The 72,089-nt window shown below is 33.6% G+C and overlaps 2 protein-coding genes across 6 annotated transcripts; one reads left to right on the top strand and one right to left on the bottom strand.

Annotated features, from left to right (window-relative positions):
- The first annotated feature begins 19,099 nt into the window (after positions 1-19,099).
- Positions 19,100-29,203, top strand: LOC127725579 (mucin-like protein). Its single transcript, XM_052232644.1, has 7 exons — positions 19,100-23,196; positions 23,539-23,592; positions 24,532-24,566; positions 24,884-25,075; positions 27,139-27,330; positions 28,193-28,352; positions 29,056-29,203. The coding sequence occupies exons 1-6, from the start codon at positions 23,135-23,137 to the stop codon at positions 28,348-28,350; spliced, it is 693 nt and encodes a 230-aa protein (XP_052088604.1). The 5' UTR covers positions 19,100-23,134; the 3' UTR covers positions 28,351-28,352; positions 29,056-29,203.
- Positions 29,204-48,506: 19,303 nt separating this feature from the next.
- Positions 48,507-63,471, bottom strand: LOC127725580 (coadhesin-like). 5 transcript variants are annotated; one of them, XM_052232645.1, is made up of 7 exons: positions 63,284-63,471; positions 60,984-61,175; positions 55,660-55,851; positions 51,488-51,679; positions 50,440-50,631; positions 49,388-49,547; positions 48,507-48,700 (listed from the first exon to the last, which is right to left on the bottom strand). In XM_052232645.1, exons 1-6 carry the CDS (start codon positions 63,402-63,404, stop codon positions 49,390-49,392), a joined length of 1,047 nt encoding a protein of 348 aa, XP_052088605.1. In that variant the 5' UTR covers positions 63,405-63,471; the 3' UTR covers positions 48,507-48,700; positions 49,388-49,389. The 5 variants fall into 5 exon arrangements, with proteins under 5 accessions (XP_052088605.1, XP_052088606.1, XP_052088609.1 ...); XM_052232646.1 differs by lacking the exon at positions 55,660-55,851; XM_052232649.1 differs by lacking the exon at positions 51,488-51,679.
- Positions 63,472-72,089: the final 8,618 nt, after the last annotated feature.

A 72,089-nucleotide genomic window follows, 5' to 3' on the forward strand; every position in this document is an offset into this window, starting at 1 on the left:
ACCATGCAGTTGCCCAAAATAACGCCATCTACAAAAAGATAGCTTTTTAGCTGTTCTTTGTTAAAACAATTTATATGTAGTCGATATTAGGTTGAAAAACACAAATCTTTAAAGTGCAAAAATGTTACAGGACAGAATACACAGGTCATTCATGCTTTAAGGAGAACGTTTTGGAGCGAAACTTTGATATTTTAATATTTCAATATTTATATGTTTCCTTGGTTGCTTATACTGCATCTTGCATTGACTTAGGAAGTGAACATTATTATAAGCTACTAGCCACTGATATGTTCTTTATGCCTAGTCAAGGTATTTAATCTTATCAAACTACGTAATTCTTGTAAATTAATTGAGACTTTCGCAATTATATTTACTTACATTAATTTTTAGATGGAAATTCTAGCAATTCGCAATAACAATACATACACTCCCTGAATAGTTTACATATACCATTTATACATACATTGTAATATAAAGATGATTGATGAATTGTTGGTGTTTGACGCAATTGTTGGTTCAGCACTTTTGGCTACTAAAGTATTTAGCGGCGATCAGTTTTTATTGGTTTAAGACCCACGAAGTTCCCAAGGAACCACCGACCATCGGCATGGCAATCCCCTTCAACAATACATTAGTTATAGTTATTAGTATCAAGGACGAAAAAATTACTGTCTATGTGTCACAACAAAAATCTACCAATCAGCATCAATTACCTTTTGTAAAAATAGGCGACCTCTTACAAAACAAAGCAGTTTATTTCAGATAAATGTTACAAGTAATGTTGCTTAATAGAAACAGAAATGTAAATGCATTTGAACTACTTTTATTTCAAATTTAATTGGCCATGATTTTGTATTAAAATTTTAATGTAGATGTGCCACATAATATTTTAAGGCATTTAGAAAAAAGAGCACTATTTTAGTAGATCATCTGTTAGTTAGACATTGGCATATTAACCTAAAGATAGTACATGTATCCTCGTGTGATGTGTTTTCGTACTAATAACAATTTTCACTGCTTACGGTTTTCACTGTTGAGTTTTTATTCACGTGTGTACTCAAATTTTAAAAGCATGTTCTGTCGAATGTTTTTAGGTATCTAGTTTTTTTGTCAAGGCTTACTACGATTTTTTACTGTTTCTGATTACTTCGCGATTTTCGTATGTCAAAAAAACGGCGTCATATGTTTCGTATGAATTAAAAATTGGATCAGTACACGGACAGGAAATGACTATAAAATCCGGAAATGAGTATTTTCTAAAGTCGTGATTCTGATGATCGCTTGAATCATAAAAAAAGTTATTGAATACTTTTCAGTACTAAAAATAATTAGTAAATAGTTTTAGGTTGGTGTTTCATGTGCTGAAATTGTAACATTGTGATTTATTTCAGATTGGCACTGGATTTCTACAAAGAACATTATTTTTTTGAAAATAAAATGCAGTTTTCAAAATTTGGGATTTAATGTAAAAAGTTAAGACTGTTTTCATCTTTATGTATCAAAGATGTATAAAAAGAATTTCAATAGAATATTGAATAAATGGATTTTGAACAACCATTTTATATAAGAACCATGATAATTTTAAGTCGTTGGTTTGTAATAATCATGACCAAAAAAACACATGACAGTCACATGTCTTGAAGATCTGGTGTCTGACAGGCAGACGATATAGCTATACTTCATGTAACCCCTCAGAATTTTTCTCAACAACTATTCTAGTAATGCGTATTTTTGACATTAAATAAAAATGCATGAACAGGTTAGTTTAATTTAATTAGTTCTTACGTCTTTAAAAGCGACTTTCAATATGTCATACATTTGTCACGTTGTAGTGTTGTTGTTGTTCCAAATATAGAAACCGAAAAACACGCCACAATGTACGCGTGTGCAGTCGAAACCGACGAAATGTGGTTGATACGAAAACATATGACGTACGAAAACATATGACACGACGATACATTAAGAATAAATATGGTTAAAATGAAGTTATTTTATTCTAAAATATCAATACAATTGTGAGAAATGATAATTGTGGTTGAATTTATCCAGTGGCAGTTGTTATCTAATAATTTGTTTCTATGTATGTTGCATTGTCGTTTTTATTTGTCGCACTTCAGTGTTTCTGTTATTTCATTGTTTTCCTCTTATTGTTGATGTGTTTTCCTCGGTTTTAGTTTGTAACCCGGATTTGTTTTCTCTCAATCGATTTTTGACTTTTGAACAGCGGTATACTACTGTTGCCTTTATTTATCCAGTTTTTTAATTGGTTTTATGTCATCTAATCTTAAATTATGTTTGTGGATATGTATTGTGCACTGAGCCCTCTGCTGTTGATCTGACAGCGCCTTTTGGTGATTTTCTCACTTTATTTTCATATTTTTTCCGTTCGGGTTTCTAATGGTGAGAAGATCTCACAACAGTAATAAGTGATATATAAGTTCATGAAAAAAACCGTACAAAATATTATGTATAAGTGTTAAAACATGGATTAAAACAATCTGACTAAAATTCAGATTTTTCACGACTCGCCTGCTCCTTTATCGTATGAGAATAACGAAATCAGAGATCTACATTTTAATTTGGGTTGACTTTATGAGATAGCTTGAAAGCAGGTATGTTCTGGTAAATTTTAAGAGATTACTATTTTTAACTCTATTTGAATATGTCTATAATGAAACAAATACTTTCACGTATAACCTCCATATGTGCATTTTGAACTTCCTTAGTTCTACCAAGCAATGTTGGAGGAATATTGCTCATTACAATTTTTGTTTTCCAATCGTTAGATGTGTTTCATCTTTTGGTTTTGTCATTTGATAAGAGACTTTCCGTTTTTAATTTTCACTTGGAGTTCGGTAATTTTTGCTGTTTTACTTTTTAATATTTTGCATCAATATCTGAGTTTTAAGTTCTGTTGTTTTTGTTTCGCTAAGCTTTGAACCTTATGGTTTTCTTTTCTTTGGTTGAAAGAAGGCATACAATGACAAGGAGGCAGTCTCAAACCATAGTCGAAGACAAACAGATGACAGCATGACCAAGGTGAAAAAGTAGGACAGACACACAAAACTTCTTAAAACACTATTGCGAAATGTGCGAACACTACATAAACCAGTATGGTGATTACAGTTGCTCAGGAAGGGTATTCAATCTTAATTAATTTGAATTATCAATTTTCAGTCATATTTAATAAAACAACTAATAAAGTATATAATAATGGTCTAACATTAAAAGGAATTCGCCGGATTTGATATTGAAAAGGGCAAACAGTTTTCATTTGAAAACTGAACGAGAATAAACTTCGTTACATGTCTTTCCACATCGAAAAACTAATTTTTTACCAACTATACCTTTTTTGTTCCTTAAAGTTCTTCCATTATCCTATCTTTTAAATATGGTTGATACAATTTGCCGATATTGGCAATATTACCAAGCCAAGAAAAGCAAAATGATCCCCATTTATAGATGGTGTTTCCAAGGGCAACTGCAAAAGCTTCAATGAAAGGCTGCATTTTGACCTATATCATATTAGTTGCAGTTTAAAAAGATGAAAAAATTCCCAAGGCCTATAAACGATAAATATATTCTATTTTTGACATACAAATATTCAAACTTCAGAAAATATTTAGATTTTATTGCAATTTTATAATTTTTGGAATTTTTGTCCAGAAATGCAATGTTCTGTAAATAAAGCGCAATCAACATTTAAGTTTGCATTTGATTTGGAATTATGGTAATTTGTTTTATAAGGTTTAGATAATTTTTAGGAAAAAAAATCCATACAAGCACCAGAAAATGGCACTTTGTTTAATTCTGGCAAAATTTAGGAATGTTCAATTTTAACCTTTGACCTTGATTTGACGAAAATTGCACCGTACGAATTATTGACGACCGGGCAAAACAGAAAGTACAGGTAATAAGCTTTCGAATGATATATAATATAGCCGTATGTTAGGTGGGTGCATTAAAGTCGTTAACTAGGCGTCTTTTTGAAAAATGTCACTCGCCTATATATCCAAAAGAGATGTTTACAGTGTAGTGTACTGCTATTGGGACAAATTATATCAAAATTATATAAAAGTCTATAGGCTGTCACTCAAAATAATGAAACTTTTATGTTAGGGCTATATAATACAGTTTGACAGCTTCAGATCTAGACATACTAATTTTTGACCTTTTCAAACTGGACCAGATCATTACTTTACCTACATGTAAAAATTACTCCAAATTGTGTATACATGTAATCTTACCCCCATACTTACTATTTTATGAATAAAACATAAAAAAAGAAATTTAGAAAGGTGTAAGAACAAAATGTGCGCAAGTTATACACTATCCTCACTAGGGACTCTATTTGTAGACAACGAAAATCAAAGGACGATAAGGCAAATACAGAATGATATAAGATTCTTAGTAAAACCATAGAAGGGGACAGGGATAAAAAGTAAAAGAAATAGAAAATTAATATAAATGGAATATGTAGACAGCTCTCTCACAAGCAACAAACCCTAACTGTAAAATATAAGGGCATACACTACAGGCACGGGGACACATTCTACTTCATCCACACAGCACGAGTAACGCCAATGGCTTTGGATGACTGATAATTTCATGGTTAACTACTTTGACAAGAGTTACAGATGCAAAATTACAATAAAACACAGAAAAAAGGTGCTGCTGCCATCACGAATACATTAAAAAGATAGGGATTTGTGACGGTTTTTGTCAACGAATTGTACAGTTGTTATGATATTGTAACTACCATTTTTATTTAGTTGGTCTAATTTGTTTTGGGTGGCCTATTATATATTTTTACATTGTGTACAAAATAATACACATTGTGTTACAACTATGAAATCACTGGAACAATCATTGATACTCATGGAATGATTAGAACTTTCTATTTCACTTACATAACGTTTCCAGAATGATCATAACAAAAGATGCGTCATTTAAACATATACCGTTATCTAGAAGTTTCCGTTATAAGTATATATATAAGTATGCAGACCCTAAAGTTAGATAGACATAGACATCGATAGACATCAACATTCTCAACAGTTGGATTGACACTTTTTATTTACAAACTACATAATACTAGATTGTGACCTATTGGTTGTAATATTCTCTGTGGATTCCGAGAAGATTTCCGGATAAAGAAAAGATAAAAGATTGGACTCATATTTTGACAGTTAAGTTGACATTACTATTTGTGTAATACTTCTTGTAAACTTGTGTATAATAAATCTTGTTAAATTTTATTATTGATTTGTGTCTTTTGTTGGCTACAATTAAAAGTCGATTTTTCTGGTCGTAACAGAAATTGGGGGCTCGTGTCCGGGATAACGTAACTATCTCATTGAAAATGTTTAGTATTTTTATTAAAACTAGCCAACAAAATTCTACAAAATTGCATTTGATGCCGGTAAATTTTTGAAAACGCCAGACCTGGAGGGGTTTGATAATTAAAAAAAAAAGAGGAATTAGTGTTGCTTGCTAAACATCTGAAATAAGACTTTATAGTATCTATGAGAAAACAAATTATAAAAAAATTGGTAATAGACAAATTAGTTGACACAGAAATTTTAGATGAAGAGGCTCTTGAACTTAAGGTCGAAAATGTTTATGCTACCAAATTAAAACAGATTGAACTAGAACATGAATTCAAATTAAAACAATTGGAAAACGAAATTAAAATAAAACAATTGGAAAAAGAAAAAGAAGAAAAACAGGCAGAACTTGAAATGAAGGAAAGGTTAGAGATGGAGAAGATAAAAGAAAAAGAAGATGAATTTAAATTAAAACAAGATGAATCTAAATTAAAACAAGCAAAACTTGAAATGAGGGAAAGGTAAGAGATTGAGAAAATGAAAATTGAAATGGTCAAAGAAGAAAGCAACACTTTGTCCAGTCGAAATCAGAACATTTTGATGCAGCAAAAATATACGTTTGGTTCCCAGATTTTGTAAAAAACAGTTGATAAATATTTTCCACAGTTTGAGAAAATTGCTCATAATTTGAAATGGCCAAAGCCTTATTGGACTACGATGCTGCAAGGTGTTTTTGAGGGCAAGGCCGCTGAAATTTACTCAGCACTTTCATCAGAAAAAAGTTCTGATTATGACACGGTAAAACAGGAAGTTTTGAAAGCTTATGAGCTAGTACCAGAAGCATATAGACAGAAATTTAGATCTTATAAAAAGTTTGATTCACAAACCTATGTTGAATTTGCTAGGGAAAAAGAAGATCTATTTGATAAATGGCTTACGTCAAAGAAAACAGATAACAATTTTGATAACCTAAGACAATTGATGTTATTAGAATAGTTCAAACAGTGTTTTCATCTAGACTTAAAAACACATTTAGACGACAAAACTGTTGAGACATTACATGATGCAGCTGTTATTTCAGAAAATTATACCCTTTCAGAATAAAAGAAGTTTCAAGGGTCAAAAATTTAATACTTCGAGAGGAAATTACAAAAATCAAAGCACTGAGCGTACTGATAGTAAGCCTGTTGCACAGAATAAGAATCAGTCTAGTTATAATATGTCTAGTCCAAAATTTGATACTTTTGAGAAGAAGTCACAGACTTGTGCTTATTGTAAGAAGAATGGTCACCTGATGGCTGATTGTTTTAGACCCCAGAAGAAGAATGAAAGAGATAATAAGCCCAAAACCAGTGCTTGTACGACATCCCTTGTTACCAATACGTTGGAATATCCTGCGAGTCAGGTTTTCTAAGTCCAGTTTTTGTGATAACATGGAGGATTATAAACCCTTTATGTCTGATGGGTTTGTTTCTATTGATGATAATACTAGTCCTCAGCCTATTAAGATTTTACGGGACACTGGAGCTTCTCAGTCTTTATTGTTAGAAGGTGTGCTGCCTTTGTCCGAGGAGACTTCTGTTGGTGCCTCCGTTTTGTTACAAGGTGTGGAGTTAGGTTGTATAGATGTTCCCCTCCATCGTATTCATCTGAAGTCAGACTTGATAACTGGACCAGTTTTTGTAGGTTTTTGTCCTAATCTCCCTGTTGAGGGTGTTTCATTATTGCTAGGAAATGATCTAGCTAGGAACAAAGTGGTTGCTGAACCAATTGTTACCAGTGAACCGGTGGTGGATGTTAAATCACCTGAAGATGATGATGAACTGTATCCAGCTTGTGTTGTTACTAGCTATATAGGGCGATGGCTAGAAAACAACAAAATGAGGATTTGCAAGAAGACCAGTTTGATTACATGGAACTTTCTGACACTTTCCTAGCCGACATTGAAGGTCCAAGTAGCTCAGAAAAGGCCCTAATAAGGTCACCTAGTGTTAACAAGAATGTAATTATGCCATGGCCAAACGTAAACAGCCATTCATTAGACCGAAGGAAATTTGTCGAAGAACAAAATAAAGACCCCGAGGTTCTTCAGCTCCCCAAGAGGGGTCAACCACAGGAGGAAGCAGACAAAGTGGCCGAATGCTATTACCATCAAGACGGCATTTTAATGAGGAAGTGGAGGCCCCCTGATGCTACCCCTGAGGAGGAATAGAGAGTGGTATACCAAGTGGTGGTGCCTAAAGTTTATAGGCAAGAAATTATTGGTCTTGCCCATGACACCCCCTTGGTTGGATACTTAGGTATAAAGAAGACTTGCCTTAAGACTTTGCAGCATTTCTACTGGCCAAGACTTAGAAATGATGTCGCAGAATACTGCAAATCATGCCATATATGCCAGGTTGTTGGTAAGCCTAAACAGAAAATACCACCAGCACCACTTCTGCCTATTCCAGCCATTGAAGAACCTTTCAGCCGAGTACTCATTGATTGCGTTGGACCTTTACAAAAGACCAAGACCTGAAATGCGTATTTATTGACGATCATGTGTACATCCACTCGCTTTCCTGAGGCTATTCCGCTAAGGAGTATCAAGACACCAACTATTGTCAAAGCTCTTATCAAATTTTTCACGTTAGTAGGACTTCCGAAGTCTATACAGTCCGACCAGGGTTCAAATTTCATGTCAGGTTTATTTCAGCAAGTCGTGTACCAGTTAGGGATTGCTCAGTATAGGTCAAATGCTTATCAGCCAGAATCTCAAGGTGCCTTAGAACGTTTTCATCAAACATTGAAGAACATGATTAGAACTTTTTGTCTTCAATTTGACAGGGACTGGGATGATGGTGTTCACTTTTTACTTTTTGCGGTCCGAGAGGCTGTTCAAGAATCCCTTGGTTTTAGTCCCTTGGAGTTGGTATTTGGTCATACTGTAAGGGGATCTTTAAAATTGATTAAGGAAAAGTGTCTTGCTGAACACACTGACTTGAATCTTTTAGACTATGTATCTAGATTTAAAAAAAATTTGTATACTGCTTGTCAAATTGCTCAGAAAAACTTAAAAAATGTACAGAACAAGATGAAAATATGGTATGATAAAGATGCCAGGGACAGAGTTTTTGAGCCTGGTGATTAGGTACTTGTATTTTTGCCAGTCCCTGGACATCCTTTACAGGCTAAATATTGTGGTCCTTATACAATAGAGAGTAAAATCAATGATTTGAATTATATTGTAAAAACTCATGGTCGGCGTAAACAAATAGTGTGTCACATTAATATGTTAAAACCATATTTTGAGCGTATTAATGAAGGTGAGAGTAAACCAGTTGCCACTTTAGACATGGTTAAATTGGAGAACAATCATGACAAACCAGATGTAATTGAACCACCTTTTAGTTCTAAAACTATGGACCAAACAGTTAGATTGAAAAATTCAGAAAGTTTGTCAAATTTAGACTCCGAACTTGCACATCTGACTTTTGATCGTAGAGAAAAATTGAAAACTTTGATATTCTCTTTTAAAAATCTTTTTCCAGATGTGCCAAACAAAACCACTGCTGTTTGTCATGATGTTGATGTATGCGATGCTTCTCCAATTAAGCAACATCCTTACCGGCTCAATCCACTCAAACTTGAATTTATGAGACAAGAAATTAAATATATGCTTGACAATGATATTATTGAGCCGAGTAACAGTGAATGGAGCTCTCATTGTCTCCTTGTGCCCAAACCAGATAAAACCGTTCGTTTCGTAACTGATTTCAGAAAAGTAAATTCAGTTTCAAAATCTGATTCCTATCCGATTCCAAGGATAGACGATTGTATTGACAACATTGGTCAAGCAAAATTTGTGAGCAAATTTAATTTATTGAAAGGTTACTGGCAAGTCCCATTGACACAGAGAGCTCGAGAAATATCAGCTTTTCTGACTGTCACACCAGATGGTTTATTTCAATATACTGTAATGCCGTTTGGCATGAAAAGTGCTCCAGCTACATTTCAAAGAATGGTCAATAATGTTATAAAAGATTTAGACTGTTGTTATGCTTATATTGATGATCTTATTGTATGTAGTGATAGCTGGGAAGATCATTTGACACATTTATATGATACATTTGATAGATTGTCACAATCAAATTTGACTGTTAATCTTGGTTAAAGTAAATTTTGCCAGGCCAATGTTGATTATTTACGGCATACAGTTGGCCAAGGTCAAGTGAAACCTATTACGGCTAAAGTGGATGCAATTACCAAATTTCCTCCTCCTACAAATAAAAAAACAACTTATGAGATATTTAGGCATAATTGGATTTTACAGGAAATTCTGTTCAAATTTTGCTACTGTTGTTCAACCATTGACTCATCTTTTACGGAAAGATTCTGAATCTATCTGGAATGAAAATTGTCAAAATGCTTTTGAAAATAGCAAATCACTTTTAATTAATAGTCCAGTTCTTGTCACTCTAGACTTTGAAAAACAATTTAAACTTGCCGTTGATGCAAGCGATGCAGGAATTGGAGCTGTTTTATATCAAGAGACAGATGATAATGTTGGGAATCCTATATCATATTTTTCTAAGAAATTAGATAAACATCAGAAAAATTATTCGACTATTGAAAAAGAATGTTTTGAAATGTTGTCTGCACTTCAACATTTTGATGTTTATTTAAATCCCACTGTGCATCCTATTCTTGTTTATATTGATCAAAATCCTCTCACCTTCATACATAAAATGAGAAACAAGAACCAGAGGTTGACTAGGTGGAGTTTATTGTTACAGGAATATGATGTTATTGTAAAACATATTACAGGTAAAGATAATGTAATAGCAGATGCTTTATCTAGAACTTATTAAAACACTTTGTATATACTATGTATTTTGAACATATTATTCATGAAAAGTTTTTGTTACACTCAAACTTTTTTAAGGGGGGAGGTGTTATGATATTGTAACTACCATTTTTATTTGTTGGCCTAATTTGTTTTGTGTGGCCTATTATATATTTTTACATTGTGTACAATATAATACACATTGTGTCACAACTATGCAGTTTAGAAATCACTGGAACAATCATTGATACTCATGGAATGATTGGAACTTTCTATTTCACTTACATAACGTTTCCAGAATGATCATAACAAAAGATGCGTAATTTAAACATATACCGTTATCTAGAAGTTTCCGTTATTAGTATATATATATATAAGTATGCAGACCCTAAAGTTAGATAGACATAGACATCGATAAAAAACATCAACATTCTCAACAGTTGGATTGACACTTTTTATTTACAAACTACATCATACTAGATTGTGACCTATTGGACGTAATATTCTCTGTGGATTCCGAGAAGATTTCCGGATAAAGAAAAGATAAAAGATTGGACTCATATTTTGACAGTTAAGTTGACATAACTATTTGTGTAATACTTCTTGTAAACTTGTGTATAATAAATCTTGTTAAATTTTATTATTGATTTGTGTCTTTTGTTGGCTACAATTAAAAAGTCAATGTTTCTGGTCGTAACACAGTGATTATTTGTAAGAGAGCAACGAACTTAACATTAACGAACAATACAGTATAGTATGAACTTACATAGAACGATATCGTGTTTATTTGGATTTCTAGGGAACATTTGAAGTCACGATGTAATTTTACGTGTAGTTATATCTATCATTGCTTAACGTATTGATACACAAAAGTTAATGCAAGAAAAGATATTGAACAATGTTTGTCTCATAAAACGTAGAAAATTGCACCATCACTGTGCGTTTTGCATCTAGCATTTTTATCTAACGTTTTAACAAAATCTGAAACATACAACTTTATAATTGATTAGATAAACTACCCTGTTCATGTACACATTGATATATACTCATGTAAGTTCTAGAAAGGCATTCGAAAGTGTTGTCATCCCAATTGTTGTCCTGATTATCGCTTCGAACGCGTCAACCGTTCGTCTGGATTCATTTGCATCGAGGTTATACGGGGTGAAACTGATAATTAACCAAAAACTCAAGCAGACTAATTAACAGCTATCTGTTGATGATAATACTTCTATCAATGATTCCATAGTTGGAAAACGAGACTTGGAAGCAGTACCTATAGTGCTTTCAGTGTGATCGCCCAGCTATATAGTACAGCTGGCACAATTCCCCTTAGTAATTGACTTCTGATAAAACTTAATGCTTCGACACATTTAGTAAGTGAGAGATACTGTAATGGCCTGACCATTAAGTATAACCGACGATTGGGCTCAAGCAGAAAAGATTATCAGGTGCTGATACTTTAATCAAGAACCAATCTAACAAAAGGTAAAAAGCTGAAAATATAAAATGAAATACAATTTTACAATGTGTTGAATGAATGTTATATAGTATGAAATGTCAAATGTAGATAATAGCAAAGTCCATAGAACGCGAAATAAAGCTGCAATTATAAAGGTGATGTTTCCAGTATATCAAGGATAAAGTGTTCAAATATGTGATGAACGGTTTGAAGGCATCAAATACAAAGTTATTAATGTAACTCACTCTGTGGTTAGCCACAATATGTGTCCAAGATGACGTTTGTCCTTAAATGTTCTCCAGTTCTGTGATGACCTTGCAGTTCAGTTCGAAATACGTGTAAGAAAAGGAATAGTAACGATGATAACGATATTTTGAAGTTCTTATACGGTTTAAAGATGAATAATCCTCCTACGTCGGGAACACATAAACAAATTAAGAATATAATCCCATGAACTATATGAATTGAGGAACGAGGTAACAGAATAGATACTAAATATCATTTAAGTTATAGCCAAAATTGCCAGGAATTGTATTAATGATCATCCTGTCTCGTGGTATCATACGAGTCTCAAATTCAGGATTATGTTAAGTAACTTCCCTCTTAGAACAAAACTTTACAAAGAGAGTACCGCTGTGTCTCCATTATAACGTTAAAACGTTATTTGGGAGTAAATGTTATAAAACTACATTCATGTAAAGTAGCAAGAGGACATCTTGTGATAATTTCGGCAAAATATGAATTTGGAATATTCCCTATAAAAACAAAGGTGTTATAATTTTATCATTTATTTCGACCACTAACTGAAACTAATTCTTTTTTATCCTAATTTATACTCGTTATCACGTCACATAGATAAAGTACTAAGAATATTACCCACTACGTACCATGTAGTTCACATTGAAATATTAAAGGCACGGCACGTGATGTTGTGCTCTATGATGTACATGATATTCACCAACATCTATCTATGGTAGTTATAATATTACCCGTATATCATATTTCACACATGTATAATAGCTTGAATACAGTTTAAAACTTCTTGATAACTAAATTGAATTGCAGCAATAGCGTTTATGTGGTAAATTTTGTCATCCACCAATATATATGTATTAGACACCGGTTACTTTAGAATCTACATAGATCTCATTTAGCTACATTTAGGACAGTTCATGCACATGATCAATTTATTTAATTATGTAAATTAAATTAAATATATACATTTGTATTTACAAATATCGCATAAGTCATCTAGAAACTATTGAATAAGATATTAGAAAAAGTAAGGGTACAATGTAACTCCGGAATGTTTTGATATACTAGAGCTTTTTTAAAACAGTTTACCACGATTTAAAAATTGATGAAAATCTAACAAAATTATACATGCTTAAAAATGGTTCAAAACTATAATCTCAAAAAAGTATCATTGCTCTTGGTTGAGTATTTTAAAAATATTAAGGAACAAAATAAATAAAAGTGACATTCATTATGAAAAAAATAATTTTATTGGAAGTAAAGTGGTAAATTGTTTTTTTTCAAATATAATTGAATTTGGGTTGCTGTTTTATTACCCTTTTGGGTCCCTACATTGTATAGCAGGTGAAAAATTCCGTAAATTTAAACAAAATTTAAATTGTCGAACAATCTCTGTGATTACGGACATTATGTACATGTACATGTACAGTGATTTTAAACGTGCAGAAAGACATACTTATTTGATTTTCATAACATCTGTCATTACTTAAATCGAATAATCATCATGCGTTCATGTATCATTTACTTCATCATAACAATATTGTATTTCAACGCTCTAACATTCTGAGTGTCTCTGAGAACAGGTAATGCAATTACATATTCTTTTGGACATTTTTTTTGTGTTGAGAGTTAGAAAATGTAAAGTGGACATATCCTTCGAACGTACCGATCATTCTTATTCTGTCTGTGCAACGGTGGGATGTCTTTTTAAAAGAATTATTTGCTTGTCAAACAGGTTTATTTTTTATTCAAGTTTAAAGTTGTGTGACCCGAAAATACCCTTCCCCAAAATAAGACCTAAACAAAATCCATACTAGTACCTAATTATGTTCAGCTACACTTCTTTTTTTTACTGTTTGATGCCAAAATGTCAGTTAAATTCATGTAATTTCAAGATAAATTACCATGCATATTATTATGTTACTCACAGTCGCGTTATTAAGTCTCCCAAACGAAGTTTGGGAAGACTTATTGTTTTTGCTCCGTTCTTATTATTATTATTATTCTTCTTCTTTTTCTTCTTCCTCTTCCGCCGCTTTTAAATTTGAACTTGTCCGCACCCGTTCTCCAAAACCGCTTGTCAGATTAACTTAGGGTTTCACAATATGTTAGACTAACATGTCTAGTGGTGCAATCAGGGTTTTGTTTGTGCAATGGGGTTTATAAAGGGGTACTTTGAGGGGCAAAAAGAAAAGAGGGTTTTACTATAGAACCCTATGGGATTTTATTTTTTAAAATTTTCAAATGATTATAAATTGAAAACCATTTGTGATAGACACAATCTTTTTAATTGAAAATGTTCTAAATGATAAAACCCATTAAATGAAATACAGGGTTAGTCCCCAGGAGTCACTCCCACCCCCTGCCATTTAAGAAAGTTCTAATATCTTGTAAGTGGTCAAGATCCCCACCCCTAAACCATATATATTCTGGTTTGTCATGCTAAGATGGTTTGAATGATATACAGGGTTAGTCCCCAGGGGTCATCCCGACCCCCTGCCATTTGAGAAAGTTCTAATATCTTGTTAATGGTTGAGATCCCCACCCCTAAACCATATATATTCTGGTTTGTCATGATAAATCACATCAAAGGAAATACAGGGTTAGTCCTCAGGGGTCACCCCCACCCCTTGCCATTTAAGAAAGTTCTAATATCTTGTAAGTGGTCAAGATCCCCACCCCTAAACCATATATATTCTGGTTTGTCATGCTAAGATGGTTTGAATGATATACAGGGTTAGTTCCCAGGGGTCATCCCGACCCCCTGCCATTTGAGAAAGTTCTAATATCTTGTAAATGGTTGAGATCCCAACCCCTAAACCATATATATTCTGGTTTGTCATGATAAAGCACATCAAATGAAATACAGGGTTAGTCCCCAGGGGTCACCCCCACCCCCTGCCATTTAAGAAAGTTCTAATATCTTGTCAGTGGTCAAGATCCCCACCCCTAAACCATATATGTTCTGGTTTGTCATGCTAAGATGGTTTGAATGATATACAGGGTTAGTCCCCAGGGGTCATTCCGACCCCCTGCCATTTGAGAAAGTTCTAATATCTTTGTTAATGGTTGAGATCTCCACCCCTAAACCATATATATTCCTATTTGTCATGTCTCGAACATTTGAATGATGTATGCGGTCAGTCTCTAGGGGTTCCCCCCACCCCCAATGTTCTAATATCTTGTAAATGGTTGAGATCCCCACCCCTAAACCATATATATTCCTGTTCGTCATGTAACACACATTTGAATGACGTATAGGGTCAGTCCCCAGGGGTTCCCCCAATCCCAATGTTCTAGTATCTTGTAAATGGTCGAGATCCCCACCCCTAAACCAAATATATTCTGGTTTGTCATGATAAAGCACATCAAATGAAATACAGGGTTAGTCCCCAGGGGTTACCCCCACCCCCTGCCATTTAAGAAAGTTCTAATATCTTGTAAGTGGTCAAGATCCCCACCCCTAAACCATATATATTCTGGTTTGTCATGCTAAGATGGTTTAAATGATATACATGGTTAGTCCCCAGGGGTCATCCCGACCCCCTGTCATTTGAGAAAGTTCTAATATCTTGTAAATGGTTGAGATCCCCACCCCTAAACCATATATATTCCTGTTCGTCATGTTACAAACATTTGAATGACGTATAGGGTCAGTCCCCAGGGGTTCCCCCACCCCCAATGTTCTAGTATCTTGTAAATTTAGAAGAAATTTCGTCCGACTTACTAACTGCCACAAATATTACATTTTAGGTCAGGCTTGATAAAGAAATTTCTTCCAACCAACTAACAGCTACATTTGTTTCATTTTAGAGCTCAATGTAGGTTTGATAGAAGAACAACGGCTCAGATTTAATATTTCATTTTAGGTTTAAATCTGATAGAAGAAATTTCTTCCAACGAACGATCAGCTCGAAGTAATTCATATTACGCTTCATAAAAGAACATTTCTATTAACGAACTAACTGCTATAAGTATTATATTTTAGGCATACGTCTGAAAAAAGAAATTTCTTCCAATGAACTTACTGCTCCTATGATTTTATTTTGTACCGAATAAAAGAAATTTCTTCCAATAAACTAACCTCTCTATGTACTTCTTCTAAGGTCTGAAAGAAAATATTTCTGTCTAGGAATATTCCCATAATTTTACACAAGTTTCTGATTTTCTTCTGAACGTGTAGAAAGAGATGTTCATTTCCTTTTTATAACAGCTGTCATTAATTAAATCGAATAATCATCATGCGTTCATGTATCATTTACTTCATCATAAAAATATTTTTTTTCAACGCTTTTACATTCTGAGTGTCTCTGAGAACAGGTTATGCCATTATATATTCTTTGGACTATTTTTTGGTTTTTAGGAATATAAAATGTTAAATGGAAATATCCTTTGAACGCACCATTCATTCGTATTCTGTCTGTGCAACGGTGGAATGCCTTTTTAAAAGAATTACTTGCTTGTCAAACAGGTTTATGTCTTATTCAAGTTTAAAGTTATGAGACCTGAAAATACCCTTCAAAAAAGGACCATAAAAAAATCCATACTAGTACCTAATTATGTTCAGCTACACTTTTTGTATACTGTGTGATGCCAAAATGTCAGGTCAATGCATGTGATTTCAAAATAAATTGCCATGTATATTGTTATGTTACTCACAGTCATGTTATTTTCTTCATAATTAATATAATTTCTACAAATGATCTGATTTTATTGAAGGCTAGATAGAAATGTTTCCACCGAATTAACTGCTCCAAATATTCTAATTAAGATTTCATATTTTAAGTCTAAGTCTGATAGTTTGTTGAAAGAAATTTTTTTCAACTTTCTAACAGCTACATGTTTTCATTTTAGATCTACATGTATATCTGATAGAAGAAATTTCTTCCAACTTACTAACTGCCACAAGTATTTCAGTTTAGGTCTATGTCTGATAGAAGAAGTTTCTTCCAACGGACTAACTGATTCAAATATTTTTTTTAAGGTTTGTTAGAAGAAATGTCGTCCGATTTACTAACTGCCACTAATATTACATTTTAGATCAGGCTTGATAAAGAAATTTCTTACAACCAACTAACAGCTACATGTGTTTCATTTTAGATCTAAATGTAGGTTTGATAGAAGAACTAACGGCTCGGATTAAATATTTCATTTTAGGTTTAAATCTGATAGAAGAAATTTCTTCCAACGAACGATCAGCTCGAAGTAATTCATATTACGTTTGATAAAAAAACATTTCTATCAACGAACTAACTGCTATAAGAATGATTCTTTAGGCATACGTCTGACAAAAGAAATTTCTTCGAATGAACTAACTGCTCCTATGATTTTATTTTGTACCGAATAAAATAAATTTCTTCCAATAAACTGACCTCTCTATACACTTCTTCTAAGGTCTGAAAGAAGAAATTTCTGTCGTGGAATATTCTCATACTTTTAAACAAGTTTCTGATTTTTTTCTGAACGTGTAGAAAGACATGCTCATTTCATTTTTATAACAGCTGTCATTACTTAAATCGAATAATCATCATGCGTTCATGTATCATTTAATTCATCATAACAATATTGTATTTCAACGCTCTAACATTCTGAGTGTCTCTGAGAACAGGTAATGCAATTATATATTCTTTTGAACATTTTTTTATTTTTAAGATTAGAAAATGTAAAGTGTACATATCCTTCGAACACACCGATCATTCTGATTCTGTTTGTGCAACAGTGGAATGCCTTTTTAAAAGAATTATTTGCTTGTCAAACAGGTTGATGACTTATTAAAGTTTAAAGTTGTGTGACCTGAAAATACCCTTCCGCAAAATACCACCACACAAAATCCATTCTAGTACCTAATTATGTACAGCTACACTTTTTTTGTATACTGTTTGATGCCGAAATGTCAGGTAAATTCATGTGATTTCAAGATAAATTTTCATGTATATTATTATGTTACTCACATTCACGTTAAGTTCTTCATAATTAATATAATTTCTACAAATGATTTGATTTTATTGAAGGCTAGATAGAAATGTTTTCACCGAACTAACTGCTCCAAACATTCTAATTAAGATTTTATATTTTAAGTCTAAGTCTGATAGTTTGTTGAAAGAAATTTCTTTTAATAGCTACATGTTTTCATTTTAGATCTACATGTATATCCTATAGAAGAAATTTCTTCCAACCTACTAACTGCCACAAATATTTCAGTTTAGGTCTATGTCTGATAGAAGAAGTTTCTTCCAACGGACTAACTGCTTCAAATATTTCATTTAAGGTTTGTTAGCAGAAATTTCGTCCGATTTACTAACTGCCACTAATATTACATTTGAGATCAGGCTTGATAAAGAAATTCCTTCCAACCAACTAACAGCTACATGTGTTTCATTTTAGATCTAAATGTATGTTTGATAGAAGAACTAACGGCTCGGATTAAATATTTCATTTTAGGTTTAAATCTGATAGAAGAAATTTCTTCCAACGAACGATCAGCTCGAAGTAATTCATATTACGTTTGATAAAAGAACATTTCTATCAACGAACAAACTGCTATAAGTATTATACTTTATGCATACGTCTGATAAAAGAAATTTCTCCTAATGAACTTACTGTTCCTATGATTTTATTTTGTACCGAATAAAAGAAATTTCTTCCAAAAAACTGATCTCTCTATGTACTTCTTCTAAGGTCTGAAAGAAGATATTTCTGTCTAGGAATGTTCTCATAGTTTTACACAAGTTTCTGATTTTGTTTCTGAACGTGCAGAAAGACATGTTCATTTCATTTTTATAACAGCTGTCATTACTTAAATCGAATAATCAGCATGCGTTCATGTATCATTTAATTCATCATAACAATATTGTATTTCAACGCTCTAACATTCTGAGTGTCTCTGAGAACAGGTAATGCAATTATATATTCTTTTAAACATTTTTTTTGTTTTTAAAATTAGAAAATGTAAAGTGTACATATCCTTCGAACACACCGATCATTCTTATTCTGTCTGTGCAACGGTGGAATGCCTTTGTAAAAGAATTTTTTGCATGTCACACATGTTTATGTCTTATTGAAGTTTAAAGTTGTGTGACCCGAAAATACCCTTCCCCAAAATAGGACCACAAAAAATCCATACTTGTATCTAATTATGTTCAGCTACATTTCTTTTTTTTATACTGTTTGATGCCAAAATGTCAGGTAAATTCATGTGATTTCAAGATAAATTTTCATGCATATTATTATGTTACTCACACAGTCACGTTATTTTCTTCATAGTTAATATAATTTCTACAAATGATCTGATTTTATTGAAGGCTAGATATAAATGTTTCCAACGAACTAACTGCTCCAAACATTCTAATTAAGATTTTATATTTTAAGTCTAAGTCTGATAGTTTGTTGAAAGAAATTTCTTTCAACTTTTTAACAGCTACATGTTTTCATTTTAGATCTACATGTATATCTGATAGAAGAAATTTCTTCCAACTTACTAACTGCCACAAGTATTTCAGTTTAGGTCTATGTCTGATAGAAGAAGTTTCTTCCAACGGACTAACTGCTTCAAATATTTCATTGAAGGTTTGTTAGAAGAAATTTCGTCCGATTTACTAACTGACACTAATATCACCTCTTAGATCAGGCTTGATAAAGAAATTCCTTCCAACCAACTAACAGCTACATGTGTTTCATTTTAGATCTAAATGTAAGTTTGATAGAAGAACTAACAGCTCGGATTAAATATTTCATTTTTGGTTTAAATCTGATAGAAGAAATTTCTTACAACGAACGATCAGCTCGAAGTAATTCATACTACGTTTGATAAAAGAACATTTCTATCAACGAACTAACTGCTATAAGTATTATACTTTAAGCATACGTCTGATAAAAGAAATTTCATCCAATGAACTTACTGCTCCTATGATTTTATTTTGTACCGAATAAAAGAAATTTCTTCCAATAAACTGACCTCTCTATGTACTTCTTCTAAGGTCTGAAAGAAGAAATTTCTGTCTAGGTATTTTCTCATACTTTTACAGAAGTTTCTGATTTTGTTCTGAACGTGTAGAAAGACATGCTCATTTGATTTTTGTAACAGCTGTCATTACTTAAATCGAATTATATCATCATGCGTTCATGTATCATTTAATTCATCATAACAATATTGTATTTCAACGCTCTAACATTCTGAGTGTCTCTGAGAACAGGTAATGCAATTATATATTCTTTTGAACATTTTTTTGTTTTTAAAATTAGAAAATGTAAAGTGTACATATCCTTCGAACACACCGATCATTCGTATTCTGTCTGTGCAACGGTGGAATGCCTTTTTAAAAGAATTATTTGCTTGTCAAACAGGTTTATGTCTTATTCAAGTTTAAAGTTGTGTGACCCGAAAATACCCTTCCCCAAAATAGGACCACAAAAAATCCATACTTGTATCTAATTATGTTCAGCTACATTTCTTTTTTTTATACTGTTTGATGCCAAAATGTCAGGTAAATTCATGTGATTTCAAGATAAATTGCCATGCATATTATTATGTTACTCACAAAGTCACGTTATTTTCTTCATAGTTAATATAATTTCTACAAATGATCTGATTTAATTGAAGGCTAGATAGAAATGTTTCCAACGAACTAACTGCTCCAAACATTCTAATTAAGATTTTATATTTTAAGTCTAAGTCTGATAGTTTGTTGGAAGGAGTTTCTTTTAACTTTGTAACAGCTACATGTTTTTCATTTTAGATCTACATGTAGATCTGATAGAAAAAATGTTTTCCAACTTACTAACTGCCACAAGTATTTCAGTTTAGGTCTATGTCTGATAGAAGAATTTTCTTCCAATTGACTGACTGCTTCAAAGATTTCATTGAAGGTTCGTTAGAAAAGATTTCGTCCGACTTACTTACTGCCACAACTATTACATTTTATGTCAGTCTTGATGAAGAAATTACTTGCAACCAACTAACAGCTACATGTGTTTCATTTTAGATCTAAATGTATGTTTGATAGAAGAACTAGCGGCTCGGATTAAATATTTCATTTTAGGTTTAAATCTGATAGAAGAAATTTCTTTGAACGAACGATCAGCTCGAAGTAATTTATATTACGTTTGATAAAAGAAAATTTCTATCAACGGTCTAACTGTTATAAGTATTATATTTTAGGCATACGTCTGATAAAAGAAATTTCTTTCAATGAACTTACTGCTCCTTTGATTTTATTTTGTATCGAATAAAGAAATTTTTTCCAATAAACTGACCTCTCTATGTACTTCTTCTAAGGTCTGAAAGAAGAAATTTCTGTCATGGAATATTCTTATAGTTTTACACAAGTTTCTGATTGTTTTTTTGAACGTGTAGAAAGACATGCTCTTTTCATTTTTATAACAGCTGTCATTACTTAAATCGAATAATCATCATGCGTTCATGTATCATATACTTCATCATGAAAATATTGTATTTCAACGCTCTAACATTCTGAGTGTCTCTGAGAACAGGTAATGCAATTATATATTCTTTTGAACATTTTTTGTTGTTTTTAGAATTAGAAAATTTAAAGTAGACATATCCTTCGAACGCACCGATCATTCGTATTCTGTCTGTGCAACAGTGGGATGCTTTTTTAACAAAAATTATTTGCTTGTCAAGTAGGTTTATTTTTTATTAAAGTTTAAAGTTGTGTGACCCGAAAAACATGAAAAAACCCTTCCTCAAAATAGGACAACAAAATATCCATACTAGTACCTAATTATGTTCAGCTTCACTTCTTTTTTTATACTGTTTGATGCCAAAATGTCAGGTAAATTCATGTGATTTCAAGATAAATTGCCATGCATATTATTATGTTACTCACAGTGACGTTATGTTCTTCATAATTAATATAATTTCTACAAATGATCTGATTTTATTGAAGGCTAGATAGAAATGTTTCCAACGAACTAACTGCTCCAAACATTCTAATGAAGATTTTGTATTTTAAGTCTAAGTCTGATAGTTTATTGGAAGGAGTTTCTTTCAACTTTGTAACAGCTACATGTTTTTCATTTTAGATCTACGTGTAGATCTGATAGAAGAAATTTCTTCCAACTTACTTACTGCCACAAGTATTTCAGTTTAAGTCTATGTCTGATAGAAGAGTTTTCTTCCAACGTACTAACTGCTTCAAATATTTTATTGAAGGTTTGTTAGAAGAAATTTCGTCCGACTTACTAACTGCCACAAATATTATACATTTATTTCCCATGCCTGAGGGAGATATGAAGATTTGTTCACCCAAGAATATTCATATTTGACGAGGGCTCTGCCTGAGGGAAATATGATTTTTCGAGGGTGAACAAATCTTCATATCAAAGGGAAATGAATGTTTTATTCCACTGCCTATGCTTTGTTTACTATCAATACATTGATTATTATTTTGCATAATTTTTTTTCTTATCCGCTTGTTTTTATAGGTTAAACTTAACATGACATACACATTGATAAACAGTACGGATCAAAAGTTCATTATTAGTCTTTTTGTTTTATCGTCTGAAATACATTTGAACATGATAATGATTTTTGCTATCACTATTTTATGAAGAATAAGAAGTTCAAAACTTTATGTACATTAACCGCGCGTAACGTCGCACGATGTAATCCCGACATTTCAGAGCGGAATATGAAGATTTGTTCAATGACACGTGGGATAGTCTCAACCAATCAAATATTGATTAAACTATCAATATGTATAAACAGTGGAATAATACATTTTAGGTCAGGCTTTATAAAGAAATTTCTTCCAACCAACTAACAGCTACATGTGTTTCATTTAAGATCTAAATGTAGGTTTGACAGAAGAACTAACGTCTCGGATTAAATATTTCATTTTAGGTTTAAATCTGATAGAAGAAATTTCTTTCAACAAACGATCAGCTCGAAGTAATTCATATTACGTTTGATAAAAGAAAATTTCTATCAACGAACTAACTGCCATAAGTATCATATTGTAGGCATACGTCTGATAAAAGAAATTTCTTCCAAGTTTCTGATTTTGTTGTTTCTTACAGAGAAGAAATTTCTTCTAACCAAAAATTAGAAAACAGTTGATGCATTTGGTAATTTTAAAATGAACTTTGCATATTTCAGTCCGCAAAGAGGACATTTCTAGATTTTCCTCTTTTATTTTGGACTACCTTGTTAATTAGAGACACCCTCGAAGAATCCGAAACAGATATAAAAGGCGCCAAAGTTGTCTTTGGAGTTCAACCGAATCGCCTTTTCAACAGAAGACAACCATGAAGAATCTTAGTGGTTTGTGTCTACTGATTTTGGCTTTCACAGTATCCGAAGTATATGGGTAAGTTTTTATGATGGACACTTTTTCAGGTGCATAGTGGCAACTTTGGGTTTATCATCTGGAATAGGTCATTCGCTAGATGTTAGACTAATGCAAACTTCCGTCTTGCTTTTATACTATTTATGGTATGTAATGTTTACGTTTTATACTATTTATGTAATATAAGAACAAGGAGATGTGGTATGATTGCCTATGAGACAACTATCCACCAAAGTTCAAATGAAGTGGATGTAAGCAATGTAAGCATGGTATTTAATTTTTACTTGTTAAAATGTTTGATTAAAAAAAAATGTAGAACACATATGAATTTTTTTTTTAAAAGCAGATTTTAAAATTTTTCAGACACTGTCAGACATGTTCGAGGAAAGTGCGTCATAAAGTAGGACGGTTTTATACGTAAGTAAACAAGTTTTTTTTTAAATAATGACACAAAATAACTATTTTTTCAAAGTAAAAAAATGTTAAATCTAAGATACAGTATATATATAACTATACATTTTTTCATTACAGAATGTATAAGTTACTACTAGTTGACCTTTTCCAGTATTCTGCGTTTCAAACAGAACACATATTGTGTTTGATTAATGTCGTTTTGTTAAACTGATATTGTTTATATAAGTCTTTTTTCTGTGTTGCATTTTTACTGTAGTATTTTCACTACCTATTATGATAAATGGTGGATATGTTAATAATTTTGCATTGAATTCATGTACATGTAAACATATTTCACTGTATCCTTTTACCCTATTGATTGGGTTGCATACTCATATATCACTCGGTTGTACCTTTGTCCATTTACAGAACGTAATATTCTTTACAGATCTTCGGTGTTCGTTACTGAATTTATTCAAAAACTTTCTATACCTTCGGAATCACTATGGTTTGTTGTATGATCTTACAGTATGAATTTGGTCTCATTTCGATTCAGCCAACTCTTAACATACCCATTTCCTGTTGATACAAAATCTCTAGATAGAATTTCAATGTCCAAAGTCATACCCTCTGCTACAATAACATGCATCGATGCCTGGCATTTTCAATATATTTGGCGGCTTGTGTACGACACTGTCTCATACACTTATAAATAGATGTTCGTGAAACCTATATTTTTAAAGCCCCCCTCCGCTAGTGGAAGGAAGCATTAAGTGTTTCCATTGACCGTTTGTTCTTCCGTTCGTCACAAAAGTATTTTCACATATTATAAGCAAGCTTGAGCGGGGGCATTCGTGTCTTTAGACACATTCTTCTTATATATCTGTATAATATTTTAGATGCTTCCCATCATTAGTTTTTTTATTTAACATTTATTAATAATAATTCTGTCATGTTTTACAGCTATACCACCAAAAAATACCTTTGTCGTTGTTCAGGTAAGCTTAGTACTTTTATTTGTAGTCTGAATTTTACATTGCAAAAGCGTACCAGAATGCATTGCAATTCTTTAGTGGACGATAAATAAATGAAAAAATAAATATGTTGAACATTGGTTATTGTTTCTTGATGACAAAACTATGTGGTAGAAAATAGTTAATAATGTATTTTTAAAACACCAATGTCATTTAATTTTTTTAAAAGTTGAAATATAAAGTTATTTGAATAAAGTGACAATTCAACACAAATCACATACCAATATTTATGATTAATTAGAAAAAATCGACCATCTCATTATAACGTATACTTTTTATAGTGGATGGTGGATGGAGTGATTTTGGAGATGTAAGGTGGTTCGGTGGATGCAGTGTAACTTGTGGAGCTGGAATGGAAAACGGGTTAAATACAAGAAAATGCAACAATCCTACCCCACAGCATGGCGGCAAACAGTGCGTTGGGTCTTCGAACAGAAAAGAAAGTAGACCATGTAGACTTAAGGAATGTCCAAGTACGACCACAATTTTAAGCTCACCTGACCCGTAGAAACAAGTGAGCTATTTTCATCACTTGAGCTCCGTCGTCTGTTAAATTTGACAAATATCTTAACAAAAACTACCGGACTAATTGGAATCAAACTTGGCTCCAAAATCATTGGCAAAAAAAGAAATGTCCAAAGATCTTGCATGCAAACCAACATGCCCGACATTGCTAAAAATAGAACATATGGATAAAATGCAAGTTGTGTCTAGTAATGATAGAGAAAATCTGACAGTGGTAGTAATGTTCAAAACGTCGAGATCGACGTACTGACTTTTTACACTAAGAATTATCAGACGACTTTGACAACTTTATAAATTTTATTCATTGTTGCCTATTATATTGAAAAATAATAAAATAATAATTAAAATATAATAGGTACAGAGAAACTTTATGTACTGAATTATTAGCAAAAAAAAAAGATCTTCAAATTTGTCAAAATGACTGAAATTGTCGGTCGACTCTTTATGGGCGTTATTACCACTAAATGGCTATAGTATAATAGAAACAGAGAACATTATGATAAGGTTCAACAGGACAAGATCTACAAGTTTGTATAATTGCTAAAATCTTGGGTTGAGTCCCCTTGATGACGATTTTAACGTTTTATATAAATTTTTGGTGAAACCTATAGTAGAAAAAGAAAACTGTGAACTGTAAAATGACCAGCAAGACACGATCTACAAATAGGTTAGTATAGCAAAAATTGTCAGTGGACTCCTTATAGGAGTTATTATCCTGATAGGACGATTTTTACTACGTTATTTTTTTTTTCAGTTTTTTGGACGAAAACTATCATAAATAAAGAAAACTTTAATCAACAATAAAGATGAGCAAGACAAGATCTGCAAATAAGTCAACACTGTCGAAATTGTTAGTTGACTCCTTATAGGAGTAATTAACCTATTTTTCTTTTTTAAGTATCATGCCAAAACTATAGAAGATAAAGAGAAACTGTAAACAGCCAAAATGATCACCAAGACAAGATAGGCATTTTCTAATAGAAGACAACCCTTGAATGACAATTTTTACCAATTTCTTTTCTATTTTGAGCAGATATCTTAATAGGTAGAAAGCGGAAAATATCAACAGAAAGAGATCGTAGTCATCAATTTTATTTTAGTCTTCAATGTTGAAAATTCAAATATATCAAAGTGATCAGCGGAGGCTCATAATTAAATTCTCATTACACTTGATCTTGTCTAAGACATCAATGTCAGTGAACAAAAAATGCAATTTTCACGTTGATTTACAAGGTTCAGTTTTCATATACTTTCAGTTAGTTGTCAACCGTACACCTTTGAGTTGAAAATAAATATGTAACACTCTAAAACGGGTCCATCCTCCAAAAACGTATCCAGTTCGCTCAAAAAGACAGACGAAAGATACCAGAGAGACATTAAAACTCATAAGTCGAAAATAAACTGACAACGACATAGCTAAAAAGGAAAAAGACCAACAGACAAAAAATAGTACACAAAACACATCATATAAAACTCAAGACTGAGCAACACGAACCCCACCAAAAACTGGAGGTGATCTCAGGTGATTTGGAAGGGTAAGCATATCCTGCTCCACATTTGGCACCCGTCGTGTTGCTCATGTTAGTACAAACCCGGTAATAAGTCTAATTCGGTAGGTCACATTCGGGAAAAGAGAGACTGGATTGTAGTTACGACATTAGAAATATATCCAATATCATCTGTAAAACGGATATTCAGTAACGGTCAACCAACTCGTGATGGCGTCCGTAAAACTTACGAAGGGATGATTTCAACTTCACACATTGGAACTCTTGGTTTAATCAAACATATCCAATTTCTATTCCCCAAACGTGTCAATTATTTTCTTCGCTCAAACGTGTCCGATTTTAATTTCTCCCAAAAGTGTCTAACAAAAATATTTATCCGCCAAAACGTGTCCACATAAGACACCAGAACGTCTCAAAACTTTAAGCGCTAATATGTTCTCTATGGCTGTTACACATATCTTGTTAAGTTAAACCGAGTTAACCATTACTGCAATCTCTTTTAGCTGATGGTGGTTGGTCAGACTATGGAGATTTTAATGAATGGTCAGCTTGCAGTGTTAACTGTGGGAAGGGTACAAAATCACACGAAAGAACAAGATCCTGCACGAAGCCAGAACCCCAGTTTGGAGGGAAAGATTGCGAAGGAAGTGAAGTAGATATTCAAACGGAGTCATGTCAAATGTTGGATTGTCCAGGTAGTTTAATTTGCGTCATTTAATCAATTTTGAAAATTTGTATGATAACGGATCCAGAGAATAATGAAGGGGTTGTTCGTCGTATGTTCGATTTTGTTATTTTTTTTTTTAGATCACGTGAAAATGGTAAACAACTTATAAAAACTATTTTATTAATTATATTCCGCACAGTACATTTTTAAAGTTAAATATTTTCACACAATTTTTGAATATAAATATGGACAAAAACATGGGTTTAGTAAAAATACATTTACACCTTCGTTTTAAACAAAGCCGGCCTCTCTGTCAATGAAATTCACTTGAATGTGTTCAGCGACACCTACAAAACACTCAGGTGCTCCGGAAGGGTAAGCAGATCCTGCTCCACATGTGAAACCCGTCGTGTTGCTCATGTAAGTACAAAACCGGTGATATATCTAATTCGGTAAGTCACTTTAGGGGATAGGGGACGAGATTGTAGTTACGACAATTGGTAAAAAATGAAACCAACACGTAATACATTTTATGCGTCCTAACATATCCGTCGTCATCTGTGAAACAGATATTCCATAACGGTCAACCAATTCAATGGCGTCCGTAAAATTTACCCAGGGATGATTTCAACTTATAACTCTTGATTTAAAAAAACAAAACATTTCTGGATGGAAGGGACAAAAAAAGTTAGTTTGGATTGAAAATTAGTAAAAAAAAAACTAATTGAGCTTCGACATGAATAATTTTTTCCTGTATGTTATTGAAAAAAAAAATTATTTAGTTTAAAAAATGTTAGTGCCGAAAAAAGCGTAAGCCTCCCCACAAAATTTAAATGGTCAGTGCCTAACAACGTTTATTAGATTTACACTGCGCATTGATTTTTATCTAGAATTTGAGTGCACAAGTGATGGTCTTTTTGCCTACCCAAATGACTGTACCAAGTATATTCAGTGTGGTAACAAAGTCAAGTATGTAATGCCATGTGCACCAGGAACTCATTGGGAACAAACAAAAGGCTACTGTGACCATGGTGACGACTGTAACTAGTGGTATGATATTATTAATTTTGTCAATATTTATTTCAAAATACATCTTTTGTAAGTTCATTTGGTAAATTTTCATATGTAACTATGACAGTCCGTTTGAAGCTAAGACATTTATACACGTGTTTTGATTTCAGAGAATCATGTGAAGTTTAATCTACCGCAATTAACAAAGAAATATATATATATATATATATATATATAACATATAGCACCCCAAATGAAAAAGCTCCATTTAACAGTATGAATTTAAGTGGAATTTAATTTTTGTGCAATAACATGATAAATACAACTTTTGCAACTTAATTTTCATGATCCTCTGTATTTTAAAACATCGCAAATGGCTAAGTTCTGTGAATTCTTTAATATAACAACATGCCAAAATTCAAGCTAGAGTGATATGCAATTTATTATTTGTGAACATATTTGGTTATTTGAGTTGTTCAATTGCTGTCTTATTGTCGTATATTCTACACATAGACGTCCGTTAGGAGTATGGACCAAAGTATAAGTTTTATTGGAATGTTGAGCGATCACTAGTTGTTTATAAGGATACTCGAGTATATCTATTTAATAATTTGCATATTTTCTCTAATGGGCATCAACATTTTGTCTTATATATATATATATAATTGTCGAGATCGGGATATGGTGTACAAATATAAATATATATGTTTTATAAAATATAATTCAAAACTTTCTTTTTCAGAGAATTGAACTGCTGACGTAAGGCTTTGAAAAAAGCTTTCATTGAAGATTTTTCCTCTAACACTGTTATAATCAGAACATTTCCATTTCTGTGACATCATTGTCGCACAAGCTGACGTAACTGAAAACCTCATTCAATGTGTATCAGAGAAATTCTCATAGCATTATTCATGTTAAAAAATCTTAATTTACTATTATTAGATATATTCTATAGCATTCACATATTGTCAACTGTTTACTTTGTAATAAATAGACTAGCAGTGGCACACTCTCAATGTTCTTCTTCTGTTATATTGTGTGGTCCTCATTTTTTGTAGGACTTCGTAAATTTCACTTTAAAACACCATCAAATAATACGTTGACTTACACTATTTTACAGCATAGTAATAGCCCTAAAGGGTTGTGTTAGTTATTGAAGGTTATCAACCTCTTCTTAAATAAATAATAGGTAAAACAGTGTCAGTAGTCACTACTGAAGAAACCCTGGTAGAATAAATTCACAGAAATTAGCCATGAAATGAGACAGTTTTTCTTTAGATCACATCAGTTTAACAAAGATTTTTTGGTGGGGTTCGTGTTTCTGATAATTCTGAAAATAAGGAGAATAAGATGTGGTATGTTTGCCAATGAGACAATTATCCATTATAGTCCAAATGACGTGGATGTAAGCAACACTTGGTCCCTTTGTAGTGATTTGTGAACTGTTTGTTTGTCTCATGGTCATGCTGTTGTCGGTCTTTCTTTGACCAATGTTTTTTGTTTGATTGCCACTTAGGATCTTTTCCTCTTCTGCATATTACAGCCCACTGACTATTTTAAAGACCTCATATATTAATTCTTTGACCAATGTTTTTTGTTTGATTGCCACTTAGGATCTTTTCTTCTGCTGCATATTACAGCCCACTGATTATTTTAAAGACCTCATATAATAAGTCTTTGACCAATGTTTTTTGTTTGATTGCCACTTAGGATCTTTTCCTCTTCTGCATATTACAGCCCACTGACTATTTTAAAGACCTCATATATTAATTTTTTGACCAATGTGTTTTTTGTTTGATTGCCACTTAGGATCTTTTCCTCTTCTGCATATTACAGCCCACTGGCTATTTTAAAGACCTCATATAATAATTCTTTGACCAATGTTTTTTGTTTGATTGCCACTTAGGATTTTTTTCACTTCTGCATATTACAGCCCACTGATTATTTTAAAGACCTCATATAATAAGTCTTTGACCAATGTTTTTTTTGTTTGATTGCCACTTAGGATCTTTTCTTCTTCTGCATATTACAGCCCACTGACTATTTTAAAGACCTCATATAATAAGTCTTTAATAAAATAAGCAAATAAATCAAAAACAATAACAAATCAGGCTGTTGATTTTTTCGTTTGAATTGTTGCACATTTTGGCATGTCGGGGCCTTCTACAGCTGACTATAAGGCATGAATTTTTCGTTGTTGAATTGCCGTACGTTGACCTATATATGACTACGATCACGTCATTTGGATAGTTGTCTCATTTGCATTCGGACAACATCTTGTTATTTTATTTTGTAAATGTATATATGACATTAAAGTGTGCTCTTATTTACTGGTTATCCGATGGAGAAAGCCAACTTTAGGGTAGTCACATATTAGACGTATAGAATAAAATACATCTTGAAGTGGCTGCATGCTAAATATCTAGCATCCTTTACGACTGACAAAATACATCTACATGGCGACGAGGAAAAGCACCAGTCTTACCCGATTGTCGATTAAAGCGTACAATTAAAAGTTATTAGTAGAATATCAATAATACTATTGTTAGTTCTAAAATATGATATAGAATAAAGTTGATGCCAAAAATGTATTGCAACATTGATTCACGAACTCTAAAAGCCAAGTTAAAAGCAGTTATCAAAACCATTACTTTCTAACGTCCTCCTGTTGCAATTCCGTACAATTAATGTTTCAATGATTTATATTCTGTTATCATCTTAAATATCTAAAATTGCCTGTCATATCTTATATATAAATGCTTATCATATCTTCAATACACTAAAGTTTAATATTTAAATTATAAATTGCATAATGTCATATTTCGTGTATCTGATATTTGTTCGACGACTTAAATTGTCATTTCCTTGATAATAGTGCGATGACGGAATAGGAAAAAGTCGATTATTAAAAGTGTTAAATTTCACTTCATATTACTCGGCTAAAAATGTACAAGTCTTAGAAAATTATTTTACTTGAATTTAAGATTGGTCGTCAAAAAGTCGCATGGTGCAGTTTTTTTTCAATTTTATCGTTTAGCTAACAAATTTGACTAAAATGCAGATCATGAGTGGCATGCAGTTTGACTTTTTTCAAATGCTGCACTCCATCATATTTTTGTTTTTATTTTATTCAAACACAAAAAAAGTAAAATAAAAAAAAAAAAACGAACTCCAAGGAAAATTCAAATCGGATAGTCCCTTATCAAATGGCAAAAACAAAAGTTCAAACACATCAAACGAATAGAAAACAATTGTCATATTCCTGACTTGGTACAGGCATTTTCTTATGTAGAAAATGGTGGATTAAACCTGGTTTTACAGCTAGCTAAACCTCTCATTTGTATGACAGTCACATAAAATTCCATTATATTGACAACAATATGTGAACAAATCAAACAGACAAAATAGGTAAAAATGTCAAAATTAGGGGTACAGCAGTCAACATTGTGTTATAATCTTAATCACTATAAAAGCAAACAAATATGTCAGCAAAGAAAAACTAAGTGGCATATAGACAAAGCACATAAGAAAAAATGAAAGACAAGAATACAAAAAATGATCAAGCACAACAACACAATGGCGGGATGCATAGATACCAAGCCACGACAGAGGGATATAACCAAAAATGGACTTAACAGTAAAGGTTAACAATTTACAAAGACAAATAAAAGAACACTTTAACACGTTATTAAGATAATAAACAACGTCAGTACCTAGAATCTATACTCCAAGACCATCGTGTATTATTTGTGAAGTTGATACGGAATATTTATCAACAAGGTTTCGGTATCTTCCGATGAACATTTTTAGAAAAAGGACGAGACGTTCTTTGACATAACCCTGGTTCATCAACCTTTTGCTCAGACACTGGTGAGGTTTTATAAAGTCTGAGTAGCAGCTGAAAGCTCTTGAATACCTAATGAGTTAGGAAATGTATATCCAATATACAGGTGAAGTTGGTATATTGCTACTAAGGGCGGGGAATTGATAATTTCAAAATTAAAATCGTCTCGGTTGTCATAGATTCTAGTACTGAGATGATCCCTCATGTCAAATTCGAGGTATAAGTTTAAAAATGAGGCGGAGGAAGCCGTGTCTGTTGTTTCTTTAATTTCTAGTTCTGGAGGATATATTAGTGGAACCCAATCAGAAAAGTTTGGATTGTAAATGGAAAGAACATCATCAATATATCTGAATGTGAAATTAAATGATCTGGCCTCTTTGATCTTCTTGTTTTTGAAAAGTGTCTGAAGGAACTCCGACTCATATGAAAATAAGAAGAGGTCTGCAAGGAGACGCTCACAGTTCATTCCCATAGGAATGCCGACAATTTGATTGAAAAGTCTACCTCCAAATTCAACAAATATGTTGTCAATAAGAAACTCCAGCATACTGATCACTTGTCCCTCTATGTAGTATGTTTTACCTTTTTGTTCACTTTTAACAAAATATGCCGTATGGTATCCGACAGAAGTAAATTTATATGCTACCATTTTTTATTGAAAATGCATTGTGGATTATTTCTTTTAGACGATTTTTTAATTTCATATGGGGAATTGTGGTACACAGGGTTGAAAAATCAAAAGTTTTGATAGAATTAATTTCAGAGAAAGATTGAGATATAGAATTATCCAGAAGTTCTTTAGAGTTTCTTAGAATCCACATATGGTTAATACCTATACACGCGTAAACAGTCTCACAGTTTTTCTGAAGACCCTCTTTCAATGCGAATAGAATTTTTGTCAATCTAAAGGACAATTCCTTTGTAGAACATGCAGATGAGCCGGCAATGTACCGTTGTTTGAATTGAATTTTGTGAAGCTTAGGTATCCAATACAAACAAGGTAAGTCCTCATATTTGCAGTTCAATGTAATGTTCATTGAAGCCATGAAGGACTTATGTTTCTCCAAAATCTCATCCTTGTCAAATGATATGTTTTTGTATGTGAAATTACCTGAGTGCTCATTTATTCTTAATTCTTTTACAAGACACTCGTAGTAGTACGATTTACATACAAGGACAATATTATTTGAAACTTTGTCCGCAGGAACAAAATAAACAATGCTTTATTCATTTATCGAAAAAGCTTATCAGAAAAGCCTTTTGATGACAAATTATGAAGGTACAAAGTACTGTAAACGGGAACATTTTGTGTTTCACCGGGTTCCAACACCATACAATAAAGTTCTAATTTATAAGTTGTATCGTAACTAGTATAGATACACTGCAATATTTCTTTTAAACAATTTTTTTTTAAATTTCAAAATATTTACTCTCACATCATTAACTTAAAATAATTTCTGGAAAGTTATGTTTTTGAGTTGTATATTAAGGAAAATGAGATCCGAAAAAATACCGAAATTGACAAAACTTGGAAGTCCGTTGAAACTTGGCTTTAATATTTGAAAGAAGCATACATAAATCTCGTTTTAGATTTTAACGAGAGAAATTTATGTATTACTGAAAAATTATTACACCAGGGTTTTCGATATCACAAACTAGTCAAAACATTTACTAAATTTTATCATCGGTATAAGGACATCATTCGTTAATATAGCTCAACATGCAGACTTCTTATACGTTCAGGTATTTCACATCCAATTTTTTATGGAAATATTCTTTATAAAGCACAAAAATGTCAGTATTCACCTCTGAAACTAACAAAACCTTTAAATAGCCTTATTAAGAAGGGATATAGTTACGATACTGTTGTCAGGTTATTAAAGATTGCATATTTTGGCGTTTATATTGATTCACTTATAGGGTCTTTGCATCGGCACTAAACACATTTATTTAAAAACCAGTTGTTGGCATGACACGGGTTATGTTCTTCTCATATATGTTATGATGGTATGATACTAAACCCCTAACGGGAAGGATTGTGCCTGATATTCATATGATGAAGACATAATCTTTCAATCAGTTTAATTGAAGTCTGGAGCTAGCATGTCAGTTAACTGCTAGTAGTCTATTGTTATTTATGTATTATTGTCATTTTGTTTATTTTCTTTGGTTACATCTTCTGACATCAGACTCGGACTTCTCTTGAACTGAATTTTAATGTGCGTATTGTTATGCGTTTACTTTTCTACATTGGCTAGAGGTATAGGGGGAGGGTTGAGATCTCATAAACATGTTTAACCCCGCCGCATTTTTGCGCCTGTCCCAAGTCAGGAGCCTCTAGCCTTTGTTAGTCTTGTATTATTTTTAATTTTAGTTTCTTGTGTACAATTTGGAGTTTACTATGGCGTTCATTATCACTGAACTAGTATATATATTTGTTAAGGGGCCAGCTGAAGGACGCCTCCGGGTGCGGGAATTTCTCGCTGCATTGAAGACCTGTTGGTGGCCTTCTGCTGTTGTCTGTTCTGTGGTCGGGTTGTTGTCTCTTTGACACATTCCCCATTTCCATTCTCAATTTTATAAAGGTTATTCCTTTGAATAGTGTAATTTTCTCAAAAGCAGAAGTGGTTCAGTTGTTTTATTTACCACTAACAGTTAACTGCGGTATTTTGACACAGTTGATAGTTGTAAAAATAAACATAAATTGAACTTGATGATCATTCAATGATGATATACCGAAGGAAAGTTTGGAAATTATGTATTATAAAAGTTGATACGAATGATGCATAAGTCAACATAACATAACGGTGTTTACAGCCCTAATTGCTATTGGAAATACAGAACCTTCTCAAAGACTTAAAGAAAACCATTTTGCTTAGTTCTTTAATTAGACGTTTAGATATATCAAGATCACTGTCACTCTATAACCCACGTTTCAGTCAGTGCTAACATTTCATATATCCCAGAGAGTTTGTGAAAAAGGGTACTACTGAATCTACAATGGCTGTTTCATATCTTGACCCTTTCTTTGATATTGACACAGATTGAGGACTTCAAACAGACATCTATGACAAACGTCACATGATAATTTTAAATTTCCAGTGTCAATGTTCCAGTTCTTAATACTAGCACACCCTCTGCTCCATCGTATAGCGTTTACGTACGGTTGGTTCTCTATAATTGCTTGCATCCACTTGAACTTTGATGGATAGTTGTCTCATTGGTAATCATACCACATCTCCTTATTTGTATACAAAGTAAATTTTAAATCACCATCACAAATTGCGTTACCTTTCAGCTTTACCGTGTCTCATCTCTGTTGGTCTTTTTCTTTTTTAGCCATGGCGTTGTTAGTTTATTTTCGACTTATGAGTTTGAATGTCCCTTTGGTATCTTTCGCGTCTCTTTTACAACCACTTGGTTGATATCTCAGCTGGTGGACATTTTGTCCCCCGATGACATCATCCGCCCAAAAGCCTTACACGCATGAATTTACGAAGATCAAACAGAATACTGACTCGGACGTTGCCCAGTATAAAAGGTCATAAACAGACGTCACCATGGACACGGTGTTGTCTGATATAGCAGGTGTCCCCTCATCATAATACATGACAAATATCCCTAACTTGACACATTCAAATCATCATTCTAATGACAACGGCAATAATCTACATTCGCAGCCGTGTTCAGTTCTTCTACAAGACATTTTGGATTTTGACACTTTCTCATTTCGAAATGTGAAGCCACAGGCTGCAAAACCTGTGGAATTTTAATAACAAATGCTCAATTCACTAGCTATTTAACTTAAAAGTCTTATTTTACCAGAAGCTACGATGATCTGAATTGTAAATCAACAAATGTCGTCTACGGATTAGAGTGTAACCTTTGCGGATTGGTATACGTCGGTGAAACAAAAGGAAGGCTGAATAAACGTATGTGCAGTCATAGATCAGACACTAACAGCAGTGCTAGCGACATTGTTTACCATCATTTTAACCAGCCTAATCATTCAATCGTTTCTATGCAAGTTCGCATCTTCGAAGAAATATACAACAGAACTAACAATCCTCATCTTGCAACACCTCTCCGTAGACAGAAAGAAGACTACTGGATTCGACAATTGGGAACTGCAACACCATCAACTGTATTCCCCTCGATTTAGACGCAGTCATGGTCATCGTCATTATACGTCACCTACTCTCCATAATGTCTCTACTAATGACCTGCTGCTATTTATACAAAAGCCGTTAGGTATTCATCACATTCGCACGAAGCTTTATTCGTTACCCCTTTCAAAACTCCATTCTCTGTACAACTTATCTTTGGAAACCACTGTTACAAACCCTCATTCAAACCAATAAAAACTTACAGCTATCATTTCGGATATTGCAAGTCACAGGCTTTTCAAACCAGTTCGCATTGGAAAAGATGAAAAAGAGAAAAGATCCTTTCTTACACTTTCCTTTGCCAACAGAGGTCTCGATGCCATCAACTTGGGCAATATCCTTCATCATAGATTAGTTCACTCGAAAATACCTCCCTATCATAAAGATCAGTCTGTACCTATCATTTCTTTTACCTATACCAAACTAATTGCAACTAAAATTTTCAATTACAAACACGTGTTGCAGGATCTCAATATTGACGACTTTAAGTCTAAACCTCCTAATAGAGATTTACAATAACTGTCAGACTCGGAATCCGAGTACAAGTACGACTACAAATCATACAGGTAAGCTATAGGGGTGATCTCAAAATAATGTGTACGCTAATTAATTTTACCGTGTTCTATCTTTGTGTGGTGATAGGACAAAACCATTTATCAAATAAATTGAATTTTTTTACTAAAGGGTAGAAATTGCCCTTTTTTGTTTAAGCTCGATATAAACAGATATGTTCAGAGTTTAAAAACTTTCACAACAAAAAAGTATTGTCCAATTACATGAAGATGAGAATTTTTCACCGATTACATTAAAATAAACCTTTTCAAGCTTAAAGAAAGTTCCTTTACTGACGAATTATTTAAAAGGGAATTGGATAATTATTGTTCAGTTTTTTAATTATTTTTCAGTATTTGGGGTCATTTGTTATCACTGTGCATAGTCTTGGAGAATAGTACGGAGCCCCTAAAGTGCTATGTAAATATAAATATTTTCGTTTGCCTGAGATTAAATCTGGTGCGCGCCAGTTTGAATAATCGTTCGCACGAGTATCAACAACTTTTAAACTGGTGCGCACGTACGACTTTAAAACTGGTGCACACGACTTTTTAACTCGTGCGCACGACTTTCAAAAATGGTGATAATGACTTTCAAACTCGTGCGTACTACTTTCAAGCTCGTGCACACGACTTTCAAAACGATGCGCATGATTTTCAAACTTGTTCTCAAGTTCGTATAGAGTCAGTCAAACTTTGTTTGAAAGTTGTGCACACGAGTTTTAAAGTCGTGCATACGATTTTTCAAACGTGTCCGCACCAAATTAAAACGAAAATATTTATATTTACATGGCACTTAAAGGTCTCCGCAGTAATGTCCAAGAGACATATAACTAAAAATAGTTGTTCAACACTGAATCCCGAATTGTCCGAGACATTCCTGATATAAACCTTTGATATCAATTTTATAAAACATCTGGCAAGAATTGTACATACAGGCAAAGTAAATGTTATTTCATTTTTGGAATAGGTATTAAGTTTTCTGTATGATTGTTTTACGGGTGCTACATGTGGAGCAGGATCTGACATCATTGAACTAACACAGTCTAATCATTTTCAGATGAATCGAAATAAACTCCGAGGTTTTTCAACAATTTTGGAACCTGTTTTGTAATAAATGTTTTATATCGTTCATGGTTACTGCAAACCAATTGCATTAAAGATTCTTTGGTTCTTTTTTAGGGGATTTTCTTTTTCTTGCAGTTTAATTTACAAGAGCATTATGAACATTATCTGCAGCTCTGGAGTCGCATTATATGTGACAATTTCTTCAGATTTAACTGTAGCATCACCTGCATGTATATCTCCAATGTCAGGCCAATTATCAGTTTTTTAAAGTTCAGATTCCTCTACTGCTTATACAGGATTGGGTGTCACCTGATCCTCGTCAAGAGAAAGAGGTTGAATAATTTCATCAGCCATACTCGATATACCCCAGAAAGCAGATAAGCAGATAGCCAGAACACAACAAAAAAAAGAGAAAGTGTAGGAAGCTCAACAGACTCATTGCAGAATACCGAGTCTCCGTTGAACATGTTATTGGCGAATTGAAATGCTATAAAATCATTGGAACCCGTTGAAGGCTTCTTCGTCACACACTTAAAATCATAATTAAAATTTGTGGTAACCATTGTTTTGTCAATCGCCGAAAACAACTTTTCAATCACTACTATAATGATTAAAGTACAATGTTTACAATCAATTTATTATTGTGAGATCGCCCCCATCGTCGGAGTCAGACACTTATTGTAAATCTCTAGTAGAGGTTTCCCGATTTGCTACCGGAACAACCGTAGTATGAACTGGGAGCTGTCATTGAACCTTTTGATGTGGATATGTTCCCTATTCATAACAAACGATATTTTGTGTCCTCGATTATGCTTTCAATCAACCGTTGCACGAACGGTTTATAATTAAGATTTATTTCCCCTGAAATTGCACAGGCTAAAAGAAGCTAAATATAAACCACATTCATATTTTATCTAATGTTCGCCTGTTATATTGATATAACAGTATAGAAGGAATAGGACATTTTTGGGGGGTAGTCTTTTACAAAAAACATGATAGAATAAGAGCTATTCTAACATAAAAAATTGACCTCATTGAAAATGTATTAATGATGAAGATAAATAAAAACCTGTTCCGCAATGTATTATACCTAAATTAAAAAAAACTCGTGTGCATGTCAATTTAAAGTATAAAAATATAAACCCGACTGAGCATGTCTTTAAGTATACACATAAACTTATGGCATATCTGTGATCAACAAACTTTTTGAATTGAATAATCAGTATCAATTCTTCACATCTTTTTAATAAAATTAAATATTATAAATCATTTTAGTTGTTCAAATTCATTATCTATACCATTCTTATACTTTTCTGCATTTTCGCAAAAATCGCCATACACACGTATGAAATTTTATCAAAGTTAGAAGTACGAAGGAAGTGTCAAATTAAACGTACGCTAATAAAATATTCAAAGAACACAAGTGTCAGTACAATTTACTATAATCATATGACAATTATTCTAGTCGTTTAATTTCAATGATTCAAGACATTGGTGGTTTTTTCATCGGCAACAGAATAGTGAATACTTATTTTTCAATATTTTTTCAGTTTACTTTTTTAGAATGCATTTCTGGAGAAAAAAATCTTAAGTTGTTGATAAAATAAGATGAGAAGAGTGCCATTTTCTCACTCAATATGAAATCTCAGCTCTCTTATCCTCTCAGGAAAAAATCTTCTGTTGTTATAATCGAAATAGATTACTCAAATGATAATAACTAATTTCAAAATCATACAAGAACTAATTATAATATGAAATCAACACAATTTTGACACGTTAACGAATATAACCAACACTAGTAACACGTGTTTTAGAAAGTAATTCATAGTTATTATTTTAATTATTCCAAATTCTGTTTATACATAAGAAAAAAATCTTTTTTTTTTATAAATACACAAAACAAAAACAATACCTATAACAAACAGAAACCCAAATCTATATTTAGAATCTAAAGGCTGTGTCAACTCAGTTCGTTTAAAGTCTGTTTGATTCATGCACTTTAAGCTAATTTCTTGCTGATATGCATTTCAATTCTTTTAATTTTATCATGATAAATAAAATGATCCCATGCATTAAATGATGCCTCCAAAAACAACACTAACCGTTGAGTTACGTACCAACCGTACCTGATACGTAGCAAAGCGGCAAACCTCTGGTTGCACCTGTGCTAGTTCCCTATTCATATATAATCCGGCTGGCTACTTTATTACTGGTGACCTAAACATTGTCAATAACACTTCTCTGCGAAATGTGTTATCAAACGGCCCGAAATATCGTGAGCCTAAATCCATCAATTCGAAACATAACTTCAAAATTCTGATGGATTAAGTCGAGGGGTATGCCAGGCAATGGGTTAAACGCGAGAAAGAAGACGTAGATACTCTTTCCGAATGGATTAAGGTGGTGAATATAAATCAGAATTAAGAAACTGAATAGGTCTATTAATACCCATGCTACATCAATCTTGAAAGACCCAAATGTTGCTAAACACTTGTCCTACCTCCATGACAAATATGTTGTTGTCCCCGCAGATAAAGCCCTAAAAACATCGGTTTTTGTGTGTAAATCATATTACATAAACTGCTTGATAAATGAATTAGGTATTGAAAATTCACTGGGAAACTCAACATATACCCCCATGACACTTACTAAAGAGGAAATCCTGGAAAATGATAGGTCTGTTCTATGTTCCTTCTGAATTTCAACCAAAGACGAAGAACTGGATCTTCCATCACTGTATTGGAAACCTAAACTACATAAGTGTCCTTACAAACAGCGGTATATTGCTGGGTCTTCCAAGTGCTCAACGAAACCTCTTTCTAAATTATCAACATCAATCTTATCAGCAATCAAAGCAGGACTTCAAAGTTATTGTGAAACTACATATTCTAGAGGTGGATACTAAAAAATTCCAAAGATCTTTTAGAGTACATACACTCTAAGACTCTTTCATCTTGCAATAGTATTAAAGCATTTGACTTTTCTACACTTTACACAAGTATTCCTCATTCCAAACTTAAAAACAAATTGAAAGAGTCGGTCCTGCTTTTTTTTTTATAAAACAGAATGGCCAACGTAGATTTAAGTACTTTGTCTTAGGGAGGGATAAATCCTATTTTGTAAATAAATCACTCTGATTCTAACAAAAAATTCTCTGAAACTGACATTATGAAGATGCTTGATTTCTTAATTGACAACATATTTGTTACGTTTGAAGGACGTGTTTTTCAACAAACAATTGGCATTCCCATAGGAACCAACTGTGCCCCTCTCCTTGCCGACTTGTTCCTTTATTCATATGAGGCTGACTTCATACATGATCTTCGGCGGAAGAAAGATAAGAAGTAAGTAGTATCCTTTTACTTTACCTACCGCTACATAGATGACTAAAAAATTCAAAATTTGGTGACTATGTTAACGCATCTATCCCATCTGACTTGAGATAAAGGATACAACCGATACAGTTAAGGCTGCCTAATATCTTGACTTACATCTAGAAATTGACAATGAGGGTTGGTTGAAAACAAAATTTTATGACAAAATAGATGGTTTAAGCTTCCCAATTGTGAACTTTCCATTTTTATGTAGCAACATTCCAGCAGCGCCTGCATACGGAGTATATATCTCCCAGTTGATTCAATACTCCAGGTCTTGTATTTCCTATCATGATTTCCTAGATAGAGGGTTGCTGCTCACAAGGAAGCGATTAAACCAAGAGTTCCAAGTGGTGAAGTTGAAATTATCCCTTCGTAAGTTTTACGGACGCCATCACGAGTTGGTTGACCGTTATGAAATATCCGTTTCACAGATGATAGCGGATATGTTCCTAATGTCGTAATTACAATCCCGTTCCCTTTTCCAGAATGTGACCTACCGAATTAGACTTATTTCTGGGTTTGCACTAACATGAGCAACACGACGGGTCCACATGTGGAGCAGGATCTGCTTACCCTTCCGGAGCACCTGAGATCTTGGTGGGGTTCGTGTTGCTCAGTCTTTAGTGTTCTATGTTGTGTTTTGTGTACTTTTGTTTGTCTGTTGGTCTTTTTCTTTTTTAACCACGGCGTTGTCAGTTTATTTTCTACTTATGAGTTTGAATGTCCCTTTGGTATTTTTCGCCTCTCTTTCACTAGCAACATCTTTTCGCAGTTTTAGCTATTTAAATACTTAGAAGAAACTAAACCATTTGTGTCCTATTCCTGTTTGTTACCTTTTGACTGATCGTGATTCGAATGTTGTGTGATGCATGCATAGCAAAAGACACGTATGCTGTTGACGCATTCACACTCTACTCTCTTTGAAGTTCATGGGATTCGCATAGTTTTTGTAAACACATGGATAACAAAGTGTATTTCAATCTATATTTCCTAACTCATTCGGTATTCAAGAGCTTGCAGCTGCTACTCAGACTTTATAAACGGATACCAATGTCTGAGCAGACAGGTTAATGTCAAAGAACGTCTCGTCCTTTTTGGAAAAAAGTTCATCGGAAGATCCAAAGACCTTGTGGATAAAATTCCGTATCAACTTCACATATAATACACGATGGTCTTGAAGTATCGATTCTAAGTACTGCCATTGTGTATTATCTTAATTACGTGTTATAGTGTTCTTTTATTTGTCTTTGTAAATTAATAACCTTTACTGTTTAGTCCATTTTTGGTAATATCCTTTTGGCGTGGCTCGGTACTTATGCATCCCGCCATTGTATTGTTGTGCTGTGGTCATTTTTTATATTCTTGTCTTTTATTTTTTCTTATGTGCTTTGTCTATATACAATTTTGTTTTTCTTTGTTGACATATCTGTTTGTTTTTATAGTGATTAAAATTATAACACAATGTTGACTGCTGTACCCCTAATTTTGATATTTTTACCTATTATGTCTATTTGTTTTGTTCACACATTGTTGTCAATATAATGCGACTGTCATACAAACGAGAGGTTTAGCTAGCTATAAAACCAGGTTTAATCCACCATTTTCTACATAAGAAAATGCCTATACCAAGTCAGCAATATGACGATTGTTTTCCATTCGTTTGATGTGTTTGATCTTTTAATTTTGCCATTTGATAACGGACATTCCGATTTTAATTTTCCTTTGAGTTCGGTATTTTTGTTATTTTACTTTTTTATAGTGTTTGAACAAAAATAAAAACAGAAATATGATGGAGTGCAGCATTTGAAAAAAGTCAAACTGCATGCCACTAATGATCTGCATTTTAGTCAAAGGACAAGGTATGATAAGGGGCGTTTTTGGCACCCCACCCTAATAAGTTTATATTTATATCATTGATAGCCTTCGTATAGAAACTTGAGAAAACAATGATTTGTTTTTGTGTTCCGGTGAAAGGAAGGTTTCCTAGCAACGTTTTTTTTTTATCAAATAGCAAAATTATCACTTATGCATTGTTTTATCTGTACAAATAAATACAATTCAAAATAGTATTGGTTGTTTAAGAATAACTTGAAGTTGCAAATTAATAGTTACTTCAATTTAAGTTAAATAAATGCTTTGTAACAACCTAGCAACAAAAATATTGCCTAGCAACCGTTAAAACATTGGTTACTTTGTACCTTTGAAATTTAAATATAACACTTTTTTAAGATTTAGCTGCCATGAATGTTTTTTTTTTGTTCTTATATATTGTCTGAGTCATCATTATTCTTTTTTATGAAGTTTGTACTGAGCATAGCAACCCAAAAGTTGCTTAGCAACAGCCAAAATTGATTTAATTAACTTTAACTAAAAAAATGAATTTGTTATTTGTTTATACATGTTAGAATAAAAGCAGATCAGATTGGCGTTTAAGAATAACTACCAGTAAGAAATGAAAGTAATTTCAATTGTATCATGTTTTTTTTTTTCAAGAATTCCGCTTAAGCCGTTGCTTGGGCTCGTCTTAAACTTGCAGTGAGGTGATCGTTTTTTGCTCTGTGTTGAAGACCTCACTGTGACTTTGAGAAGAAGAACAGCAATAAATGCGCTGTTCCTTTGCTATTTTTTTTGTGTTTTTTTCTGAGATGTACAAATTTTGGTCATGGATGGATACCCCATATATGATATGAACTTATATAATTCCATCCACAGGATTTTGTGGTGGTTCTTTACATTAAGAAATTAAGTTACATAAAAAGCGTTATAGTGATACTTATAATCACGAATAAAAGTCTGAATTATGAATATAGCATTGACAGTACCATGTACATAATGATAACATTAAAAAAAAAAACAAAGCAGTTAAAAATCCAATTGAAAATTCAGTTTCTGATGAATACGGTTTAAGTATTAAAAACAAATACGTGTGGCTTGTGCAATTCAATTGTTTGTCAGTTTAAGTATCCTACACTGCAAACTGTTTAACAATTAAAACAACATTTAAAAAAAAAATACCGAACTTAAAGTTCAGAGTTCTCGTCAGGTCAGGGTCCAAGACATAAAAAACACTCATGAAGGACAATTTTCATCTTTTTCTGAAAAGTCTTTATTTCTACGATAGATTTCCTGAAATTAACACATTTGATCTCTGGTAAATAGCTTTTTGCAATCATACCACATCTCTTTAATTTATCCATAATATGACACTGCTGTTTTGTAACAACATACTTCATGGAACCAGCGCACCCCGGGATAAGGTATAGGTTTGACATGAAATGATTGTCAATTAATTTAAACTGAAGACAAAATAGCAATAAATGCTTGAAATAGCAGAAATAAACACATACTTCTACATGCATACTTAGACGTCATAAGTCTGTCTGCTATGGGTCTTATCCAATTTTTATTTATGTAAGTAAAAGAGGTTGAAACTAAGCCATTTTTTGTAGTGTGTTTTATTGGCAAATACAAACAGGAGCTAAGAGAAAAGAAACGTTAACTCAACAACAAACTTTTATTTTATGAATACGGCTTATCAAATGCAGCAAGTGCAAAGAGTGCTTGTTGATGCCTCATTTTCACTTTGAGATGAAGAAGAGCCATAAAAGCGCTGTTCCTTTGCGTTTTGTGTTTTTTGCTGAGCACGTACTGATTTTCTGTCATGGATGGATACCCCTTATCCTGCCTTTTCTATTAAATATCTTAAAGGGATGTATCAAATATAAATAAGGTGTCCATATGTAAATTACATTAAAGGTTAAGTATCATAGTTCCTTTCAGTATAAACTGAACTTTGCACGGAATTATATTTTTTTCTTTTTAAACTGCGTCTTGATATCTATTATACTATTTTTTTTAAATAAAATACTTTTTCATATTCATGATATTGCATGTTTTTTTATGTACGTTTTGTAGGTAATTCAATGAATATTAGAAGGGGGATCTAAATAGTGTCATCACTCCACTAGTGCATATGCCGGTCCCAATTCAGGCATCTTTTCATTCATGTGGTTGGTAATTTACTTGTCATAGTAGTATCATTTTTTTCATTGTGGTCTTTTTTCTTTGCTTTGGGGAATTTTGTCTTGATTGCGCATCTGTGAGTGTTTTAGTTGAATTTTCTACAATTTTTATACTCTTCAGATGAGTTAAGATTTTGACATTTTGACACGAAGAACAAGGACAAATGTCTACTTTTGGTATTATTCTAATTTTTTGTCTTCTCCAAATGAGTTAGGAGTTCGACATTTTTCCACGAAAGACACCGGTCTACTTTTGATATTATTTGCCCTATGTATTTCTCTTCAAGAAAGGCATTAGATAATTCATCAGAAAAGTTTCAGAGCACTGCTATGGGAGTATTTATCGACCTATATTTTGTTCATGTCTTTTGGTTTTCTAACGGTAACATTTCCCATTGTATTACTACGGGGGTGTTAAATAAATCTTTATATGAAATTTCATATTTTAATTTATCATCCAAACGGGGATATTTTTAAACTTCCTTAACTGACTTCACTGCCCAATGCGGGTTTATGACGGTTATCACAATTGCCACGACGAGGTTGGTTTTTAACGACCTTGACTACCCATGAGGGTTGCGACGAGGGTTTTTTTTTAACAACCTTGACTACCCATGAGGGTCTTGCAAGGTCGGACACCAATCACAATTGCAGCAAGTTGTAGACGATAATAATAATTCTAATACGGTTTTCTGTAGATGGTATAATAAAATATTTTCAAGTTCAACATATATTAGAGGAAATGTACAATTTACCTCCAAATTATTTGAAAAATCTTATTGAATGGAAATTAATCCACGTTTTGTTTGACGTATTATATGGACTTGTCAAAATTGTAAACAATCGGATTTTTGTTTAAATTTAAGATATGAGCGCCAACGTAGACCATCATGATGTTTTGTAAAATGAAAGATACATAAGAGTAGAGTTAATGGTTGAAAAATTCAGGATGGTCTACGTTGGCGCTGGTGTTTAATTTCGTCTCTAAACATTATGGAATTGTAGATTTTTGAAACTTTTCGTCGTTCCTAGCCTTTTCAAGGTCTTGGTTTGCGCAGATATGAGCACATAATACAACAAAATAAGGTGCCTTGTGGACGAGCAGATACTACAGATCATTTTACAGGCGAGATGGGTTTCAACTTCAAGGATTCAAAAATCGGGAAAAGGGGGGCCAAAAATGGCCCTTATCATACCTTGTCCTTTGCTAAGCTTAACGATAAAATTAAAAAAAACTGCACCATATGCGACTTTTTTACGACCAATCTTAAATTCAAGTAAAAAAATGATTCTAGGACTATGCAAATTTTTAGCCGAGTAATATGAAGTGAAATTAAACTCTTTTAATAATGTTTTTCTCCTATTCCGTCATCGCACTATTATCAAGGAAATGACAATTTAAGTCGTTGAATAAATATCAGATACACGAAATATGACATTGTGCAATTTATCATGTAAATATTAAACTTTAGTGTATTTAAGTAATAGTAAAAGTTAAATGATAAGTTAATATTGATATTAAAAGAACTCCGAACAAAAAGGGATGCTGGGATCCCCGAGCCCGAAGGGCGAGGGGATTTGAACAGCCCTTTTTGTGAGGAGGTCTTTTAATGTCAATATTAACTTAATCATTGAACTTTTACTGACTTACAAACCGTCAAAAACATAAGAAAAGTACGCAAAAAAACACTTGCAGAAGGCTAATTCCCATGAATTGGACGAATCTAAATATATTCAACTTTAAGATATGATAAGAATTTATATATAAGATATGAAAGGTAATTTTAGATATTTAAGATGATAACAGAATATTAATCATTGAAACATTAATAATACGGAATTGCAACAGGAGGATGTTAGAAAGTAATGGTTTTGATAACTGCTTTTAACTGGGCTTTTAGAGTTCGTGAATCAATTTTGCAATAAATCTTTGGCATCAACTTTATTCTTTATTATATTTTAGAACTATCAATAGTATTATTGATATTCTACTAATAACTTTTAATTGTACGCTTTAATCAACAATCGGGTAGGCTGGTGTCTTTCCTCGTCGGCATGTAGATGTATTTTGTCAGTCGTAAAGGATGCTAGATATTTATCATGCAGTCACTTCAAGATGTCTTTTATTATATACGTCTAATATGTGACAACCCTAAAGTTGGCTTTCTCCATCGGATAACCAATAAATAAGAGCACACTTTAATGGCATATACACATTTACAAAATAAAATAACAAGATGTTGTCCGAATGCAAAAGAGACAACTATCCAAATGACGTGATCGTAGTCATATATAGGTCAACGTACAGCAATTCAACAACGAAAAATTCATGCCTTATAGTCAGCTGTAAAAGGCCCCGACATGCCAAAATGTGCAACAATTCAAACGAAAAAACCAACAGCCTGATTTGTTTTTGTTTTTGATTTGTTTTCTTATTTTATTAAAGACTTATTATATGAGGTCTTTAAAATAGTCAGTGGGCTGTAATATGCCGAAGAGGAAAAGATCCTAAGTGGCAATCAAACAAAAAACATTGGTCAAAGAATTATTATATGAGGTCTTTAAAATAGTCAGTGGGCTGTAATATGCAGAAGAAGAAAAGATCCTAAGTGGCAATCAAACAAAGACATTGGTCAAAGAAAGACAGACAACAGCATGATCAAGAGAAAATGAAAGACAAATAAACAGATCACAAATCACTACAAAGTGACCAATTGTTGCTTACATCCACGTCATTTGGACTATAATGGATAATTGTCTCAATGGCAAACATACCACATCTTCCTCTCCTTATTTTTAGACTAATCAGAAAACTAAAGAATAAGGAACACGAACCCCACCAAAAATTGGGGTTAAACTCATCTGATCTAAAAAAAAAAGCTGTTTCTACTCAACTAGAGTTTCTTCAGTAGTGACTTCTTATATTGATTTACCTTTTATTTATTTAAGAAGAGGTTATTAACCTTCAATAACTAACACAATCCTTTAGGGCTATTACTATGATGTTAAACAGTGTAAGGCAAAGTATTATTTGATGGTGTTTTAAAGTGAAATTTACGAAGTCCTCCAAGAAATGAGGACTATACAATATAACAGAAGAAGGGAATTGAGAGTGTTCCACTGCTAGACTGTTTATTAAAAAGTAAACAGATGACAATATGTGAATGATGTAGAATATATCTAATAATAATAAAGTAAGATTTTTGAACATGAATTATGCTATGAGAATCTCCAAATTTCTCTGATACACATTGACGATTGTGTGACAATGATGTCACTGAAATGTTCTGATTATAACAGTGTAAGAGGAAAAATCTTCCATGAAAGCTTTTTTCAAAGTCCTCCGTCAGTTCAATTCTCTGAAAAAGTAAGTTTTGAATTATATTTTTATAAAGCATATATATATATATATATATATATAAAAGACAAAATGTTTATGCCCATCAGAGAAAATATGCAATCCTTATATATACTGGAGTATCTTTATAAACAACTAGTGATCGCTCAACATTTCAATAAAACTTTGGTTAACACTCCTAACGGACGTATATGTGAGGAACGCAATGATAAATAAAAAGAGATGTAGAATATACGTCAATAAGACAGCAATTGAACGACACATATAACCAAATATATTCACAAGTAATAAATTGCATATCACTCTAGCTTGAATTTTGGCATGTTGTTATATTAAAGAATTCACAAAACTTAGCCATTTTTGATGTTTTAAAATTCAGAGGATCATGAAAATTAACTTCCAAAAAGTTTGTATTTATCATGTGCTTGCAAAAAACTGAAATTCCATTTAAATTCATGCTGTTAAATGGATCTTTATCACTTAGGGTGCTATATGTCATATATTTCCTTATGAATTGCGGCAGATTAAACTTCACATGATTCTCTGAAATCAAAACACGTGTATAAATGTCTCAGCTTCAAACGGACTGTCATAGTAACATATGAAAATTTACTAAATGAACTTACAAAAGATGGTTACACTTATTTTAAAATAAATCTTTGTATTGACAAAATTAATAATACCATACCACTAATTACAGTCGTCACCATGGACACAGTAGCCTTTTGTTTGTTCCCAATGAGTTGTTAGTGGACATGACATTTCATACTTGATATTGTTAGCACACTGAATAAATTTGGTACAGTCTTTTGGGTCGGCAAAAAGACCATCACTTGTACACTCAAATTCTAGATAAAAATCAATGATCAGTGTATATCTAATAAGCGATGTTAAGCACCGGACATTTAAATTTTGTGGGGAGGCTTGGGCTTTTTTAAGCCCTAACATTTTTTTAATTTAATAGAAATGATTTTTTTTTTCAATAACATACAGGAAAAAATTATTTAATTTTGAAGCTCAATGGTTATTTTTTTTACCTAATTGTCAATGCAAACTAACCATTTTTGTCCCTTCCATCCAGATTTTTTTTTAATTCAAGAGTTCTAAGTGGTGATGTTGAAATCATTCCTGGGTAAATTTGATGGACGCCATCACAAGTTGGTTGACCGTTATTTAATATCTGTTTCACAGATGACGACGTATATGTTCGGATGCATAAATTTATTACGTCTTGTTTTCATTTTTTTCCAAAAGTCGTAACTACAATATCGTCCCCTTCCCCGAACGTGACTTACCGATTAGACATATCACCGGTTTTGTACTTACATGAGCAACACGACGGGTTCCAAATGTGGAGCAGGATCTGCATACCCTTCCGGAGCACCTGAGTGATTTGTAGGTGTCGCTTAACACATGTTAAGAAAATAATGCACTAGACACATTCAAGTGAATTTCAATTAACAGAGAGGCCGGCGTTGTTTGAAACAAAGGTGCATATGTATTTTTTTCCAAACCCATGTTGTTATCTATATTTATATTCAAAATTTGTGTCAAAATATTCAATTTTAAATGTACTGTGCGGAATATAAATTTAAATTGTTTTTATAAATTGTTTACTATTTTTACGTGATAAAAAAAAAATGAACAAAATCGAACATACGACCGGACACCCCTTTATTATTCTCTGGATCCGTTATCATACAAATTTTCATAATTGTTTAATGACGCAAATTAAATAACCTGGACAGTCCAACATGTCACATGACTCCGTTTGAATATCTACTTCACTTCCTTCGCAATCTTTCCCTCCAAACTGGGGTTCTGGCTTCGTGCAGGATCTTGTTCTTTCGTGCGATTTTGTACCGTTCCCACAGGTAACACTGCAAGCTGACCATTCATTAAAATTTCCATATTCTGACCATTCACCATCAACTAAAAGAGATTTCAGTAATGGTTAACTCGGTTTAACTTAACAAGATATGTGTAACAGCCATAGAGAACATATTAGCGCATAAAGTTTTGAGACGTTCTGGTGTCTTAAGTGGACACGTTTTGGCGGATGAAAATTTTTGTTGGACACTTTTAGGAGACATTAAAATCGAAGGCGTTGAGCGGAGAAAATAATTGGATACGTTTGGGGAATTGAAATTGGATATGTTTGATTAAACCAAGACTTTCAAGTGGTGAAGTTGAAATCATCCCTTCGTAAGTTTTACAGACGCCCTCACGAGTTGGTTGGCCTTTATGAAATATCCGTTTCACAGATGACAGCGGATATTTTCCTAATGTCGTAACTACAATCCCGCCCCCCTTTTCCCGAATGTGACCTACCGAATTAGACTTATTACCGGGTTTGTACTAACATGAGGAACACGACGGGTGCCACATGTTGAGCAGGATCTGCTTACTCTTCCGGAGCACCTGAGTGTTTTGTAGGTGTCTCTTAACACATGTTAAGAAAATAATGCACTAGACATATTCAACATGTTCAAGTGAATTTCATTTACAGAGAGGCCGGCGTTGTTTGAAACAAAGGTGTAAATGTATTTTTTCCAAACCCATATTGTTATCTATATTTATATTAAAAAATTTGTATGAAAATATTCATTTTTAAGTGTACTGTGCGGAATATAATTTTAAATTGGTTTTATAAGTTGTTTACTAATTTTACGTTATCTAAAGGAAAAAAATAACAAAATCGAACATACGATCGGACACCCCTTTATTATTCTCTGGATCTGTTATCATACAAATTTTCATAATTGCTTAATGACGCAAATTAAATTACCTGGACAGTCCAACATGTCACATGACTCCGTTTGAATATCTACTTCACTTCCTTCGCAATCTTTCCCTCCAAACTGGGGTTCTGGCTTCGTGCAGGATCTTGTTCTTTCGTGCGATTTTGTACCGTTCCCACAGGTAACACTGCAAGCTGACCATTCATTAAAATTTCCATATTCTGACCATTCACCATCAACTGAAAGAGATTGTAGTAATGGTTAACTCGGTTTAACTTAACAGGATATGTGTAACAGCCATAGAGAACATATTAGCGCATAAAGTTTTGAGACGTTCTGGTGTCTTAAGTGGACACGTTTTGGCGGATAAAAATTTTTGTTGGACACTTTCAGGAGACATTAAAATTGGAGGCGTTGAGCGGAGAAAATAATTGGATAAGTTTGGGGAATTGAAATTGGATATGTTTGATTAAACCTAGAGTTTCAAGTGGTGAAGTTGAAATCATCCCTTCGTAAGTTTTACGGACGCCATCACGAGTTGGTTTGCCGTTATGACAGATGACAGCGGATATTTTCCTAATGTCGTAACTACAATCCCGCCCCCCTTTTCCCGAATGTGACCTACCGAATAAGACTTATTACCTGGTTTTTACTTTTATGAGGAACACGACGGGTGTCACATATGGAGCAGGATCTGCTTACTCTTCCGGAGCACATGAGTGTTTTGTAGGTGTCGCTTAACACCTGTTAAGAAAATAATGCACTAGACACATTCAACATGTTCAAGCGAATTTCATTTACAGAGAGGCCGGCGTTGTTTGAAACAAAGGTGTAAATGTGTTTTTCCAAACCCATATTGTTATCTATATTTATATTCAAACATTTGTATGAGAATATTCAATTTTTAAATGTACTCTGTGGAATATAATTTTAAATCGTTTTTATAAGTTGTTTACTAATTTTACATGATCTAAAAGAAAAAAATAACAAAATCGAACATACGATCGGACACCCCTTTATTATTCTCTGGATCCGTTATCATACAAATTTTCATAATTGCTTAATGACGCAAATTAAATTACCTGGACAGTCTAACATGTCACATGACTCCGTTTGAATATCTACTTCACTTCCTTCGCAATCTTTCCCTCCAAACTGGGGTTCTGGCTTCGTGCAGGATCTTGTTCTTTCGTGCGATTTTGTACCGTTCCCACAGGTAACACTGCAAGCTGACCATTCATCAAAATTTCCATATTCTGACCATTCGCCATCAACTAAAAGAGATTGCAGTAATGGTTAACTCGGTTTAACTTAACAAGATATGTGTAACAGCCATAGAGAACATAATTTATTAGCGCATAAAGTTTTGAGACGTTCTGTTGTCTTCAGTGGACACGTTTTGGCGGATAAAAACTTTTGTTAGACACTTTTAGGAGACATTAAAATCGGAAGCCTTGAGCGGAGAAAAATAACTGGATACGTTTGGGGAATTGAAATTGGATATGTTTGATTAAACCAAGACTTTCAAGTGGTGAAGTTGAAATCATCCCTTCGTAAGTTTTACGGACGCCCTCACGAGTTGGTTGGCCTTTATGAAATATCCCTTTCACAGATGACAGCGGATATTTTCCTAATGTTGTAATTACAATCCCGCCCCCCTTTTCCCGAATGTGACCTACCGAATTAGACTTATTACCGGGTTTGTACTAACATGAGGAACACGACGGGTGCCACATGTTGAGCAGGATCTGCTTACTCTTCCGGAGCATCTGAGTGTTTTGTAGGTGTCGCTTAACACATGTTAAGAAAATAATGCACTAGACATATTCAACATGTTCAAGTGAATTTCATTTACAGAGAGGCCGGCGTTGTTTGAAACAAAGGTGTAAATGTATTTTTTCCAAACCCATATTGTTATCTATATTTATATTAAAAAATTTGTATGAAAATATTCAACTTTAAGTGTTCTGTGCTGAATTTAATTTTAAATTGTTTTTATAAGTTTTTTACTAATTTTACGTTATCTAAAGGAAAAAAATAACAAAATCGAACATACGATCGGACACCCCTTTATTATTCTCTGGATCCGTTATCATACAAATTTTCATAATTGCTTAATGACGCAAATTAAATTACCTGGACAGTCCAACATGTCACATGACTCCGTTTGAATATCTACTTCACTTCCTTCGCAATCTTTCCCTCCAAACTGGGGTTCTGGCTTCGTGCAGGATCTTGTTCTCTCGTGCGATTTTGTACCGTTCCCACAGGTAACACTGCAAGCTGACCATTCATTAAAATTTCCATATTCTGACCATTCACCGTCAACTAAAAGAGATTGCAGTAATGGTTAACTCGGTTTAACTTAACAAGATATGTGTAACAGCCATAGAGAACATATTAGCGCATAAAGTTTTGAGACGTTCTGGTGTCTTAATTGGACACGTTTTGGCGGATAAAAATTTTTGTTGGACACTTTTAGGAGACATTAAAATCGGAGGCGTTGAGCGGAAAAAATAATTGGATACGTTTGGGGAATTGAAATTGGATATGTTTGATTAAACCAAGAGTTTCAAGTGGTGAAGTTGAAATCATCCCTTCGTAAGTTTTACGGACGCCATCACGACTTGGTTGCCCGTTATGACAGATGACAGCGGATATTTTCCTAATGTCGTAACTACAATCCCGCCCCCCTTTTCCCGAATGTGACCTACCGAATTAGACTTATTACCGGGTTTGTACTAACATGAGGAACACGACGGGTGCCACATGTGGAGCAGGATCTGCTTACTCTTCCGGAGAACCTGAGTGTTTTGTAGGTGTCGCTTAACACATGTTAAGAAAATAATGCACTAGACACATTCAACATGTTCAAGTGAATTTCATTTACAGAGAGGCCGGCGTTGTTTGAAACAAAGGTGTAAATGTATTTTTTCCAAACCCATAGTGTTATCTATATTTATATTCAAAAATTTGTATGAAAAAATACAATTTTAAATGTACTGTGCGGAATATAATTTTAAATTGTTTTTATAAGTTGTTTACTAATTTTACATGATCTAAAAGAAAAAAATAACAAAATCGAACATACGATCGGACACCCCTTTATTATTCTCTGGATCCGTTATCATACAAATTTTCATAATTGCTTAATGACGCAAATTAAATTACCTGTACAGTCCAACATGTCACATGACTCCGTTTGAATATCTACTTCACTTCCTTCGCAATCTTTCCCTCCAAACTGGGGTTCTGGCTTCGTGCAGGATCTTGTTCTTTCGTGCGATTTTGTACCGTTCCCACAGGTAACACTGCAAGCTGACCATTCATTAAAATTTCCATATTCTGACCATTCACCGTCAACTAAAAGAGATTGCAGTAATGGTTAACTCGGTTTAACTTAACAAGATGTGTGTAACAGCCATAGAGAACATATTAGCGCATAAAGTTTTGAGACGTTCTGGTGTCTTAAGTGGACACGTTTTGGCGGATAAAAATTTTTGTTGGACACTTTTAGGAGACATTAAAATCGGAGACAATGAGCGGAGAAAATAATTGGATACGTTTGGGGAATTGAAATTGGATATGTTTGATTAAACCAAGAGTTTCAAGTGGTGAAGTTGAAATCATCTCTTCGTAAGTTTTACGGACGCGATCACGAGTTGGTTGGCCGTTATGAAATATCCGTTTCACAGATGACAGCGGATATTTTCCTAATGTCGTAACTACAATCCCGCCCCCCTTTTCCCGAATGTGACCTACCGAATTAGACTTATTACCGGGTTTGTACTAACATGAGGAACACGACGGGTGCCACATGTGGAGCAGGATCTGCTTACTCTTCCGGAGCACCTGAGTGTTTTGTAGGTGTCGCTTAACACATGTTAAGAAAATAATGCACTAGACATATTCAACATGTTCAAGTGAATATCATTTACAGAGAGGCCGGCGTTGTTTGAAACAAAGGTGTAAATGTATTTTTTCCAAACCCATATTGTTATCTATATTTATATTCAAACATTTGTATGAAAATATTCAATTTTAAATGTACTGTGCGGAATATTATTTTAAATTGTTTTTATAATTTGTTTACTAATTTTACATGATCTAAAAGAAAAAAATAACAATATCGAACACACGATCGGACAACCCTTTATTATTCTCTGGATCCGTCATCATACAAATTTTCACAATTGCTTAATGACGCAAATTAAATTACCTGGACAGTCCAACATGTCGCATGACTCCGTTTGAATATCTACTTCACTTCCTTCGCAATCTTTCCCTCCAAACTGGGGTTCTGGCTTCGTGCAGGATCTTGTTCTTTCGTGCGATTTTGTACCGTTCCCACAGGTAACACTGCAAGCTGACCATTCATTAAAATTTCCATATTCTGACCATTCACCATCAACTAAAAGAGATTGCAGTAATGGTTAACTCGGTTTAACTTAACAAGATATGTGTAACAGCCATAGAGATCATATTAGCGCATAAAGTTTTGAGACGTTCTGGTGTCTTAAGTGGACACGTTTTTGCGGATAAAAATTTTTGTTGGTCACTTTTAGGAGACATTAAAATCGGAGGCGTTGAGCGGAGAAAATAATTGGATACGTTTGGGGAATTGAAATTGGATATGTTTGATTAAACCAAGAGTTTCAAGTGGTGAAGTTGAAATCATCCCTTCGTAAGTTTTACGGACGCCATCACGAGTTGGTTGGCCGTTATGAAATATCCGTTTCACAGATGACAACGGATATTTCCCTAATGTCGTAACTACAATCCCGCCCCCCTTTTCCCGAATGTGACCTACCGAATTAGACTTATTACCGGGTTTGTACTAACATACGAAGGGTGCCACATGTGGAGCAGGATCTGCTTACTCTCCCGGAGCACCTAAGTGTTTTGTAGGTGTCGCTTAACACATGTTAAGAAAATAATGCACTAGACACATTCAACATGTTCAAGTGAATTTCATTTACAGAGAGGCCGGCGTTGTTTGAAACAAAGGTGTAAATGTATTTTTTCCAAACCCATATTGTTATCTATATTTATATTCAAAAATTTGTATGAAAAAATACAATTTTAAATGTACTGTGCGGAATATAATTTTAAATTGTTTTTATAAGTTGTTTACTAATTTTACATGATCTAAAAGAAAAAAATAACAAAATCGAACATACGATCGGACACCCCTTTATTATTCTCTGGATCCGTTATCATACAAATTTTCATAATTGCTTAATGACGCAAATTAAATTACCTGGACAGTCCAACATGTCACATGACTCCGTTTGAATATCTACTTCACTTCCTTCGCAATCTTTCCCTCCAAACTGGGGTTCTGGCTTCGTGCAGGATCTTGTTCTTTCGTGCGATTTTGTACCGTTCCCACAGGTAACACTGCAAGCTGACCATTCATTAAAATTTCCATATTCTGACCATTCACCGTCAACTAAAAGAGATTGCAGTAATGGTTAACTCGGTTTAACTTAACAAGATATGTGTAACAGCCATAGAGAACATATTAGCGCATAAAGTTTTGAGACGTTCTGGTGTCTTAAGTGGACACGTTTTGGCGGATAAAAATTTTTGTTGGACACTTTTAGGAGACATTAAAATCGGAGGCGTTGAGCGGAGAAAATAATTGGATACGTTTGGGGAATTGAAATTGGATATGTTTGATTAAACCAAGCGTTTCAAGTGGTGAAGTTGAAATCATCTCTTCGTAAGTTTTACGGACGCGATCACGAGTTGGTTGGCCGTTATGAAATATCCGTTTCACAGATGACAGCGGATATTTTTCTAATGTCGTAACTACAATCCCGCCCCCCTTTTCCCGAATGTGACCTACCGAATTAGACTTATTACCGGGTTTGTACTAACATGAGGAACACGACGGGTGCCACATGTGGAGCAGGATCTGCTTACTCTTCCGGAGCACCTGAGTGTTTGTAGGTGTCGCTTAACACATGTTAAGAACATAATGCACTAGACATATTCAACATGTTCAAGTGAATTTCATCTACTGAGAGGCCGGCGTTGTTTGAAACAAAGGTGTAAATATATTTTTTTCCAGACACACATTGTTATCTATATTTATATTCAAAATTTTGTATGAAAATATTCAATTTTAAATGTACTGTGCGAAATATAATTTTAAATTGTTTTTATAAGTTGTTTACTAATTTTACGTGATCTTAAAAAAAAATAACAAAATCGAACATACGACCGGACACCCCTTTATTATTCTCTGAATCCGTTATCATACAAATTTTCAGAATTGCTTAATGACGCAAATTAAATTACCTGGACAGTCCAACATGTCACATGACTCCGTTTGAATATCTACTTCACTTCCTTCGCAATCTTTCCCTCCAAACTGGGGTTCAGGCTTCGTGCAGGATCTTGTTCTTTCGTGCGTTTTTGTACCGTTCCCACAGGTAACACTGCAAGTTGACCATTCATTGAAATTTCCATATTCTGACCATTCACCATCAACTAAAAGAGATTGCAGTAATGGTTAACTCGGTTTTACTCAACAAGATATGTGTAACAGCCATAGAGAACCTATTAGCGCATAAAGTTTTGAGACGTTCTGGTGTCTTAAGTGGTCACGTTTTGGCGGATAACAATTTTTGTTGGACACTTTAAGAAGACATTAATACCGGACGTTTTTGAGCGGAGAAAATAATTGGATACGTTTGAGGAATTAATATTGGATACTAAGTATGTTTGATTAAACCAAGAGTTCCAAGTGGTGAAGTTGAAATCATCCCTTCGTAAGTTTTACGGACGCCATCACGAGTTGGTTGACCGTTATAAAATATCCGTTTCACAGATGACAGCGGATATTTTCCTAATGTCGTTACTACAATCCCGCCCCCTTTTCCCGAATGTGACCTACCGAATTAGACTTATAACCGGGTAGGTACTAACATGAGGAACACGACGGGTGCCACATGTAGAGCAGGATCTGCTTACTCTCCCGGAGCACCTAAGTGTATTGTAGGTGTCGCTTAACACATGTTAAGAAAATAATGCACTAGACACTTTCAACATGGTCAAGTGAATTTCATTTATAGAGAGGCCGGCGTTGTTTGAAACAAAGGTGTAAATGTATTTTTTTCCAAACCCATATTGTTATCTATATTTATAGTCAAGAATTTGTGTGAAAATATTCAATTTTAAATGTACTGTGCGGAATATAATTTTAAATTGTTTTTACAAGTTGTTTACTTATTTTACGTGATCTAAAAAAAAATTAACAAAATCGAACATACGACCGGACACCCCTTTATTATTTTTTGGATTCGTTATCATACAAATTTTCATAATTTCTTAATGACGCAAATTAAATGCGAGAAAGAAGGCGTAGATACTCTTTCCGAATGGATTAAGGCTGTGAGGTCGTTGATACAAATCCGAATTAAGAAACTAAATGGGTCTATCAATTCCCACGCTATACGTCAATTTTTAAAGATCCAAATATTGCAAAACACTTGTTCTACCTCCATGACAAATATGTTGTTGTCTCCGCAGATAAAGCCCCAAATAACATCGTTATTGTGTGTAAATAGCATTACATAAACTGCTTGATAAATGAATTAGGTATTGACAATTCATTTGGAAACTCAATATATACCCTCACGACACTTACCAAAGAGGAAATCCTGGATAATCATAGGTCTGTTCTATGTTCCTTTGGAATTTCAACCAATATGAAGAACTGGATCTTCCATCAATGTATTGGATACCTAAACTACATAAGTGTACTGTTCGGAAAAAATTTTAAATTATTGTTTTTATAAGTCGTTTAGTAATTTTACGTGCTCAAGAAAAAAAATAACAAAATCGAACATACGGTCGGACACCCCTTTATTATTCTCTGGATCCGTTATCATACAAATTTTCATAATTGCTTAATGACGCAAATTAAATTACCTGGACAGTCCACCATGTCACATGACTCCGTTTGAATATCTACTTCACTTCCTTCGCAATCTTTCCCTCCAAACTGGGGTTCTGGCTTCGTGCAGGATCTTGTTCTTTCGTGCGTTCTTGTACCGTTCCCACAGGTAACACTGCAAGCTGACCATTCATTAAAATTTCCATATTCTGAATATTCACCATCAACTAAAAGAGATTGCAGTAATGGTTAACTCGGTTTAAATTAACAAGATATGTGTAACAGCCATAGAGAACATATCAGCGCATAAAGTTTTGAGACGTTCTGGTGTCTTAAGTGGACACATTTTGGCGGTTAATAATTTTTGTTGGACACTTTCAAGAGACATTAAAATATTTGGATACGTTTGGGGAATTGAAATTGGATATGTTAAATTAAACCAAGAGTTCCAAGGGGTGAAGTTAAAAGCATCCCTTCGTAAGATTTACGGACGCCATTACGAGTTGGTTGACCGTTATAAAAAATCCGTTTCACAAATGATAGCGGATATTTTCCTAATGTCGTTACTACAATCCCGTCCCCCTTTTCCCGAATGTGACCTACCGAATTAGACTTTTTACCGGGTTTGTACTAACATGAGGAACACGACGGGTGCCACATGTGGAGCAGGATCTGCTTACTCTCCCGGAGCACCTGAGTGTTTTGTAGGTCGCTTACCACATGTTAAGAAAATAATGCACTAGACACATTGAACATGTTCAAGTGAATTTCATTTACAGAGCGGCCGGCGTTGTTTGAAACAAAGGTGTAAATGTATTTTTTTTCAAACCCATATTGGCATCTATATTTATAGTCAAAACCTTGTGTGAAAATATTCAATTTTAAATGTACTGTGCGGAATATAATTTTAAATTGTTTTTATAAGTTGTTTACTAATTTTATGTGATCTAAAAAAAATAACAAAATCGAACATACGACCGGACACCCCTTTATTATTCTTTGGATCAGTTATCATACAAATTTTCATAATTTCTTAATGACGCAAATTAAACGCGAGAAAGAAGACGAAGATACTCTTTCCGAATGGATTAAGGCTGTGAGATCGTTGATACAAATCCGAATTAAGAAACTTAATGGGTCTATCAATTCCCACGCTTCGTCAAATTTTAAAGACCCAAATATTGCAAAACACTTGTTCTACCGCCATGACAAATATGTTGTTGTCTCCGCAGATAAAGCCCCAAATAACATCGTTGTTGTGTGTAAATATCATTACATAAACTGCTTGATAAATGAATTAGGTATTGACAATTCATTTGGAAACTCAACATATACCCTCACGACACTTACCAAAGAGGAAATCCTGGATAATCATAGGTCTGTTCTATGTTCCTTTGGAATTTCAACCAAAGATGACGAACTGGATCTTCCATCACTGTATTGGATACCTAAACTACATAAGTGTACTGTGCGGAAAATAATTTTAAATTATTGTTTTTATAAGTTGTTTTAGTAATTTTACGTGATCTAAAAAAAAAATAACAAAATCGAACATACTATCGGACACCCCTTTATTATTCTCTGGATCCGTTATCATACAAATTTTCATAATAGCTTAATGACGCAAATTAAATTACCTGGACAGTCCAACATGTCACATGATTCCGTTTGAATATCTACTTCACTTCCTTCGCAATCTTTCCCTCCAAACTGGGGTTCTGGCTTCGTGCAGGATCTTGTTCTTTCGTGCGTTTTTGAACCGTTCCCACAGGTAACACTGCAAGCTGACCATTCATTAAAATTTCCATATTCTGACCATTCACCATCAACTAAAAGAGATTGCAGTAATGGTTAACTCGGTTTAACTTAACAAGATATGTGTAACAGCCATAGAGAACATATTAGCGCATAAAGTTTTGAGACGTTCTGGTGTCTTAAGTGGACACATTTTGGCGGTTAAAAATTTTTGTTGGACAATTTTAAGAGACATTAAAATAATTGGATACGTTTGGGGAATTGAAATTGGATATGTTTGATTAAATTAAGATTTCCAAGTGGTGAAGTTAAAATCATCCCTTCGTAAGTTTTACGGACGCCATCGCGAGTTGGTTGACCGTTATAAAAAATTCGTTTCACAAATGACAGCGGATATTTTCTTATGTCGTAACTACAACCCCGTCCCCCTTTTCCCGAATGTGACCTACCGAATTAGACTTATTACCGGATTTGTACTTATATGAGGAACACGACGGGTGCCACATGTGGAGCAGGACCTGCTCACTCCTGTAGAGCACCTGAGATCACCCCCAGTTTTTGGTGGGGTTAGTGTTGCTCAGTCTTTAATGTTCTATGTTTTGTTTAGCGTACTATTGTTTGTCTGTTGGTTTTTTTCTTTTTTAGCCATGGCGTTGTCAGTTTATTTTCAACTTATGAGTTTGAATGTCCCTCTAGTATCTTTCGCCTCTCTATTTGAGCGGTTTGTGATTTTGGGATACGTTTGAGCGAACTGCACACGTTTGGAGGGAAGGGCACGTTTTAGACATATTTATTTTCAACTCAAAGGTGTACAGTTGGTGACACCTAACTGAATTATGTGAAAGCTCAACATTGTAACTCAACGTGAAAATTGCATTTTTTGTTCACTGACATTGATGTTTTAGATAAAATCAAGTGTAATGAGAACTTAAAGAAGCTTGAGGCTCTAAAGAATCTCCGTTGCTCACTCGGATATATGTGAATTTTCAACATTGAAGACTAAAATAAAATTCATGACAACGATCTCTTTCTGTTGATATTTTCTGCTTTCTACCTATTATAATATCTGCTCAAAATACAAAAGAAATTGGTAAACATTGTCATTCAAAGGTTATCTTCTATAAGAAAATGCTTATCTTGTATTGGTGATCATTTTGGCTGTTTACAGTTTATCTGTATCTTCTATAGTTTTGGTCCAATACTTAAAAAAGAAAAAAATAGGCCAATTACTCCTATAAGGAGTCAACTAACAATTTCAGCAGTGTTGACTTATTTGCATATCTTGTCTTTCTCATCTTTATTGTTGTTTAAAGTTTTCTTTATTTATGATAGTTTTCGTCCAAAAAATATGCAAAAAAACATAAAATAGTTTAAATCGTTATATCAGGACAATAACTCCTATAAGGAGTCCATTGACAAATTTTTGCTATACTAACCTATTTGTAGATCTTGTCTCGCTGGAGATTTTTACAGTTCACAGTTTTCTTTTTCTGCTATAGGTTTGGCCAAAAATTTATAAAATCGTTAAAATCGTCATTAAGAGGACCCAACCCAAGATTTTAGCAATCATACAAACTTGTAGATCTTGTCCTGTTGATCCTTATAATGTTCTCTATATCTATTATATTATTCAAGCTAAAGTCATTTAGTGGCAATGACGCCCATAAGGAGTCGACCGACAATTTCAGTCATTTTGACAAATTTGAAGATCTTGTTTTGCTAATAATTCAGTACATAAAGTTTCTCTATACCTATTATTTTTTAATTATTATTTTTTTTATTTTTCAATATAATAGGCAACAACGAATAAAATTTGAAAAATTGTCAAAGTCGTCTGCTAGTATTTGGTGTAAAAAGACAGTACGTCGATCTCAACATTTTGAACATTACTACCCCTGTCAGATTTTCTCAATCATTAACGTTTTTCAGGATACTAGACAACACTTGCATTTTATTCATATGTTCTATTTTTAGACATGTCGGGCATGTTGGTTGGCAGGCAAGATCTTTGGACACATCTACTTAACCAATGATTTTAGATGCCAAGTTTGATTCCAATTAGTCCGGTAGTTTCTGTTAAGATTTTTGTCAAATTTAACGGACGACGGAGCTCAAGTAATGAAAATACAAGTAGCTCATCCTACGGGCTAGGTGAGCTTAAAATGAATGACTGTGATCGTACTTGGACATTCCTTAAGTCTACATGGTTTACTTTCTGTTCTGTTCGAAGACCCAACGCACTGTTTTCCGCCATGCTGTGGGGTAGGATTGTTGCATTTTCTTGTACTTAACCCGTTTTCCATTCCAGCTCCACAAGTTACACTGCATCCACCGAACCACCTGACATCTCCAAAATCACTCCATCCACCATCCACTATAAATAGTATACGTTATAATGAGATGATCGAATTTTTCTAATTAATCATAAATATTGGTGTGTGACTTGTATCGAATTGTCACTTTATTCAAACAACTTTATATTTTAACTTTAAAAAAAAACTCAATGACATTGGTGTTTTAAAAATATATTATTAACCATTTTCTACCACATAGTTTTGTCATCAAGAAACAATAACCAGAACTTATAACGCTTTTCCGAACTAATACTACTTTGCAGATGTTCAACATGTTTCTTTTTTTTTGTATATATCGTCCACTAAAGAATTGCAATGCATTCTGGTACGCTTTTGCAATGTAAAATTCTGACTACAAATAAAAGTACTAAGCTTACCTGAACAATTACCAGGGTATTTTTTGGTGATATAGCTGTAAAACATGACATAATTATTATTAATAAATGTTAAATAAAAAACTGAATCAAAGTCTATTTGAAATTGATGGGAAGCATCTCCTAAAATATCATACAGAAATATAAGAAGAATGTGTCTGAAGATACGAATGCCCCCGCTCAAGCTTGCTTATAATATTTGAAAATACTTTTGGGACGAACGGTCAATGGTAACGCTTAATGCCTCTTTCTCCTAGCGGAGAGGGCTTATAAAATATAGGGTTCACGAACATCTATTTAGTAGTTTATGAGACAGTGTCGTACACATACCACCAAAAATATTGAAAATGACACGCATCGATGCATCTTATTGTAGCAGAAGGTATGACTTTTGACATTGAAATTCTAGCTAGAGCTTTGGTATCAACAGGAAATGGTGTGGTAAGAGTTGGCTGAATCGAAATGAGACCGAAATCAAACTGTACGATCATACAACAAACCATAGTCATTCCGAAGGTATAGAAAGTTTTCGAATAAATTTAGTCACGAACACCGAAGATCTGTAAAGAATATTACGTTCTGTAAATGGACAAAGGTGCAACCGAGTGATATATGAGTACGCAACCCAATCAATAGGGTAAAAGGATACAGTTAAATATGTTTACATGTATATGAATTTAAAAATTATTAATGCAAAATTATTAACATATCCACCATTTATCATAAATTGTAGTGAAAATACTACAGTAAAAATGCAACACATAGAACTACAATAAAAAAAAAAGACTTAATAAGACAATATCAGTAAAACAAAACGACATTAATGAAACAAAATATGTGTCCTGTTTGAAACGCAGAATACTTGAAAAGGCCAACTAGTAGTAACTTTTACATTCTGTAATGAAAAAAATGTATAGTTATATATATACTGTATGTTAGATTTAACATTTTTTACTTTGAAAAAATAGTTATTCAGTGTCATTATTTTTTTAAAGAACAAACTTGTTTACGTACGAATAAAACAGTCCTAATTTATGACGCACTCTCCTCGAAAATGTCTGACAGTCTCTGAAAATTTATTCATACGTGTTCTACATTTGTTTTCAATCACACATTTTAACACGTAAAAATCACATACCATGATTACATTGCTTACATCCACTTCAATTGAACTTTGGTGGATAGTGGTCTCAATGTCAATAATAACTCATCTCTTTATTTTTATATTACATAAATAGTATAAAAGCAAGACGGAAGTTTTCATTAGTCTATCAACTAGCGGATGACCTATTCCATATGATAAACCAAAGTTGCCACTATGTACCTGAAAAAAGTGTCCATCATAAAAACTTACCCATATACTTGGGATACTGTGAAAGCCAAAACTAGCAGACTCAAACCACTACGATTCTTCATTATGGTCTTCTGTTGATTTGGAAACACAATTTTGGCGCCTTTTATATCTGTTTCGGATTCTTCGAGGGTGTCTCTAATTAACAAGGAAGTCCAAATTAAAAGAGGAAAATCTAGAAATGTCCTCTTTGCGGACTGAAATATGCAAAATTCATGAATTTATCAAAAATTACCAAATGCATCAACTGTTTACTAATTTTTGGTTAGAAGAAATTTCTTCTTTGTAATAAAAAAAAACCAGAAACTTGGAAGAAATTTCTTTTATCAGACGTATGCCTAAAATATAATACTTATGGCAGTTAGTTCGTTGATAGAAATTTTCTTCTATCAAACGTAATATAAATTACTTCGAGCTGATCGCTCGTTGGAAAATTTCTTCTATCAGATTTAAACCTAAAATGAAATATTTAATCTGAGCCGTTTATTCGTAATTTCTTCTATCAAACCTACATTAAGATCTAAAATAAAACGCATGTAGATGTTAGTTGGTTCGAAGAAATTTCTTTAAACCTGACATAAAATGTAATATTTGTGGCAGTTAGTAAGTCGGAAGAAGTTTCTTCTAACAAACCCTTTTTTTTTTGGTCCTATTTTGGGGAAGGGTATTTTTGGGTCACACAACTTTAAACTTTAATAAAAAATAAACCTGTTTGACAAGCAAATAATTATTTTAAAAAGGCATCCCACCATTGCACAGACAGAATAAGAATGATCGGTGCATTCGAAGGATATGTCCACTTTACATTTTCTAATTTTAAAAACAAAAAAATGTTCAAAAGAATATATAATTACATTACCTGTTCTCAGAGACACTCAAAATGTTAGAGCTTTGAAATACAATATTGTTATGATGTAAACGATATATGAACGCATGCCGATTAATCGATTGAAGTAATGACAGCTGTTATAAATATCAAATGAGCATGTTTTTCTACACGTTCAGAAAAAAATCAGAAACTTGCGTCTGTTTAATGGAAGATTTTTATTATTCGATACAAAATAAAATCATTGGAGCAGTAAGTTCATCGGAAGAAATTTCTTTTATCAGACGAATGTCTTAAATATAATACTTATGGCGGTTAGTTCGTTAGAAGAAATTTTCTTCTATCAAACGTAATATGAATTACTTCGAGCTGATCGCTCGTTGGAAGAAATTTCTTCTATCAGATTTAAACCTAAAATGAAATATTTAATCTGTGCTGTTAGTTCTTTTGAAGAAATTTCTTCTATCAAATCTACATTTAGATCTAAAATGAAACAAATGTAGCTGTTAGTTGGTTGGAAGAAATTTCTTTATCAAACGTGACCAAAAATGTAATAATTGTGCTAGTTAGTAAGTCGGAAGAAATTTCTTCTAACAAACCTTCAATGCAATACTTGAAGCAGTTATTCCGTTGGAAGAAATTTCTTCTATCAGACATAGACCTAAACTGAAATACTTGTAGCAGTTAGTACGTTGGAAAAATTTCTTCTATCAGACCTACATGTAGATCTAAAATGAAAAACATGTAGCTGTTAGAAAGCAGGAAGATATTTCTTCCAACAAACTATCAGACTTAGATCTAAAAAAAAAATCTTAATTAGAATATTTGGAGCACTTAGTTCGTTGGAAACATTTCTATTTAGCCTTAAATAAAATCAGATCCTTTGTAGAAATTATATTAATTATGAAGCAAATAACGTGACTGTGAGTAACATAATAATATGCATGACAATTTATTTGAATTAATATGAATTTCCCTGACATTTTGGCATCAAACAGTATAAAAAAGTATGGATTTTTTTGGTCCAATTTTGGGGAATGGTATTTCCGGGTCACACAACTTTAAACTTTAATAAAAAATAAACCTGTTTGACAAGCAAATAATTCTTTTAAAAAGGCATCCTACCGTTGCACAGACAGAATAAGAATGATCGGTGCGTTCTAAGGATATGTCCACTTTACATTTTCTAATTTTAAAAACAAAAAATGGGTGGATTTTACACAGTAAGTTTTATTATATTTACTAGGTTAGATAACCCATTCGTCGGTTATGTGAAAAATGGTTAAGGGATTTGACTTAGAGTTCAAAAAGGGGCGTCTTAAGTTTTCATGCCTTTGTCGGAACTTACAGTTCCTCCTTTTTAAGAAGGAGGGGGTGTTGTATCTTTACCATAAGCCAGGGGGCTCTCCCAACTAGGAGCAGATAACAGATACCAGTGGGCCTCTTGTCAGTTGAAGCTGAGGGCGGAGTCTGCGCACGCCTGCATTGCCCTCTTGTGTATGGTCATCTTGTGTATCAGACGTACTAGAAGAGACAGAATTCAACGCCCAAATATAGAGGTAATATATTAGTGTAAAGCCTTACACATATATACATCTTTAGTCCAGGTCGGGGAATAATAGTCTTTCCACGAGACGAACACCACATTATTAGCATTTATGTTTACTTTTAAGACCAAAATGAGCCGTATCGAGGAGGTTACCGACAACACTCGAGAACATTAAATCTGGGACATAATATATCGTTAGTATACAAGTGTGGACACAGATCAGTGTGGATAGTATGTTTGAATGTTTGACAGTGTTTTCTGACAAAAAGAGTTCTTCTATGTTTAACAATGTCGTACAGTGACAGCCAACCTGTACCAAACACTCAAAATTAGCAGTGTCTTTTATTCAATATTAGTTTTAATGTTTAAGAATGTCATGGAGGAGACACTAATTGCATGGATTACCAAATGATTCTGATAAAATATGTTCCACAACTTTGATTTTGGATAGCAGCAAAAACTAACAATTAGGACAGTAACACATTATGTGCATTTCTGCATGATGTGATTTTAAAATACGAGATGGTATCTGAGAACCTGCATGCATGTACTATTTGTATGGTTCAATTTATGTTCTTTTGTCGTGGTCATTTCTTACTTGGAAAACGGTTTGTCCACAAAAACTGTAAATGAGTAAAGGATCTCCCCAGTATCATTAGTAAAAGATTTCGTTTAAATGTCGAAATTGTTTCTTAGAAGATCTAATGGTTTTAAGTAATGATAATACCTGGCATGACGCTTGGGGCTAGATGAGCTAGAAACTACTCTCCCGTGACCCGGATTAGTTTTCGATAAATCAATTTATGACTATTGAACAGTGGTATACTACTGTTGCCTTTATTAAGTCTTCCAAACGAAGTTTGGGAAGACTTATTGTTTTTGCTCAGTTCTTATTATTAAGGTCTTTCCTTTTTCAAAAGGGAAAGACCTTACTGTATTTCTTCTGTTTATTATTATTATTATTATTATTATTATTATTATTATTATTATTATTATTATTATTATTCTTTTTCCGCCAAACTTTGACGAAGTTAGCAGCCTTAACCGTAAGACGTGTCGCTTTCATGTTCACACTTTGTATCGGTGTCATGAATACCTATCCGGAACTCACCCTTTGAGTCGAACAATTTTGTCGGTTCGGAGTAATCCCTCTTCGTTACATTTGGATCGAAAAGATTTAACGACTCATTGGTAGGGTTATGCCCCTATGAAAATTAACCGGTGTCGGTTGGCCACCAAAACTCAGAAACCGTAAGTCGTAGACACCTAGGATCTTCACCAATCATCATCAATTCATGTGACTTTGAAAAATTCCTCAAGGTCAAATGTGTATGTTGACCTTGACCTTTGACCTAACACCTTGTTATGGGATAATCTAAGAAACTTAATACTTACAGTAGTGATAAATAGTGGAAAATGTTTGGGTCATGAATGCGCAACTTCGTTACATTTTGACCGAAGAGATTTGACCTTTCTGTAAGGGGCATAACCCCTGTTTTAGGTTTCTGAAAAGACAAAATCAGCTTTTACTATATAACCAAAGGTCCTAGACCCATGGGGTCTTCAGCAATGACATTGGTGACTAATGACCTTGACAAAGGTCACAAGGTCAAAGGTCAAGGTCATGTCCCAGATAGCGAATTATGTGTTTCTGACCTTATTTAAAGGATTTTTAGTGTGTTTTAAAGCTTTTTAAGGTTGACCTTGACCTTTGACCTTTCAACTTTCTAGTCGATATCTCAAAAACGGTTATTCTTACAGAAATAGTAAACAGTGAAAAATGTTTAGGTGACTGAGGCACAACTTTTTTATATTTTGACCGAAGAGATTTGACATATTTTTAAGGGGCATAACCCCCATTAACGGTTTCTGAAAAGGTAATATTAGTTTTAACTCTTGAACCAAAGTTCCTAGGCCCATGGGGTCTTTTACAATGACATTGTGGACCGATGACCTTCACAAAGGTCACAAGGTCAAAAGTCATCTCCTAAAAAGCAAATTTGTTGATTTTTATCATATTTTAACAGTTTTTTGTGTGTTTTAGAACTTTTCAATACATTCTACGTCTATTGGAACATGTATTTTACATTACAAAAGGAAAGACCTCTCAATTGTTCAAGAACAATTGACATTTTAATTATTATTATTATTCTTCTTCTTCTTCTTCCTCTTCCGCCGCTTTTAAATTTGAACTTGTCCGCACCCGTTCTCCAAAACCGCTTGTCAGATTAACTTAGGGTTTCACAATATGTTAGACTAACATGTCTAGTGGTGCAATCAGGGTTTTGTTTGTGCATTGGGGTTTATAAAGGGGTACTTTGGGGGGCAAAAAGAAAAGAGGGTTTTAATATAGAACCCTATGGGATTTTATTTTTAAAAATTTTCAAATGATTATAAATTGAAAACCGTTTGTGATAGACACAATCTTTTTAATTGAAAATGTTCTAAATGATAAAGCCCATTAAATGAAATACAGGGTTAGACCCCAGGGGTCACCACCACCCCATGCCATTTAAGAAAGTTCTAATATCTTGTAAGAGGTCAAGATCCCCACCCCTAAACCATATATATTCTGGTTTGTCATGCTAAGATGGTTTGAATGATATACAGGGTCAGTCCGCAGGAGTCATCCCGACCCCCTGCCATTTGAGAAAGTTCTAATATCTTGTAAATGGTCGAGATCCCCACCCCTAAACCATATATATTCTGGTTTGTCATGATAAAGCACATCAAATGAAATACAGGGTTAGTCCCCAGGGGTCACCCCCACCCCATGCCATTTAAAAAAGTTCTTATATCTTGTAAGTGGTCAAGATCCCCACCCATAAACCATATATATTCTGGTTTGTCATGCTAAGATGGTTTGAATGATATACAGGGTTAGTCCCCAGGGGTCATCCTGACCCCCTGCCATTTGAGAAAGTTCTAATATCTTGTCAATGGTCGAGATCCCCACCCCTAAACCATATATATTCTGGTTTGTCATGATAAAGCACATCAAATGAAATACAGGGTTAGTCCCCAGGGGTCAACCCACCCCCTGTTATTTAAGAAAGTTCTAATATCTTGTAAGTGGTCAAGATCCCCACCCCTAAACCATATATATTCTGGTTTGTCATGCGAAGATGGTTTGAATGATATACATGGTTAGTCCCCAGGGGTCATCCCGACGCCCTGCCATTTGAGAAAGTTCTAATATCTTGTAAATGGTCGAGATCCCCACCCCTAAACCATATATATTCTGGTTTGTCATGATAAAGCACATCAAATGTAATACAGGGTTAGTCCCCAGGGGTCACCCCCACCCCATACCATTTAAGAAAGTTCTAATATCTTGTAAGTGGTCAAGATCCCCACCCCTAAACCATATATATTCTGGTTTGTCATGCTAAGATGGTTTGAATGATATACAGGGTTAGTCCCCAGGGGTCATCCCGACCCCCTGCCATTTGAGAACGTTCTAATATCTTGTAAATGGTCGAGATCCCCACCCTAAACCATATATATTCTGGTCTGTCATGCCAAGATGATTTGAATGATATACAGGGTTAGTCCCCAGGCATCACTTATGCATATAACTTTACTGGACCAAACCAATTTTCACTGGACTTTGCCCAATGTCAGGCGACCCTGGGAATTACGAATTATGGGAGCTTTGTTTGGGAGACTTCGTAACAGCATCCTGTTACAATCATTTCTTGTTTATTATAGTTCTTTCTTCGAAAATGTCTTCTCCAAGGCCAGGTCGAAGTTAAAAAAGAATAATTTGACCAGTATGAAAATGATGTCAATTAAAGAACCTTTATGAGCATGCTTCAAAGACTCACAACTCCTACAAAAAGTCAACTGATAAAACTTCTTGTGGATACGAGCATCAACATGATATGTTCTAATTATCTACAAAGTTTCCTGAAATTCTGTTGTATGGTTTCAGAGGAGTTGCGATGAAAAGAACAGGACTGATGGACAAACGGACTGACAGGTCAATAACATTATACTTATTTACTTTGTTGTGTGGGGTATACAAACTTAGTAGATATAATGAATTTGTTTATGATTTTTAATTTCAAGAAATAAATTATGACGAATACGTCAAATAGTGTAGACGAAAAAAAAAATGAACTATGATTTTTTAGTATTTGAAATGAAAAAGGTATTGCAAAATTATTCCTGTTTTTAAGATTTTTGTTATATGGATAAAAATATAAGTGATACCGGTACAGTAAGATGCAGTTTTGTTGTGATATAAAAGTGAACATCGCTATTCAACATTTACACAAATTAAGAAATTAACGAATGAATGATAAATGTTGAACAATGAAAGATAATTTTAGAAATCGATTAGGCCTTGTGAATTTTGTCCTTTTCTTTAACACAAATAAACATAATGTATAATAAAATGAATGACCATTTACACTCAGGACTCGTTGGTAGGCAGTACAGATGTTTGAAAAAAGTGTTACAAAACCACCTAGCATCATATTGCTAGTAGTACAGTAGCATTGTTTGGTAAATTTGTGCTTCTTTTTTAATT

This window comes from Mytilus californianus, unplaced genomic scaffold (genome assembly GCF_021869535.1).
Source record: "Mytilus californianus isolate M0D057914Y unplaced genomic scaffold, xbMytCali1.0.p SCAF_15, whole genome shotgun sequence".
Taxonomy (NCBI): domain Eukaryota; kingdom Metazoa; phylum Mollusca; class Bivalvia; order Mytilida; family Mytilidae; genus Mytilus; species Mytilus californianus.

What these genes read in the sequence shown, in the direction of transcription:
- LOC127725579 (XM_052232644.1), top strand. Translation starts at nt 23,135, where the DNA reads ATGAAGAATCTTAGTGGTTTGTGTCTACTGATTTTGGCTTTCACAGTA. An exon ending in ACAGTATCCGAAGTATATGG is followed by an intron (nt 23,197 to 23,538) that starts GTAAGTTTTTAT and finishes AAAATTTTTCAG; the next exon opens with ACACTGTCAGACATGTTCGA. An exon ending in AAAGTAGGACGGTTTTATAC is followed by an intron (nt 23,593 to 24,531) that starts GTAAGTAAACAA and finishes CATGTTTTACAG; the next exon opens with CTATACCACCAAAAAATACC.
- LOC127725580 (XM_052232645.1), bottom strand. Translation starts at nt 63,404, where the DNA reads ATGGAAAACGGGTTAAGTACAAGAAAATGCAACAATCCTACCCCACAG. An exon ending in TAGACTTAAGGAATGTCCAA is followed by an intron (nt 61,176 to 63,283) that starts GTACGATCACAG and finishes AATCTCTTTTAG; the next exon opens with TTGATGGTGAATGGTCAGAA. An exon ending in TGACATGTTGGACTGTCCAG is followed by an intron (nt 49,548 to 50,439) that starts GTTATTTAATTT and finishes ATTTTTATCTAG; the next exon opens with AATTTGAGTGTACAAGTGAT.